The sequence below is a fragment of the Squalius cephalus genome (genome assembly GCF_949319135.1).
Source record: "Squalius cephalus genome assembly, chromosome: 17".
NCBI classification, from domain to species: domain Eukaryota; kingdom Metazoa; phylum Chordata; class Actinopteri; order Cypriniformes; family Leuciscidae; genus Squalius; species Squalius cephalus.
In genome coordinates, this window is record NC_137138.1 from 32,508,757 (window position 1) to 32,580,845 (window position 72,089).

At 38.3% G+C, this 72,089-nt stretch overlaps 1 protein-coding gene across 1 annotated transcript; it reads right to left on the reverse strand.

Annotated features, from left to right (window-relative positions):
* Positions 1–14,535: 14,535 nt before the first annotated feature.
* Positions 14,536–50,239, reverse strand: gabra6b (gamma-aminobutyric acid type A receptor subunit alpha6b). The gene is made up of 10 exons (XM_079847041.1): positions 50,019–50,239; positions 49,819–49,937; positions 49,444–49,511; positions 48,639–48,859; positions 48,202–48,284; positions 47,972–48,115; positions 47,524–47,676; positions 38,194–38,441; positions 27,875–28,125; positions 14,536–16,271 (listed from the first exon to the last, which is right to left on the reverse strand). Exons 1-10 carry the CDS (start codon positions 50,051–50,053, stop codon positions 16,262–16,264), a joined length of 1,332 nt encoding a protein of 443 aa, XP_079703167.1. The 5' UTR covers positions 50,054–50,239; the 3' UTR covers positions 14,536–16,261.
* Between the last annotated feature and the right edge of the window lie 21,850 nt (positions 50,240–72,089).

Sequence of the window (72,089 nt, forward strand, 5' to 3'; positions counted from 1 at the left end):
TATGGACTGTTTTAGGGTATGGTGTGATGGACTCTATGCTTTTAACAGCCTGAGTTTTCCTGGTTTTATTGTGTTGTTTTAAAGTCTCTTGTGAAGATTGTAAATACACCATTCTTATCCACTTTAACCTCAGTTTTGTCTCATTCTTTTAACACCCAATTCCTCACACAGTAAAATCTGACCCCATTTTAACTTTTGTAATCTCAACCTTATTGGCTGAACATTACACTGTAACGTAGTAAAGAGGAAGGAATTGATCGCCTTCACTCGTGCTCTGCTTCGCTTGAACTCAGGCACTACAGTGATCTCTAGCGCCACATCAAAGAGCGCCAAAACGGTATTTCACTATTTCACACTTACAAATAAGTCAGATAGAATAAATGCGTATTTGGCGTGCTGTCCGAGGAGAGGGCTCCGGGCTCGGTATTCGGCCCGAACCCAGAGTACTTGAACGTATTTGAACGTGCTCCTCCCGAACTTTGTTTATAAAACATAATTTATTGAATGTTGTGACAAAATAGACAGAATTTGAAAGCTGAGACTTTGTTCCATTTCAAAAGTAACAAAGCTTATTGTGATTTATTTGACGAACCATCATGATGAAACCTGAAAAGTGATGCACAGTCTCTGTTGAACTTTCTCTTCATAAATAAATACATGCATTATAGATCATGATGGAATATTTACGACCCTGTCCGTCAAAATTACAGACAATGCGGAAGTCTAACGCGACCTCTGCTACACAATGTGTGTGTGTGTATATGTATATATATATATATATATATATATATATATATATATATATATATATATATATATATATATATATATATATATATATATATATATATAGTGTATATTACACTTTGAGTTGAGAAAAATACAAAGCAAGTGCTGTGTGTATGTCTTGTCCTGTAATGTCATCTGCAATAGGTTCATCCACTTATTTGCTTGCTACTTCTGTTTCAACTTCAATAAGATTTGGTTCCAACTCTTCACCACTGCTCTCACATATATTGTGCAGTGCAGCAAGAAGCAATTACTGCGTTGATGATGATGGTGCTGTGATTGTTCCTTTTGAGCAAACACCGCCAGCAAGCTTTTAGTCTTCCAAAAACCCATTCAGAGCACATTCTTGCATGGGTTAATCTGTAGTTGTACTGAGCTTGAGTGAAACCTTGTACCTCTGCAAATGGTATGTGTAACCATGGCAAAAGGGGGTAAAAGCAGCATCACCTATTATTGTTAAAGGACAGGTACACCCTGAAAATCTTCAATCCATGCTGGAAAACCCTCCTAGATTGACCTTTTCTAAAAAGGCTATTATTTGCAAAAACACATGCATCATGTACCTTTCCAGGCCATCCAACATTAATATTCTAAAACTGTAGCTTATGGTCCACAACAGCCTGCAGCAGCACTGAATAATAACCCTTGCCATTGTAGAAATCTGCCTTTGTTTGACGAGGTTCAGTGATGAGCACGAGTATCATCAATGGCACCAGCACACTGGGGGAAACCCCATTTGTCTCGGAAACCATTAACAATATCTCTCAAATAATTTCTTTGTGGTACTTTAATAAACTGTGGCATTAGATTTTGTACAATTTCTTGCACAGCTGCTCTTGTAATTATGCACACTGTAGAGATTCCTATCCCAAACAGGTGAGAGATGGTCCAATACTCTGTGTTAGTAGATGGTCTCCATAAAGCCACTGCAACCCGATTCTCCACTGTTAAAGGTCTTCTGTAGCGTGTCGTCGTCCGTTCAAGATAAGGTCTTAGTTCATGGCATATAAACAGGAATGTCTCCCTGCTCATCCTGAAGTTTCTGTTCCAGTCAAAGTCAGACCAAGACTCAGTGCTCTCTCACCAAATGCGTGATCGGTTTCTGGTCCAACAGGATCTTTAAAATATTCAACAGTAAGTTGAGTCATATTGTAAAAACAGAAAATATTACGATGTTCAAATGAAAGGTATGATATCAAGTGAGAAAACAAACTTTTGAGCTCGATTTTCAGCATCACTGAAGTCAGCATAATGTCCCAGAGATAAAGAATGCTGCTTCAGCAGGAGTTTTGTTTGGCACGTTTTTCTTCTCCTTATCCTCTGCATTTGTTTGTTGTGATTTGTTTTCTGTGATTAAGTGTTAGCTATTTTTCTCTTTTAATTTTAAAAATATGTTGTACAGGAAAATTAGCATGTGTTTAGAGTCACAATTTTGCTGTACCCACAATGCACAGCATTGCAAGAGGACTAGGTCCCAAAAGGAAATAGTATGAACACAAAGAGGTCTGAGACCCCATTAGTGCTTAAGTGGACCAAAACATTCCAAAAGAGTCCTCTTCTAGGGACAGCTACAGTGTGAACGTAAAGAGAACTGCGTCCTTTTTCACTTGGTGCACCTTTTGGTCCACTTAAAGGGGTCTGAGTTTGGTTCTTTTAAAGAGGGCCCAAGTGTGAAAACACCTTAAGAGGACATGATAACAGAACATCTTCCAAGGAGTCTCAATTCAAAATTGTTGTACAGTTTGGCTGTAACAACAAAGTTGAATCAGACAGACTGGCTAAACCGACCGTCTGCTAGCTGTCTCACATCACTGAGGTCAGATAAATCCCATCACATAGAGTCTCTTTCACCTAGATACCATCATATAGAGACTGTGTCTGTTCCCCGAATTAGGAAATACAAAAAAACTCCCAAACCCATTAAAGGGTATAATTTAATTGATGTTTAACAAACAAAAAACAGATATAATACAGATGAACAAATGATAAAGCTCGGGTTGCTGAATATTTGTTCCCTTACTTCAAAAGCACTCATTGTTAATGATATGATTACAGACTATAACCTAGATGTGCTGTGCTTGACAGAAACCTGGCTAAAACCAAACGATTACATGACTTTAAATGAGTCCACCCCGCAAGATTACTGTTATAAACATGAGCCTCGTCTGAAAGGCAAAGGGGGAGGTGTTGCTGTAATTTATAGTAATATCTTCAGAATTACTAAGAAGTCTAGTTTCAAATATAATTTTTTTGAAGTGTTGGTGCTTAATGTAACAATATCTAGTGTAAATAAATCACGTTTGAGATTTGTGCTGGCTACTGTATACAGGCCACCAGGGCACCATAAAGACTTTATCAAAGAATTTGCTGACTTTCTATCAGAGTTAGTTCTGGCTGCAGTCCTAATTGTTGGTGATTTTAATATACATGTAGATAACAAAAAAGATGCATTGGGATTGGCATTTAAAGACATTCTGAACTCTATTGGAGTTAGACAACACGTGTCAGGACCTACTCATTGTCGTAATCATACTCTAGATCTAATATTATCACATGGAATAGATGTTGATGCCGTTGAAATTCTGCAGCAGAGCGATGACATCTCAGATCATTATCTAGTCTCGTGTATACTTCATTTAACCAAGGCTCCAAAGCCGCTAATAAAATGGCTTTTGAGGAAAGTCTGTGTACCCAGTGGCCCAATAGCTGTCTGGTTTGGGGGTGGGTTTAGCCTCAAATCAACCAATCCACTTTAACATGAATGAGCAAAAGAAGACGGCAGAGTGTCACAAAGGTGTTAATGTCCCCTGAAAAAAAAAGGTTTAAGGGGATTACTTGCCATGGCAACAAATGGCCATTGCACGGAAGAATACATCTGTAACGTACATCCAAATTTGTATCATTTCAGTAGTATACGGACCCATGGTATTCTCCATATCTGTACCATGAAGCCGGTTTAGGTGGCTAGCCAGGTATGTTTCAGGTTAGTTTGCACCAAGCCTGGGTTTAAGGCACCATGAAAGTGGCTTAGCTTTTTGTGGTCCACTTGCGCTCCACAGCTAACCTGCTCTGGGGCATGTTCTGTGTAAGAGAACTCAAACTGAAATTGGACCAATCAGCTCTGAGCAAAGTGACACATCTCTGACGCAATAAAGTCACTCCCCCAGTTACTCATGCTCCAAATTAAAGGTCACCCCATAGTAAAAGATTTTTAAATACAAAATTGTCTGAATTCGGACATTTCTTTTTTGACATACTGTTTTTCTCTTACTATATAGTAGGGAAGTATGCGATTTCAGATACAGCCCTTACATTTGGGAGTGTAAATAACCCTCAGTAAATTGAGTATTTTTTGTGGTTTAATATATATTTTTCTAATAAATCCTAAAAGATTCCTCTGAATAGTCTGACTTCTCCTGCGATGACTGTCATATTGTCTTCGTTTTTTAAGACAAGCCTTGAACAAAATGAACGTACAGTAAGACATTTCTATGTAGCCACCATGTCCTGCCATCACCATCCCTTCGCCACATCTTCCGGAACCCCCTCCATACCTCCCTCTGTCTTCTTTCTGTTACGGCACGAGGTCGCTCCTTGCCGGAGGGGGCGTTATGTCACCATTCTGTTCAGATTAGTTTAATTTTCATGGACTTTCAATTTGTTTTCATTTGTCACGTGTCTTCTTTGTCCTCTCTGTCTCCTTGGTTACCGTCATTATTAGTTTGTATGTGTCAGCTGTGTTTGATTAATTATCCTCGTTTGTGTTTACTAAAGTTGTTCCTTCACCTGCACTCCTTGTCCGGTTACCGTTATACTCAGTGTATGTGTTAACCTGCTACCTTTTCAGATTGTTACCTGTTGGGATTATATGATAAGTAAACTTTGTTTTGGAATCTTACTCTTCGGTGTCTTCATCTTACTGCCTGCATGCACCGTAACAACACTCTTCTACATTAGATGATAACACATTAGGAAAGGGATCTCTGCAGTTTGGAATAAATAATCCCTCCAAATAGTCCTCCAGCAGTTTGAGTTCTTCCATTGTGAGAGCACACTTTTCCAGAAGTTTAGCCACTATGCGTTTTGATGGAATGCCCAAATGGTCAGCTACCATTCAACATTCTTAAAGCCTGTTCCTGCTAGCCATGATAGATGTCTTAGGGTTGTTACTCCAGAACTGAGAAGAATTCCTTCAAGTGCAGGGAAGGCCTTCATGTGATATATCCACGTTCTTGCAAGGAACTTACCAGTGCAAGGAACCTGTATTACAGAGTCTTTGTACAATAAACAAAGTCCAGACTTTAAAAAACAATTATGATAAAAAGTTGGTAACTTGGATAAGTCTATCTTTTTTAAGATTTAACCAGAAAAAAAGGCTTGCAAAATAGCAAAATTCCAGCTTGAGTCCACAGGTCCAGTCAGAAGTCTTTGTGCAAATTGAAGCCGAAAAGCTGCTGTTCTGCTCTGTAAATGTATGATTCCATGTCCTCCTTCCCTGGGCTATACAAACAGATTTATTTGTTAGAATTGACAAAATTTCTAACAAAAATTCTGGTGGAGAATCAACACAAATTAGCAGATGCCAGAGAGAAGATGCTACAAAGTTATTGATGATCAAATTTATTAAATTACATTTTTGGAAGCAAATATATCCACTTGTCAAGGGAATCTTTTAGTTTTTCAACAACCCCTTAAAAAAAAAACAAAAAAAACCTTCTCCACTTAACCAGCTCCCAAACAGGGAGCTCCTTCGCTTTTAGACCAATTTACTTGTGTAGAAGAAAACACTTTAACATCTATTAATATTTTTGCAACAATTTCACATCTCTCTGACAACTTATTAAAGTAACAACATCATCAGCATATGCAGATAACTTAAACATTTGAACAATTTGAAATATAAAACCCATACAAATCTGTTCTTAACTTATTTAAAAGAGGCTCTATTGATACAACTTAGAGCATATCAGACAAGATGCACCCTCTAAAACCTTTAAAAGGAGCACATAAGTCCCAATTAACTTCCAATATACTCTCAATGTCACTGTACAAAACCTGTATCATAGAAATAAAATTGGGACTAAAGCCAAACACACTGCTAAGACATGGCAAAAAAAATAAATAAATAAATATAATCTAGACCAGAATCTAAGTTGAGACTCTTGTCAATGTCTAAAACATCCCCAATAAAATAAATGTTATCAAACATGTGTCTACCAGGTACACAATAAGTCTGGTCAGGATGGATAACTTTGCCCAATCTATAAGCCAGAGCCTTAGAGAGCAGTTTCAATCACTGCACAGCAAACTCACCAGAAGTTTTTAATATCATTTAAGTCTCCCTTTTATGGCAACAAAGTGAGAACTGCTCTACGGCAATTTATGGGCCAAAAAGACTTGTAAAAGTCGACTGGTAGCCCATCAACTCCAGGCACTTTGCCACACTCCATACTTTGGAGATCTCTTTCCCAACTCCTCCAGAGTTAAAGCTTTACTGAGTTCAGCATTAGCTTCTTTGGATAAGAGGTAAATTATCAAGGAAGACATTACCAGCAGTTTGTTAATATGCATGTTCACTTTTGTACAGTTCTTAATAAAAAACTAATTTCTCTTCTTTGAATGTCAGAGGGATCTGACAACAGCAGGGATCTGCTGGAGAGAAAAATTCAAGAACGACTGCATATCACCCCATGGGCAACGCGATTTAACAGAACTCTGGGTAAAATGATCAGGCTTTTGCCACCTAGGAACAAGCAAAAATGGCCACATATGTTACAAACATTGACCTTTGCTTATGACTGCACAGCCCATGAATCAACTGGTTTTGCGCCATTTTACTTGATGCACTGCAGAATTCCTGAGCTCCCGGTGGATCAGCAGTGTGTGGAGGGATGATTCCATCGCTGACTATGATATATCCGTTACGAGATTGAGAATTGATTTGAAGGAAGCTTCTTGCTTAAAAGAATGCTGAAGCTAGTCAGCAACAGCAAGTGGATCTATACAACGAGGACAAAGGGATGCAAAACTGAAGTTGGGGACCAAGCCTTACTGGCCAACAAGTGTGAACGAGAATGGAAGAAATTGACTGAGAAGTGAGAATCCATTCCATATACTGTTGTTTCTATCTATCTATCTATCTATCTATCTATCTATCTATCTATCTATCTATCTATCTATCTATCTATCTATCTATCTATGCAGTTTAAAACAGTACAGCTAAAATGAGAACACATCATTCAAGGTAAATTTAAAATGATCTTAGTAATATGTTTTAGCTTTTTTTATTAGAACATGCCTTTCCTTCTAGAATGAAACAAACAAGAATGTACTTATTAAAACGCTAAGACAGAGGGGGGTTTTTACTTAATAATAGAAAGCAGTAATTTACATAAAAAGGAAATACATTATTTTCAACCATAGAGGAGACCTGTTGTTTTCAATTGAATCATTCACTCAAAAATATAATTGTCATCATTTACAGACTTTTCATGTTATTTCATACACATGACCTTAAAGGGGCATTCCACCCATTTGAACATTGTTTTTTATTTAAAGTGGGTCATATATGTAGTCGAAATGTAAAATAAATTTTGAATTTGGTGCCTTCGTGACCGAGGAAAGACAAAAAATAACTTCAGGACGCATTTGTATGAAAGACAACAACTCCCACAATGCACCACATTGCACAGCTCCGCAAGCCACTCCCACTAATCCAGAAAGCGCATATCTGCCTATAAGGGAAATCACTCTTCCGTCTACAAGGCTAGCTACCACCAGAGCTTGAAATTCATTTCACATTCACACAAAATGTCTAGTTAGTTGGCGAACTCATTAGTGCATTACTCCTCGTTTGTATTTCTTTCGAAAAGGTGAATTATTGCATGGCACCTGGATGTTCAGTCAGAACATATGCGGTGCGAAACTAGGATAGTTCTCAACACAAACATCCGTGTCCTCGTCTGATTCAGAGATTTCGTCCAGGAGAAATTGTCATCGTTGAAATTCTTTGCCGCAGACGGACTCTATCTCTGTGTTCGTAGTTGCATCTTACAGTCTATGAGTTGCATAGTGAGATCACCGGCGCCACCAGTCCGCCCTAACTCGAGCCAGTCCGGGCTCCTCGTCCGCGGCAGGCAGGTCTTCTGCCTCGGCTGCTCTTCACTATAATGCGGCTTGTAAAGGTAGCCACAAACACCTGATTCAAGCATCAGACTTCCGAAATCCTCTTCTTCTATATCATATTGAGCACTCTCCTCCGCTATTGTCATTACTTTACATCTGTCTCCACAGCGCCTGTTAGCTTAGCTTCAAACAAGATGGAGGATATTGCTTTCAGTTTCAGAGAGTAAAGTCCCACCCACTGATCTGTAATAGGTCTGTAGCGTGAGCGGGTCCCGCCCCCTGGGAAAGATGAGGAACTAGTGCTTGTAGTCTCAACAGAAATCCCCCCCTCTTACACTTCCTCCAACAATGACGCAAAATGACGATTTTTGCGTCATTGTAGGAGGAAGTGTAAAAGGTAAATAACGGATTTCTCCCGTCTCAGGGGAAAATGAGAGAGTGTTTTGCACGACCATTCAATAGTATGACTGGGTTTCTAACAATGCAAAGCTTAATGCAAATGGGTGGAGTGTCCCTTTAAGTGGTGCACAAAAAAATAAAACAATAAGAATCTTCACTCATCTTTGAGATTTCAGAGATTTCTAGTGAATCTATTACATGGCTTCAAAACAATTGAATGAACAAATATAGTGCATAAGTTAAATGCAAACAAAAAATATTGAACAAATATATAGAATAGCATTTAGAATTTAGGTGAAAGATTTTCTGTTGTGTTCGGGTCATTTTGACCCGGAGAGGATTTTCCCGTACCTGAAACTGTTAGTTAATGTTATTGCATTGGACTAAAATTGACCAAATTTACTCAACGAGAGTCTAACAATTGCCCACATTGTTTTTGGTACTTTGTGTAATTTTGTATGCGTTTTTTTCCCCCACACTGTAACACGTGTGGTGTTCCTGGTCAAAAATTATACATGCTAATTTTGCTACATCATCACCAATTACTGGATGCAATATTTTTGTCAGCTTGGTTTCTATCAATTAGGAGAGTTTTTTTTTTTTTTTTTTTTAATTGATCGATCATTTTTTGAGTGAAAAAAAAAGTGGATAATTTTGTCAATATTACATAAAATATAACAAATTTGCACTGTTTATCACACTAGTGTGCTTTAATGTTTAACCAGGAAATTTGTTTTGAAATGCTTTTATTTTGTACAAAGTGGCACAAAGTCACACTTGTGGTGTTCCCGGTCAAAAATGACTGGCCTACAAAAAATAAAAAAATAAAAAAATAAAAATATATAATTTGCTTATAAATCTCTTGTTATGTATTGAATTTAATTATGAATTGAATTATGTATTGAATTATGTATTGATTTTTTTAATTGAATTATGTATTGATTTTTTTAACTGAATTATGTATTGAATTGAATTGAACTGATAAAGGTTGTCATGGAAACAAATGAGTGGCGGGAAAACAGAACAAAGGACAACATGCCACTAATACAAACAAACACTGACATGTGACACCTCTGAGGTATATGTAACCCTGATTGCAATGTACTTTTCTTGTGGAAGGACATATGTGAGCATAAATATCCACACATGCTTGAAACGGGATTCAACAGTGCCATATTGTTGAAGACTAATGGATCAGGGCACGTTTAGTCGTAGTCTAGTGTGGATCTAGAGAGAGCCGGATTCCACTGACATGTTTATTTAACGACAGCTTGGCATTTGAGGGACAAGAGTCTGCCGTCATTTGGCATGAGTAATTTCACTCCTCCCTCCCTTTGATTTCTTTCTCTGCTTTTACCACGTCAGAACACAGATTGAATCACGTGTCATCTGTCAGTCTGCTGCTGGAGCAGAGCTGAGCTAATTTTGGCAGTTTTGAATGAAAAAAGAGATCATTCTCATTATCATCACAACAGCAAAAAAACAACAACAAAAAAAAAAAAACGGAAAAGACTAAATCCCTAAATTATACAATATATGCGAGGAGTCATAAGTTGCTGTGGTAGCTGACTCTTGATTGGGAAATGCAGAAATTAAAGAGAGTAAAAAAACAAAAACAAAAAAAGAATAGAATAGAATGTTCTTTTTTATGGTAATATTTCATGCACAGAAGATTCTGAATCAACCAACGATGTCTTTTGGGCCTCGTTGTCAGCCATCTGTTCCTCAAAACCCACTGCTCGCCATCTCTAAACAGCACAAACTGAGCACAAAAGTTTATTAGTTGCATACCTGCTTGGTATTGGTATTAACATGTCTGACTTGGCACTATAGGCAGGTGGAGGAAGAAGGGAGGAGTAAGTGCATAGGGCAGGTTACAAGCTGTGTACCAATAGGTGGCACTCTCCCCTTTTTGACTAGAAAGGGCAACCCTGAGCATTTGGGCATCGGGAGGATGTGGGTCTGTAATTGGATGGAGACTTGAATGTTGAAATTTATTTGCATAATCTCAAGCCTTTTGGCTGTAGGAGAGACATAAGTAGATATTACAGAGATGCATAGAGTAAGTAGATATTACTGGGCAATACACTGTCAGTACAAAGTCATTCATTCTGAGACATGATCCCCAAGGACAATACAATCGAGAACTTCCAGATAATGCACATAATTCATGTATAATTCAAGTGAATGAGCACTTGAACTTTTTAAAACTGATGTTTAAAATAGATACAAGTTATAGATAAAGCTAATGTTGGCAAAATGTGCTTGCAAATAATTTCTGTCCATGGACACTCCTCATTATTCCATTGCAATTAATATCACAATTTTCATCCTAATTAAATGGCCTTACATACAATGGCACAGTCATGAATTGCAGGTAAAGTCCACATTGCTTTTTTTTTTTTTTATCTTTACATTTCTCAATAAAACAGTCTTGTTGCAATAAGGTCCCCATAACAGAGCAACAAACATTACAATTTCAAAATTGAAGGAAAAATAGTTTAAACGTGTTCAAATAAATTAAATCTTTACCACAGCAGCATACAAGAACAGTCTACATGTAATCAGGCCTTGTCATAGAATACCGATAACAAAAAGGCTTTAACATAATTTACATTTGACAACATATTACATAAGCATGCTAAAATGTATTTTATTGGAAAAAAAAAAATACAACAACTTAACAATCAATCAGAAAGGGAAAAAAAAACATTAAAGCTCTCATTTATTAAATGGCAAAAAATGAAAGAAAGTCAAGAAGCTGACGGAGACATCAGTAGCCGCGTTTCCATTACCCTTCAAATTGCGCAAATTGAGCAAATTGAAATTGCGAATTGAAAATACGCCCAATGGAAAAACGTCAATTTTGCAAAAACTCCCATTTATCGCAAAAAAGTTTTTACGCTCACATGAGGTGGTTTTTCAGGCAATTCGAAAAAGGAATATTTCGCAAAACTGCAATGGAAACAGTTTTTGTGCATTTACAGTCACCTGACGTAGATGACGCGGTGTGTTTGGACAGAATACGAGACAGAGTTCTTTATTAAATTCATATAAGACAAAAGAACTACCGGAATAATGGATTCTAAACCTCAAAGAAATGCCACAATCAAGACCTCGAAGCAGATATGAGGGAGAAACACCCAGTGTTCTGTTTTTTTTTTTTAAAAGGAAAAATGTAGACATAGGAGATTTCCTTCCCTGATAAGGATACGTTTAGCTTCTGTAGTGTGGGCACATAAAACGTACAATCATACTGTTTTATCACAGCAGAAACGGTTCAGACATAAGTAACGGCAATAAGGCAGGATAAAAAATGTGAATGAAAGGAACGTTCGAGGAAAAGCTAAATAAACAATATGGCTTTGCCTATATATCTGTGCATCTTTTTTCTTTTCTTCTGCTCTTCTTTCTACTCTTTCTATCTCATGGAGTATCTAAAAATGTGAATGTCTGAGGTATAAGAAAAAGCGTTAAATATTAATATTTAAAAAAATAACATTAAGAATATTTCAGTAGGTTTTCTTAGTAGGCTAATATTGTCATGGTCGGTGGCTGAAATTAAGCGCACGACGAAGGAGATATTCAAAATAAATATTTAAATCATGATTCAAAACAATAAACAGGAGAATAACTTGGAGGAAACACAACCACGAACACGCTGACTTCAAACAATCCAAGACAAGGAACTAACAGAAAGTGAGGGCTTAAGTAGAAGGGTACTAAACTAATTAACAAACTAGATAGCTAACCAAGACAAAGACATGACAGAACAGAACAGGAAAAACAGAGCAAAAACATATACCCAAGACGTGACGAATATGAGCAATGAGTTTAAATGGGGATTGTGCTGGAAGGGAGCATATGATTTAAGTCATGGCTCTAATGTTAGTGCAGGAGTTGCTATCTTGTCTACCTAGGGGCCCGTGTAAACCTTAATCTACCCCTGTAGGTCAGCATTGGCATTGGCAGCGGTACTTTACCTGTCTCTTCATGAAGGGGGGCAAGGATTAATTGATATAGGATGTAGGATTGCTGCTTTTAGGCTACAAGCTGCTCTGAGGTTTTTGTACGGAAGGATGTTAGTTGGGCTAATGTGACTTGTGGTCTTTTGAGGAGAGGAGGATGACTGGGACTAGATTGCAATTGTTTTTAATTCATTTAAATGATGTGGAAGTAGTCGAATTAACACCTTTCTATAAGACAGTTCTAAAATCAAGGAATGTTCTGAGAATTGTTTGAGGACAAGGTATTGTAAGTGGAAACTCGTGAACTCTCATTCAATGCAGGCTCCTTTGGTGAAAGCCCAGTTTATAAAAGTCTCTCATCTCTTTAAGTAGGGGTGAATGGTTGTCTTTGAGGGATTTTGCAGTAACGCTTGGTATTAATTCACCCCGTGTTGTAGAAAGATTTTGGACTGAATTTTTTTTTCTTCCATATATGGTGGAAGAGGAGGAAACAAAACAACATTGTATTAATGAGATGATTGAGTTTCCAAGTTTAGGGGTAAAGGCAGCATGTGGAGACATGGCTGAAGGATGAAGAAAAGTTATTGAATTGTAAAACTCCAGAACTTAATTTGTTATGTAATACTTGAAAGAGAGAACAGTGATGCATTTTGAATCATTAAAATGTGTTTCCGACTTTAAATGGCAAGGATTAGTGGGATTTGATGTATCCCCTTAAGGTAGCGATGACTTTGTATAAACTCCTTATTAATTAGAGAACTGGTGACCTCCAATGGCGGATAATACATGGAGCCATTTTGTTTGGAGTCTGAAGATATGTCTCACTTATTTTTTGTAGTGTGAAAGGTTGAAGCCAATTTTTCAATTATTGGAAGAATTTAGTAAAAAAAAAAAAAAAAGAATTTCGAATTTACATTAAAAGTTTATTTTATGGCCTGTAATATAAGTATCACAATAGAAAAGATGTGTTGATTATTTTGTTATATGGTCAAGCACATGAGTTTGAATGATGTTTTATCTCAATTGAAAGATCGAATTTTACAAATGAATGTATGAGGGAAATCTTACATGTATGTAATGTAGTTCTTAATTTATTTATTTATTTATTTTTTTGTTAAATGAGTGTATACATGTTGTATGTATATTTATGTATATTTATATTTTGATTCATATATTTTGGTATCTCTCTCTCTCACACACACACGTTTGTTTCACTATATTAGTGGACATTTTATAGACTTCCATTGATCTATATCAGGTTATTAATATGTTCTATCGCTTAACCCAACAGACCTTTACCCCTAAACATACCCATCAAAGAAACATGCAAAACACTAGATTTAAATAAAAACATGTTTTGGCCAATTTATAAGCCTTTTTAACTAGTGAGGACCAGTAAAATGTCCTCACTAGTCGGTTGTCATAATATTTCACCATATAATTAATGACATTTGGCCCAAGTATAGCCAGATCTGTACACATACACACACACACACTGTATGCTTATGATTCTTTAAAAAATAAAATACTGCATCATGTCAAATATAAGAAGGTCAGAGAACCTGCTAATCATTATATTATAAATTATCCATAGTTACACATGTACATACACCAAGGAACACTTTTATGGGTGGGTCCCCATTAAAAAGGGCAGTCAGTATACCCTTATAATAAGATGAGAATTGAACATAATTTCAAGCCATGACTTATAAATTGCAATTTATAAATAAAAATAAAAATCAGTTCTAAAAAAAAACCACACACAAATAAATGAACTCATTTCATAACAGATGGACTGTTGCCAGGAAACCCTCTTTAGATGTTAGTTTCTTCCAAAGCAGACTTGGATGGTGATGTATTTAAACATACATTTTAAAATGTGCTTTGATGAAGGCCAACAAATAAATCATCTTCAGTTATTATTGCACCTTGTATAAGAACAACAGTTTATCAATGCCAAAATGGACAGCACTGATTCTATCTACTCCTGCACTCTTGAAAAGGGCGTATAGCAGTGAGAACATATCTGTGTGGTTTTTTTTTTTTAAATGTGTGAATAAAACAAAGCATTTGAAACATACTGTACACAGTCATAGCTGTCCCCAAGGAGTGCTGCCTTTATCCAAAACTTCATTCAATGAAGCCAAAAGAGTGGGAAAAAAAAGTATTCAAGATAATAGCTACTGTCAGAAAATAGCACACATTCTTTGATCTAGGTGGACTCCAGTGTCTAAAAGACTTTTGTAATAAATAAACAATAAATAAAGCATCTTAACTCGTAAAATAAAACAAAACTATAAGTGCTGTTGTAAAGATTAGTCATATGTGACCCTGGACCACAAAACCAGTCACAAGTCGCACGGGTATATTTGTGGCAATAGCCAACAATACATTGTATGGGTCAAAATTATCGATTTGTCTTTTATGACAAATATCATTAAGATATTAAGTAAAGATCATGATCCATGAAGATATTTTGTAGATTTCCTACCTTAAATATATCAAAAATGTATTTTTGTGAGTGGATGCAGCACAATCGCCAACATAAATGGACAACTTTAAAGGCGATTTTCAGAGTATTCTCAGTATTTTGCACCCTCAGAGTCCAGATTTTCAAATAGTTGTATCTCGGCCAAATATTGTCCCATCCTAATCTCAATTTAAAGATAACATAAATCTGGTTTTGTGGTCCAGGGTCACATATTAGGCTGACTGACAATATTTGTCAACAATAAACATATCGCTGAAGAAGGCTAATTAGTTAGTACCAAAATTGCAGGTGCATCAGTTGCACAAACTGCACATTTATTCAGTGTGCCAAGAGAAAAATTCAGCACTTTATTTTACGGTACCGTTTCACATGTGAAATATTACATGTTACATACAACATGTTGTTATTATTTTAGCAATTTAAATAACTGTGTGATAACTAGTTACATACCCCAAAACTCACCCCTAAACTTAACTCTAACCCATGTAGCTACCTTATTGTATTCAGTACTTTCTTAAGTACACTGTATAGTAAGTGCACATACTGTAAAATAAAGTGCAACCGAAAATTCCCCTAGGCATAGATGGACAAAATTGACACCAGACAGAGTAGTTGCTAAATTCCAAAAAGTAAAATATCAGAACCTAAAATCCAATCCATAATGTGTCTCATTACCATAATGGATGTGGGGGATGTGTAATGGTTTGGCTAGGTCCAATGATTGTCTGGAGAGTCATACAAGGGACAAATAACATGAGCCATTCACAAGACCAACCCAAGGGTACCAGTGTAACCCATGAAAATAAAAATACATGAATGAATAAATTACGTGCATCCTTCATGATGTTTTAATGCTCAAAGATTATAATGTGCCAGTTCAAACAATTGTCAGTGAGTTCTCAACCAACAGATCCAAAAATTGTTTCTTGTAGAATGGTACACTATCCCACTACACAAAGTTCTGGACCTGTATTAAAGCCTTCGATGAATGGACTCAATCTGTTATAGAAAAGGATGGTCTTAATTCAATTTAGTATTGCCTGATGCCTCTTTTCAAGGTAAAAGTAAAATGGCTGCTATAAGGCTTGTATTTGCTGCTTGTATTCCACCTTGGAATGCTTTACTCGCACAATACTGTGAGTGTCTGCTGAGTTTTTTTTTTGTTTTTTGTGTGTGTGTTGTGATGAATGTGTGAAGGAAGAATGTAATAACAAGAGTACCAACAAGTGCTATTGCAACTTGAATGTCTTTAGAGAGTAGGAAAATCATTCTGTAGTCAGATAGTTTCATGCCAGAGCAATGAGAGGTCAATACATGCTATTCAGGCCGACAGAGAGGGAAGGGGCATTAACACTGAGCCCTCTCAGGACAATCACAGTTAACTCTTCAGCAGCTGACCCTTATCGTTTCTCTCATTCCTCCGTCCATCCGTTTGTTTATTAGGTGGTCATTGTCTTCAGTCACCTTTCTCCATTGTTTCTAACAGTTCTTACACTTCCCTGAAAGAGAAAGAAAAAAGGAAAGTAAACCAAAAGAGGAAAAGCAAGATCTTCAACAACTGGTTTACATTTATATATATGTTTGAAGCTAATGGTTAACAAATATGGCTGTCCTTGCTAACCCATCATGGACACATAAACATGACATTACACCGATAACCGTTCAATAGTCTAAAACCTGGTTTTCAACCACATTTCACCTTTGAAAATGACTGTGTTGACAACTATTACTAAAAACTAACTGAATGTCAGCTTTTATTCCATACACAATATTGATTTTGCATCACAACTGAGAAGGTTCTTAATACCGCTATAGATTTGCTTATTCATGTTGGCAGGTTTTGAATATATACCTTTTTTTTGCAGCAAGCCCGGTTCCTGCCAGCTATGGCAAGCGTGACACTAGGAGATCAGAAATCTATGATGTTGCTGACTTCACTTAATTACTGATTAGGTGGGCAATACAATATTTTGGAGCCATGATTTGTAGTTTAACTCTTCATGCACAGAGTTATGTCAAGACAATCATCCACAGCCAGAGGACTCTATATGCAACATCTGATTAGAGGGCATGGAAGTCGAAAGAAAATATTCAGTGGTTGAAAATTTCTAAAACAACTATGAATACAAATACAAATCTGTCCAAATGATAAAGAATACATAAATGCTTTCCGTCTCAGGGAGCTAGTGAGACAGAGAAACATACAGTATTACAGTGGCTGAGAAGTGCAAAACAAATCACAAAATAATAAATCCAAAAACAAAACAACAAATTATAAACACAAAATAAGTCAGACAACACAGTGACTATTTTGAAAACAAAATAGCAGAAGTACAGCAGGCTGCTGCAGTAGAAAGCTGATTCGCGTGTGCATGTGTAAATATTACAGCTGTATTGTCTATTATAATAATTGTTCTTTTAACAATGTGTGGGTTGACGTTATTGGGTTTGTCACTCACTTTGCAAAAAACAGACACCACCTCAAACATCACAAACAGCTCTAACAGTGCTTGTGAAAGCATGTCCCAACAGGTAAAATTAGGCTGTTTTCAATAAAAGTACATATTGTGAATACTTTTTGCTGTGTTGCTATAGGTCATGATGAGTAAGCAACTGAGAAGGCTAACACTTTGTCTATAGAGAACGCGAGCATCTCACTTATAATAAACCCATCCAACGTATCCGGGCTGCGTTTACCAAAACCGTCGTAAGTCTAAGTTGATCATAGAACAATTGCCATCAGTGGTCTCTACGATCAATTTAGGCTTGCGATACTTCCCTTTTTCACGGTACTTTAGATCGCGGTGGAAATGCAGACAGCCACAGGTCCGGGGGGGAAAAAGTTCCTGGGACAAATTTTTCCGGGTAATTTCGGTGGAAACGCGGCTAAAGTTAACACTTTTGGGGGAGATAAACCCATGAATGGCATACTAGTAGTAGTCAGTAAACACTAAACTGGATTAAGCAAATGTATTTTAACATTCTTAAACTTCACCTTTAAGACCAACCCACATACAAGCTGAGTACAGATACATTTACAGATAATGGCATTGCTGCACCCCTCTGCTTTGTGTATATGTATGTATGCATTCATTCATTCAATGAAATAATCCTATGCCCTGGAGTGCTAAATGTAACAAAATCATACAGAAACACACATACAAAAAAAAAAAAAAGAAGGTACCTTTAAACTGTGCTATGTGAGTGTGAATCCATAAAGATATGATAAATCTGGGTCTTTGGGTCTCACGTCCAACATTTCCTGACATATATTTGGGCAGTAATTGAACGGTCATTACACCAAAGTTATGGCACAGGCCTGTGTGAAGATGAGAAAATGGGGGATTTCAGGCTGTGCTGACATTCATTGCCTTTGATTTATGAGAAAAGCACTTCCTCTCACATCAGGCACTCCAGTGGGCAATCAAGCGAAGAGCTGATCACCAGCAGTAGCTTCTGTGAAACTGTGCATTCACACACGCAAGTCAAATCAGACAATGTGCTTCTTAATGTCTGGACCTGAATGGAACTATTCATGGGCAAGTCACCAGCAGGCTGGCAGTGCCTACTATGATGTCTTTGTCAAGCACACACCGGCATACTGAACGTGTATGTATGTGATAGAGGAGATATCTCATATTTTCCTTTTGTCCCGTGGCAGCTTTATCAGAGGCTTTGAGGCATTCTTTTTTTCATTCTTTATTTTTCCCTAATGGATTTGAAAAGAGAAAGGGGACACAAGGACAGGTTAAACCTGTTAAGTTTGTGAATGAAAAGCTTAATTTCATGTGTATTAATTTGTTGGAACAAAAGTCTCTCAAATTTAGGACATTCCCAAAATAGACCATTTAATATGACTTAATATTATTATGTCTAGTATATTATGAAAACAATGAATCAGTTCTCAGAAACATTTCAATACTACAGCATTAAAATGTCAGTTTACCTAAAATGCATTTAATGGTAGGGTAGGCAATGTTTTTCATAAAAAAAAAATAATAAAAAAAAAATGCTGGTTGAAAGTCTTTTCACATCCTGATAGCAATCAGTAATTAAAATAATCTAAATCTGGAAGTCTCAGGACTATAAAATATCCATCCAATTTATGAGGCTTTGAGATATAACAATACAGTACAAATCACATAACTTGTATACAGTTAATGTCTCACAAGTGAATAACACATGAGGCACGTTCCCCCCTCCACCAACGACGTCTCTCGTGACGCTTTGCAGACTCTGCTCTGGCTGCGCACATTCACGTGTTTTAGAGGAGACATGGCTTTGGAGAGAGCTCTGAAGGTAGGGTGAGATATACCTTTATATATACTTTTATTTAATATCATATCAGTAGTTCTCAACTGTTTTTACTTCAGTCCACACACACTGTCAACCATACACACTGTCACGAACTGCAGGCAGTTCAGGAGTCATGGATCTAATTTTATTGGAAGGAAAAGATTGGAATCAAATTGTTATCAAAACTAAAAAAACAACTTGGAAAGCTTTTAAGCCCATGCACAATAAACCGACATCAAGCGACGAAAGGTAACTGTGTTGTCGCCCCTCGTCATGTTGCGTCTATTCCACTCTGCAAAGACTATAGCAGTGTTTCCCAAATATGTTCCTAGAGGCACACCAACACTACACATTTTTTTTAACTCTTCCTAATCAAACACACCTGATTCAACTCATCACCAAGACCAGAAATACAGTGAGGAAAATAAGTATTTGAACACCCTGCTATTTTGCAAGTTCTCCCACTTAGATATCATGGAGGGGTCTGAAATTGTCATCGTAGGTGCATGTCCACTGTGAGAGACATAATCTAAAAAAAAAATCCAGAAATCACAATGTATGATTTTTTAACTATTTATTTGTATGATACAGCTGCAAATAAGTATTTGAACACCTGAGAAAATCAATGTTAATATTTGGTACAGTAGCCTTTGTTTGCAATTACAGAGGTCAAACGTTTCCTGTAGTTTTTCACCAGGTTTGCATACACTGCAGGAGGGATTTTGGCCCACTCCTCCACACAGATCTTCTCTAGATCAGTCAGGTTTCTGGGCTGTCGCTGAGAAACACGGAGTTTGAGCTCCCTCCAAAGATTCTCTATTGGGTTTAGGTCTGGAGACTGGCTAGGCCACGCCAGAACCTTGAAATGCTTCTTACAGAGCCACTCCTTGGTTATCCTGGCTGTGTGCTTCGGGTCATTGTCATGTTGGAAGACCCAGCCTCGACCCATCTTCAATGCTCTAACTGAGGGAAGGAGGTTGTTCCCCAAAATCTCGCAATACATGGCCCCGGTCATCCTCTCCTTAATACAGTGCAGTCGCCCTGTCCCATGTGCAGAAAAACACCCCCAAAGCATGATGCTACCACCCCCATGCTTCACAGTAGGGATGGTGTTCTTGGGATGGTACTCATCATTCTTCTTCCTCCAAACACGTTTAGTGGAATTATGACCAAAAAGTTCTATGTTGGTCTCATCTGACCACATGACTTTCTCCCATGACTCCTCTGGATCATCCAAATGGTCATTGGCAAACTTAAGACGGGCCTTGACATGTGCTGGTTTAAGCAAGGGAACCTTCCGTGCCATGCATGATTTCAAACCATGTGTAATTACCAACAGTAACCTTGGAAACGGTGGTCCCAGCTCTTTTCAGGTCATTGACCAGCTCCTCCCGTGTAGTTCTGGGCTGATTTCTCACCTTTCTTAGGATCATTGAGACCCCACGAGGTGAGATCTTGCATGGAGCCCCAGTCCGAGGGAGATTGACAGTCATGTTTAGCTTCTTCCATTTTCTAATGATTGCTCCAACAGTGGACCTTTTTTCACCAAGCTGCTTGGCAATTTCCCCGTAGCCCTTTCCAGCCTTGTGGAGGTGTACAATTTTGTCTCTAGTGTCTTTGGACAGCTCTTTGGTCTTGGCCATGTTAGTAGTTGGATTCTTACTGATTGTATGGGGTGGACAGGTGTCTTTATGCAGCTAATGACCTCAAACAGGTGCATCTAATTTAGGATAATAAATGGAGTGGAGGTGGACATTTTAAAGGCAGACTAACAGGTCTTTGAGGGTCAGAATTCTAGCTGATAGACAGGTGTTCAAATACTTATTTGCAGCTGTATCATACAAATAAATAGTTAAAAAATCATATATTGTGATTTCTGGATTTTTTTTTTAGATTATGTCTCTCACAGTGGACATGCACCTACGATGACAATTTCAGACCCCTCCATGATTTCCAAGTGGGATAACTTGCAAAATAGCAGGCTGTTCAAATACTTATTTTCCTCACTGTATATGTGTCAGACAAGGGAGACATCCAAAATGCGCACTGTTGCTGTGCCTCCAGGAACAGGGTTGGGAAACAATGGACAACAGTCAACTGCCAACTAGCACATACTGTATGTCTGAGCACCTGCATGTGAGGACATACCTGTCTATACCAGCAGGTGGCCACATTTCTACATTCAATCTACATTTGTCATTCAAAAAAGGAAACCGAATCTATGGCTGTGTCCGAAACCATAGTGGATGTTATTGAGTGCACTCATTCAATCCCACAATGCACCGCAATAATGAGTGAACAACTGATGTACGCTCAACGGCTAAAGAATACCCATAACGCACTGTGAGAGTCGAGCGCCGAATGAATTCCCGCGTCTCACCAGAAGATGGCGCCTGCAGCTGAATCAAATCATCCAACCATTTTTCAAACCGCTCTGGTCCAGTGTAATATCATACACTCCTTTTTAATTTATTAAAGGGACACCAGGCAAGCCTGAGTGTTTTTTCTCTACGAAGCTCCCCCTAGCTCTCCCTAGTGTCTGGTAGTGAATGCTTTCAAACACACTGTCGTAAAAACTAACTGTTGTTCCTCCCCCCTCGCCACGAGCAACCCAGCTGAGCAGAGGAACCGGCTATTTCAAAACCAGTTATGTCTACCGAGGTAAATAAAGCAATATTTTCTTTCCAACTTATGGCGAGTTTTTACATTTTTTATTGTGTTGTCATGCATACTAGTATTTTTACCGGGAACGAACAATATGAACGAGCGAACTACTGCTTTCGTGTTTTTTTTGTTTGTTTTTTGGAGAGTGGGCATGAGCATAAAAAAATATATATCGGAGGCTAATATTTGTCTAAAGTTATATTAGCAAGGTCTATAAGTTCATCTGGTAGAATGATGGTTTACCTTTGCTTGTAAAGGTCACCATCCGTTTTGCAGGCTTCTGTTTGTCTCAGTTCTTGCCATTCTGAAAAAGCCGGTCCGATATTTACTCGAGTCTGACTTCTTGCTCGGTCAGTCTCCCGTTTCCTCTTTCTTTGGTCCTCCGACAAAGATTTCCTAGCTTTCTGCTTCTTTTTTACAGGCTCAGCCATGACGAAAATGAACTCAATCTATCGTTGCCCTTTGCTTATAGCTAGCCGGTGCTTGAATGGGGGCGTGTACGTGTCCAGTGCCGTCAAACAATTCGTTACATCGCGAGACCTGACATCACGCAATACTTCCTGACGGCGAGGCCAAAGTTGCAAGTGAGTTTTTTCCGCTCTCGGGCACCAGGGGGGTGCGAAACCACCACCATTCAACCCAAAATAAGTAATATAACCATTCCACTGACTCCGAAGCTGTTCAGTTAAGGTAAAAAAGTTACTTAGATCACCTTTAAATTGTTTAATTAAGGTTTATATGCTAGTTTCCATGACAGAGTTCAAGATAAATCTTTTCATTACTACTGTAGCTGCTAGTTTGCTATGTTTCAAATGATTATTAAACAGCAAGCACAAACTATGCAAAAGCAGCAGCCCTTCCGGCGCACTCAGTGTCCGAATTCACGTCGTTTTCATGCGCTCCTTCGAGTGGACTATATTAGTGGAGTAATGTAGGGAATAGTGGATCGAGGTGATAGTGGGAGGAGCCAATGAGTGACCATGAGCAGCAAGCCCCGTCCACTTCCACCGCCGCTGTGAATTAGCTAAGCCTCCCTGGTTCCTGCCACCATCATCTCCTTCCTGGTTCCTCCAACCATCATCTTCTCCCTGGCTACTCCCATTATTGTCTTCTTATTGGTGTTTTCCTTTGTCCTCCTCTAGAGCCCCCTCCCTCCCCTCAATTTGGACTCTCAGCGCGAGGTCTAGCTTTCTGGGGTTGTGGGTAATTTTATTGATAGTTTCATTACCATGTCCTGTTTAGTTTCTTTGTTAAGTGCTGTCACTGTTTTACATGAGTTCTAGTCCTTTAGTTTCCATGGTTTCTGATTAGTGTTCACCTGTTCTTTGTCTCCTTAATTACCTAGCCCTGTGTATTTAAGCTCTCTGTTTCTTCTATTCAGTGCACTGCGTTAACATTGTTGGTGTTTGTATAGTGTTCTCACTCTCTATTTAATCAATATTGTGTTTATTCATTCATTCTGCATCACGCCACTCTTTAATGGATATGCTAACAAGGCTACCCTTTACACATGAGGGATAACAGAGAGTAGGGGGTAAGCAGAAAATATCAGGAAACAAATGTGCCTATTGAATCCTGAAATTTGTCTCAGCATTGGCCAGGAATTCAATATATATTATATATACATGCCCTATCATAAGATTTTTTTTCCCTGTTCAGCAACATACAGTAAAAGCATTAATAAGTGTCTTAATTCTATTCAGTCAGTGAGACTATTAATTCAACTCCTTCACACTTAAAAGACATCAGCTGTCTCCAGTCACGCATGCAGGTACAGTATGCTGAATTCTAGTGCCTTTAGCTAGGGGTGTAACAACACATCGATATGGATCAATGCATCGATTAAACGTTTAACGGTATGATGCATCGATGCCACACGTAAAATATCGATATGAGGTACCTTTATTTTGACACTCTCCACATCCTCACATAACATCAGTCTATGTACTTCCGCCAAAGTGCACATTTTCATTTACTCACCATACTGTCTGCCGGTGTGTCTTTGTAACGTTGTAACGATGCCCTCAGCTGAAATAGACGCCTGACAAGATTGACTGAACCCTAAACACGTTTAGTCACAAAAGCCGGTATTGTCCTCTGTCAAGGCATTGCGAGTTCATGTTTTACAGCAGAAACCGACAAGCACCCTTGTTGTTTGTGAACACAACCCTATTTATGCGTTTTAGCGAATCAGCGTGCAGTATTCAGGTCAGGTGACAAGGCTGAATTTTTTGAGGTATCGGCAAATGCCGTATCGCTGGCTGAGAGAATCAATATCATATGGTATCGTGATGAACTGTCCGATTTACACCCCTAGTCATTAACAAACGTATTAATAAAGGTCATTAAAACACTTAATAATGATTACAGCTCAGAATTTAGGTTACACAGTTTAAGGAGCCCTTGTTACAGTGTAATTGTATAAATAAGTACTGACTAATATTAATTCAATAATTCCATTAATTTCCATCACCCCTTTCTGACCATTAGACATAATCGGGACTTTATTTATCGATTGATTGATTGATTGATTGATTGATTGATTGCCAGTGTGCCTTTCAAAGTTCTATGTAATTACTTTATTTGCATGGGCAATGAGCGGAGCGAATTCTACTTCCTCCTCACAGATCCTTATCACATTTCCAGGGTCCTCAGAAGCGGAAGTCATCATAAGTGAAAAACTTCTATAGAGATGAAAGGAAACTACAGCACATATATATTTACGTTTTCATTTGCTCCAATAGCCAAAAAAAAAAAAAAAAAAAAAAAAATCATGACAACATTTGTATGATTTTCTAAAAGAGAAAAAGTACTGACACATTTATTAGTGTCACGATTGTAGTAAGTTGCATGAAGGATATAACAAAGAACAGGCTTTGGGCCCTATTTTAATGATCTAAGCGAATAGTCTACAGCGCATGACACAAGTGCAGCTAGGGCGTGTATCAATCCACTTTCGCTAGTTTAACGATGGGAAAAATGGTCGGCACTCCCGACGGATGGTCTAAAAGGGTTGTCCCTATTCTCTTAATGAGTAATGGGTGTGTTTTGGGCTTTACGTGCAATAAACCAATCAGAGTCTCATCTCCCATTCCCTTTAAATGCCAGTTGTGTTTGCACCATGGCAGATTCACTATTTACATGACATAATTTGATAGTGGAAAGACCGAATGCGTCTCCATAGCACAAACGGATCTGCTCGTGCACAAGGTTAAAGCGCCCAAGCAGACCATCTACGGGATAAGCCGGATTCCACCATATCTTTATGTACACAATAATAATATTTTACATTGTAATCCTTTTAATTTTTTAAATTTGGCATGTTTGTGTGCTGCTGTGCGTACCTGTGTGTTTAAAGGGGGGGTGAAATGCTATTTCATGCATACTGAGTTTTTTACACTGTTAAAGAGTTGGATTCCCATGCTAAACATGGACAAAGTTTCAAAAATTAAATTGTACGTTTGAAGGAGTATTTCTGTGCCAAAAATTGTCCTTCCGGTTTGTCAAGTTTCGGAAAGTTTTTTTCGAGTATGGGCATGTGTGACGTCAGATGTAACGGAATTTCCTTATACGGGTCCTAAGGGCACTTCTCCGGTAAGATCGTGGGCGCGCGCGCACTCGTACACCAGAGCAAGAGAGCGAAAGCAGTACCTCATCTAAGCGCTCTGCTCGGCTTTAGGGAAGTCAGTGTCACCAAAGAAGTGGGTTTTTGGTTGCCAGGGCAAGACAAACCTGCACAGATTCCCAAAGAACCCAGCGTTAAGGGAATAGTGGATGCAGTTTGTTTTTCCGGGGCAAAAACGAGTTGAGCAAGACTGTTTCCCTGCATTTCGACGATGATTGTTTTATAAACAAAGCCCAGATCACGGATTTGCAGATCGTCTAATGCTTAAGGATCGAGCAGTCACAATGATAAAGGTCCGCAGTCGTGCGTTGGAACCGCAGGCGGTGAGTAAAACTGTTGAACAAATGTCTCTGTGTGTTGTTAACGTTACTAGCTCGGCGCGTTAGCACAGCTTTAGCACACGGCCCGCCCCCAGCCGCTCGGTTTTTTCCGGAAAGACTCGGTACAGTCTATCTTTCACTTATAAATATAATAAAACTAAAGACTTTTTGGAGATATGAACGATGCAATACTACTCTATAGGTACTCAAGATTAACAGGAGATTGAGTGAAAATGAGCATTTCACCCCCCCTTTAATAAGCAGAGTGTACGTGCGTTGTGGACCCGCCTATAGGCGCACATTACTAATGCGCTCTTTAAATAACAAAAAAAAAAAATTACACCCTTGACTTTTGACCAGATTTCAGTTGGTCAGTGGCACAGTCTATTTCAGTTGCCTCAAAATAGTAACGCGCCAACAATGCACCTGAATACACCTCGTTGCAGCCCATGGGCGCACAGATGGGCGCAAATGCATTTGCTATTTAAATAACGTGGCACAGGACGAGAAAATGATAACTGCGTCAGGCTGAAACTAGCAAAAAACACCTTTTTTTGTGAAAAACACGGCACTGCATAGGGCCCTTTAATTCAAAAATCCAAAGCAGGAATACACAGGAGATAACACAGGGAAAACAAAATAAAACAACCTTGTAAAGACATTGATGACACGGAACAATGAAAAGAGTTAACTTAAACTTAAATATACAAAGAGAATGAAGAAACTCATTGACCAACAGGTGAATGTAATCAGTAACTAATGGACCTGTAGTAAACAGAATTCAGGCAAAACAGGGAAAACGAAACCAAAACACAGTGAAACTAAACAGAACAAGATATAACCCTGGAAATTATTATAACCCTGTCATAAGAGAAAAAGATATAAACATTTTTTTTTTTTTTTTTTTGGCCATTTTAGTAACACTCACACAGCAGCATTAACTAGTTTTCTGTAATTAAATGACAATGTAATATAAATGTAAAAAAAAAAAAAAAAAAGATTTATGATGTTAATAACTGTGGAAATGCATCATCACATTATGTGAAAAGAGTCCACTACCATGTTCCTGAAGACTCAATAGGCCCCACTGATGTGTATATGTGGACAGTACTTTGTAAATGTGGGTCAAACATTTCAGAATGAGATGTTTTTTTTTTTTTTTTTTTTTTGCAACATAGTCTAACTATATGCTCTTTTTGGATTTGGGAGGAACTCCTCAATACATACTCCCGCCATTTTTCTGTCTGAGCCAGTATGCAGGTTCCATCTCGATAGTGAGTGTACACTTTTAAAAAATCATTTAAGTTACATTAAGCATTATGCTTCCTTTTAGTCAGAAGCAAACCCTGATAGTGGAGACATTAATCGAGAATGGCACTGTTCTTTAGACCAGCAGACAGCACTCAGACGCAGACTCTATGCAGTCTGTGACCTGTTCTTCTTTCAGTGAAATTACAAAACAAAAAGCAACCAAATGAGTCCTGATTCTGACATACAGTTCAGCCACTGCTTTGCTGTAGCTATTTTGCTTGGTTTTCTAAAAGTTGTACATTGGCCAGTTTTGAACCCCAGACAACTCGTTACAAAAGATCTCTCTCAGAAATCATAGCTTGACAAGAGTAATAACTCCCTGTCTTTCTCGGAGATAGCAAGCATTTAATGTATTCTTTATAATTGGTTTGAATTTGCATTTGTATGCATAGTAAAAGTTGTTTTTAACAATTTTCAACCGTGAATATTTTCTTCCCTACTTCCAAGCTCTCTAATCAGCTATTTTATATAGAGTTTGACTTCTCTTATTTGAGGTGGATGATTGTCCTGACATTGTCCATGAATAAAAGTTCCTCTGGAAAACATTGTATATGTTTTTTTTTTTAGTTTTTTTTACATTTAGCATTTCATTTTTTTTTATTATCTCGAAGCACTGTCTAAGAGGCTATCCACTCCGACAATTAGAAGATATATCAATCAATTTTATAAATGTAATAAAAAATAATAATGATTATTATTATACAAGGTATATTTGTGAAATGATAACTACGCAGGAAACCAAATTTACATTTAAAATAGTCTTTTCAAGTAATTTTGTGAACTTCCTGTCAAAGCCCATCCCACTTACATTTTTTCCCCCGAATAGTTCTTCATATTCTTTAGAAGAATGAAAAGGCAAGGTCTACCAAACAGAGCAGATCCATACCTGGACTCCATAGTGTCTTTGGTGAGATAGACAATCCAGTAGACCAAGTTGAAGGCCCCAAAGGACAGAGGAAAGAGGATGCGTGAGTACTTGTCAATAATACTAGTTCCTATCAGCATGTTGTTGGCAGGGAAAGTGGAACCATGCTGATGGAAATCACACTGAGGTGGCCTGGAGAACCTGTCAGGAGCATCTCTTTGGGAGAGGGAGTTCAGCCTTTTCTTCAACACACCTCCAGGGTCTAGAGGATTCTAGACACAGAGAGATTCATTCGTGACATAAGAACAGGCAAACAGTTATCAAACTTTTTGACTGGTGACACAGTGGACACTTTTTAAATTTGTAAGTTTGGACAAATGAAATGACAATCAAAAACAGTGCAGCTAGTGTAATGTGATACTATAGAAAATTATATTACAGTGTTTTTTTCTTTCCTCCAATGAAACAAACTAGTTGTACCTACTTAATACTGTTGTAACGCTAAGGTTCCAAGGAAGTTGAAGACGATGATTCAATGACAGAAGATTTAATATAATATATAACTTAAGAAGGAACACAAACGAGGATAACTGATCACACACAACTGACACATATGAACTAATGATAACGGTAACCAAAGAGACAAACAAGTGGCCGGAATCCTGACAAACTAAAACAAACTGAAAGTCCATGAAAACTACTGTAAACACACTGAATATACATAGTTTATTAATTCATAGTTAATATATTGTAGTATCTACATTGTTCCTATATTAATAGACTAAATGCAAATAGTGAGTTCTTTATTCAATGTCACTGTAGTTAAGACAATTATTATAATTGAATTAGCTTGCAATAAAGGAATTGTCAATTGGTTATTAGGAGTAAATAGTTCTCATTTTATATTAGGTCACGGAAAATGCAAAAATGTCATATATGAAGTCAGGGTTTCTCAAACTCGGTCCTGGAGGGCCGCTGTCCTGCACACTTTAGCTCCAACACTGATCAAACACACCTGAGCAAGCTAATCAATGTCTTCAGGATCACTAGAAACTCACAGCTAGGTGTGTTTGATCAGGGTTGGAGCTAAACTGTGCAGGACAGTGGCCCTCCAGGACCGAGTTTGAGAAACCCTGTATTAAGTGTTCCTTATTCCATATTCAGTGTTCCTTAAAATGTTAAACTGTTCCATAAAAACATTATCTAACTTTCTACATATGAGATAATTAAACTATAATAATTGTGGTATTATGGTTTATAATAATCATTATTATTAATAGTCTATGGTTAATTACAGCGACAATGAAGGATGATAAAACACAGCCAAACAGCCTAGTTGGAAACATGGGGAATAAAGGAAACAGGAAGAGAACACATGAAAACAAGGTTAAACAAACTAAAATAAAGCAGAATGAAAACCTAAGATTACTCCTCCCCTCCCAGAAGGCGCATCCTCGTGCCATAAACAGAAACTACACAAAAGTGGATGGAGAGGGAGAAACAGAAACCGAAAGTTTGGCGGAGAGGCAGGGGGAAGAGTCGATGGGGGAAAGGAGGAAGGCAGAGGGAATGACCAAGGAGCAGGCACTAGATGGAGGAGCCAGGGAGGAGACGACAGAGGGATGAGCCAGGAAGCAACCCAGAGCAGAGCCATTAGGATGAAGGGCCACGTGGAAGCGATGGAGGAAGGAGCCATGATGGAGCCAGCAGTCCGACTGACTGAGGTGGAACTATAAGTGGGAGAGACCAAGGTGGAGCCCAGGAGACTAAGAAGACCATAGAAGAGGATAGAGGATAGAGCCTGGGGGACTGTGGAAAATGCAGACGGAGACGCCCAGTGGAGCCAAAGGGGTGGAGGGTTAAGGGGTAACCGGAGACCCGGAAGTCTGAGGCAAAACCAGAATGACAATGGAACAAGGCAGAGCCAGAAGGACGTGGGAGCCCGGCGAAGCCAGAGGGATGGCGGAACATGGTGGAACTGATGGGTCAGAGAGCTGAGGTGGAGTCCGGGACTCGGAGGATCGAGGTGAAATTAGGGGATCGACACACCAGGGTGAAGCTGGAGAAATAAAAGCACAATGTGGATCCAAGTAGCTGGGTGGAGCAACTTAAGAAGGAACAGAGGGGTTGAAGGGAACCAGTGGAGGTGTGGCCGAGGTACTGAATGTGTTGTGAGAGGAGGAGGGAGTGTGAGACTGGTGGCGACAGAGGAGTCTTGAGGCTGGATGCGACCATCAGCGACAAAGGAGACTGGAGGCTGGGAGGGACCAGAAGCAATGAGGGAAACAGGAGACTGGGCAGAACCAGCGAGTCCATTCAATTAACTGAGCTCTTAGAGAGCAACTCCATGTCAAGGGTGGAGGAATAGGCGGGATCTAACTCCAAACAATTCATCCAAAACAATCTGTGTCTGCGGTAGGCTCTAGCTTTGTGTTTGCAGTGGGTGTGTTAAAGGGCTAGATGGGCTCTGGGTCCATGGCGGGCGTGGTCTCTGGCTCTGAGTCCGAGGAACCCATCACCACCGGTTGGGCAGACTCCAAACAGTTGAGGACGTACTCCCTCCAAGTCAGATCCCCATCTCCAGCAAATCCATCTACTGGATATTCTGCATGCCGACCCAAAAGATAGTCTTTTAGACTGACATCATTAAACTAGGAGAAATTAGCAAACTCACGAATAAGAGGAAGTCCCATGTGATGACGGCTGGTGAATGTCGCAGCTAGATCTATTTGTTGGATCGGTTATTCTGTCACGTTGTGGCAGGGAGTAGTTGAGACAGGATCTAGTAAGTGCAGCTTCTTCATTCAAGATAATAAACAGGACACAGAAATCAGGAGTAGTCAGGGGATAAAGCACAACAAAACAGCCTAGTGTAACTAAGACAATAACCGAAAAAGAACTGAAGAAACTAAGGGGAATAAATACACAAGGGTAACCAGATAATGAGCAACTCAACTAGAAAACGGTGATGAAAACAGTCAGCAACTACAGGAAAAGGAACAGAGCACATGAAAACAAGGTGAAACAAACTAAAAGTCCATAAAACAGAATGAAAACCTTGCATAAACAATTTAGCTTTGCAAGCAGCACACTGATGTTAATGCACTTCGGGATGCTCACAAGTTCAAATCCTGGCTTGTTGTTCTGTCCGATTCCTGTCTACTATGAATACTGTCCTGTCTAAATAAAAAAAAATGTATATATATATATATATATATATATATATATATATATATATTTGTTTGTTTATTTATTTAAAGAAGAATAAGATTCACCCCCAAATAAAATTTTAACAAAACTGTAAGTTTTATTGCAGAAGTGTTGACTAATGCTGATTAGTGTTGAATAGTTGTGTGATTTATACTGTGAAATTAATAAAAAGGATGTATTAAAAATTTGCATTTTCCAATTTAATATACATTGTAAATTGTCTTTGACCCTAAATTTATTTGTTTCAAATAAACTACTACAAACGACTACATTCTCAGTATCTACTAACATCCTGATCTAAACCTGAACTCTTATTTTATTTTATTGTGTTATTTTATCTTTAAACAAAACAAAATCCTGGAAGCTAACTCGCCAATGTTACCAATTACTGTCTCTGTAAAGAACTGTTGTATGACACATAGATTTTTATTTTTTTGTGATGATGTAATTTTCAATTCATAATCATTCAATTCTCCAGACAGGTGACAATTAATGATATCTGTAAAATGAGTTTAAATCAGTCTTTGCTTTGAGCGAACAAGGTTATTTATGGCTTTTTATTTGCAGCGCCCTAGCCCTTTCTGGCTTGCGAAAGTTTTGGCATTGAAAACGGCTTTGACTCGGTTCCATCAGTGAACAGGTTTCCAAGCTGTGAGTGTCAGCTGCAGATCACTGTGTCGCCCCTACTGCAATGTGAAATCGCCCAGGGAGCACCTGGCTCAAGCTGCCATAATACGGCAGCTATTTTTGACACCGCAACAGGCAGCAGCTAACTCAGGCTAAATATCCAAGGCAATGGGACATTCACACAATTGTATAATATGCCTGGCTCTCTATATGTATTCTATAAATGTGCACTGTTGTACTGTTCTCCAAAAGAGCCGTCATATATGTACATTTCAGATTTAGGAGAAGTGTGTTATTTCTCAGTAGCGTTACCAAAAAGAATTGCAAAATTAGTCAAACACACCGACTGCTCCTTCCCCTACCGCATCCCATTTACATTTCTTTCCAGTTATGAGGTATTCTTACCCCAAACGCCAGCCATTGGTTGAACAAGAAAATGTTTTGTCTATTTTAAAAAAGCCACAGTATTTCCACTTTTCAGGAAGTCTACCTCAAGAGTTTTTAAACTGGAATACAAGAATAAATAGTAACACTTTACATCAAGGTTTCCTTTGTAAGGGTTTATGAAGGTGACTAATAACTTATTTACATATTACATTATAAGTCGTTGATAAGCAGTTATAATTGCATGAATAAAAACAGTAACTCACATGTTATAAATGCTTAATTAATATATTTATTCATACTTCTTTCACGTAAAACCAAAAAACTGATTTATTTCATGATGCAGCAATAGCAGACTAATATAGTGAGACTGAATGATATTGTATTTTTCTCCTTAATATTGTCTCCTTAGACACTTTTCTTACTATGTTGCTTACCAAAAGCTACTCTGTATCTTACTCATGATACTCTTCAAATAGTGCATGATGCCTATCCACAGTAATGTATAAAATCTAATTTCTTGTTTATCAAGATGAAAGTATCAATCTGTATTGTGAACACGACCATAACTTGAGATAACAATGAAAAATGTAGTTCCAATATTAGTTACCTGCGAAACTTAATGTAGGGTAAACACCTGTGAACCATCTATTCATCAGTTATAAACATGAATAACATGTGAAAGTGAACCTTAATGTAAAGTGGACACCTTTGAACCATTTATTTATGAGTTATAAACGTTTGTAACATGTGCAAGTGAACCTTAAAGTGGACACACGTGAAGCATTTGTTTATTAATTATTAATGAACAAACAGAAAAGAGTGTTTTTTTTTCTAGCGTGGGTAGTGTTGATAAACTATATAAGTAAACAGAAATGTAAACTTTAAACAAAAAAGATTACAATTTTATTCTACAGCACATTGGAAAATTACTAAGCATGACTTCATATGAAAAGTGGCTTATCCAGGTAAACTCACATTAAACAATTCAGAGAAACAATCAAGTCTTCCACCAAACGATAATCAAGTATCACATCTATAAGGCAAAAACATTTGATAAATACAAGCTAAATAAAGACAATCTAAATATATATATATTGTTTCTAATTTAACAGTTTTGTAATCAATTACTGAATACACATTACAGAACATTTATATAGAAAGTTAGATAATGTCTTTCAACAGAACAATACAGAACTGTTAGCGGGAGCGCCAGTGTGGTTATTTGTATGGTACTAATACATTGAAGTAACACAACAATTACACATTACACTTGGAAAACATAGTCTGCAATGTCACCTCAGTTATCTTACCTGTCAAATCAGAAACACAATATGAGATCAAAATGTAACTTCAGAGCACGATGGAACAGTCCTAACAGCGTGACTTCTTCTCATGTAAAGTGGCTCCTGTCACATGCCAAAACACACATGCTTTAGTGATGTGAAGCTGAAAGAGTATAAAAAAGTATATCCTACTAATATTACTAATAAAAAAATAATGCATTGCATATTGTGCATATTTGTAACAGTTGTTTGTTTGTGAAAGGCAGTGAACTGAGGGAAAATACAGGAGAACATTCCATCCACATGAAGACGAAATCTGACAACCAAAGATAAAACTCAGGGCTATAAATACACAAGACTAAATGAGCAACAAAACAAGATAAGTTGAACCAAATCAGTCACTATAGAAACAAACAAGGACTTAGAAACCAAATAAAACAGGAACAAAACAAGGAAATGAACACAACTACAACAGAATACAGTCAAATCAAAACAAGATTCTCTAAGTAGATGAACACAAAACTAGAAGTGACAATATTATATTAATACACTGCACATTACATATTATAATGTGGAAGTTCCTGTAAATTATATGTTATCATTTCTGATCATTTGTAATGTGAGAATTTGTATCTTGTTTTGCATTGTTTGTTATACACTGATACATTTTGCAAAATAAAAAAAGATTCACATCACCAAAGCCTGTAGTTGGCGCTAGTGAGCATCCGTATAAAGCCACTTTTCATGAGAAGTCACGCTGTCAGGACTGTTCCAACGTTCTCTGAAGCAAATTTTTAATCTCACATCGTGTTTACTGATTTTTCGGGTAAGCTAACCGAGGTGACATTGCATATGTTGTCAAAAAATATGTTTTTTAAAGTGTTTATACTGTATGTGTAATCGCAGTGTTACTTCACTTCTCACTTCTTAAAGGCTGCCTATCTGTAATCTCATCTTCTATTGCTCACCTGACCAACTGCTCTATTTCCTCTGGGTCTGTCCCTCTATCATTAAAACTGCTGCTGCTATTTTGAAGAATTCAGTACTAGATTCTTCTGCTATGAATAATTTCAGACCTATATCCAATTTACCTTTCATTCTAAATTGCTAGAAAAAAGTTGTTCCCTCTCAGCTACAATCTCATCTTTCTGTTAACAATCTTCTTGATCCCTATCAATCTGGTTTTCAATCAGGCCATAGGACTGAAACTGCACTGGTAAACATTACCAATGACCTTCTCCTATCTTACTGTTTGCATGCTTGATTTAACAGCAGCTTTTGACATCACATACTTATCTCTCATCTTTCAGCTATAGGCATCATGGGCAGCGCTCTTTCTTGGTTTACATCCTATCTCACTAATAGACACTTATTCATTGCTGTCCATAACTTCAAAACTTCAAAACTTCCACCTGTTTTCTCTCTCAAGGTGTCCCTCAAAGCTCTGTTCTTGGACCTTTACTTTTGAATATTTACTTGGTCATATTGTCCATTGGCATGGTCTTAGCTATCATTTGTATGCTGATGACCTGCAAATTTACATCTCTGCTTCTGTTCTTTCTCTTGACTCATTAAATGCCTTTATTTCTGACATCAGAATTTGGTTACATAAAACTTTCTGAAATTGAATAATGATAAATCCAAGGTTATAGTATTTGGTCTGCCGTATCATAAAAAAAAAAAAAAAAAAAAAAAAAAAAAACACAACTGAATTGAAAAATGTCTCTAAATTGTTTACTGTGAGTAAGCCACTTTTCATGAGTAAAGAAAAGTCAGTAATGTTCCATCGTGCCGTAAAAGAAGTTTATTCTTTTTTTTTTTTTTTTCAAATTTAAAGTTGAACTGTACGGAGCCCCCGTAGAACTGATATAGTGCATCAACAATAAAATACATTTCACCAAATTCACCAGAAAAATACCATCTCTTCTGTATGTGTAATATTAATTAATAAATAAATAATTTGTGTGTCCACTTTACATTAAGGCTCACTTTCACAGGTTATTAATATTTATAATTCATAAATAAATGTTTCACATGTGTTAATTTTACATTAAGGTGCACCTTCACAGGTTATTCATGTTTAAAACTCATGACTAGATGGTTCACAGGTGTCCACCCTACACTGAGGTTCACTGGTAACTGATTTTGGAATATATACACTCACCTAAAGGATTATTAGGAACACGATACTAATACTGTGTTTGACCCCCTTTCGCCTTCAGAACTGCCTTAATTCTACGTGGCATTGATTCAACAAGGTGCTGAAAGCATTCTTTAGAAATGTTGGCCCATATTGATAGGATAGCATCTTGCAGTTGATGGAGATTTGTGGGATGCACATCCAGGGCACGAAGCTCCCGTTCCACCACATCCCAAAGATGCTCTATTGGGTTGAGATCTGGTGACTGTGGGGGCCATTTTAGTACAGTGAACTCATTGTCATGAAACCAATTTGAAATGATTCGAGCTTTGTGACATGGTGCATTATCCTGCTGGAAGTAGCCATCAGAGGATGGGTACATGGTGGTCATAAAGGGATGGACATGGTCAGAAACAATGCTCAGGTAGGCCGTGGCATTTAAACGATGCCCAATTGGCACTAAGGGGCCTAAAGTGTGCCAAGAAAACATCCCCCACACCATTACACCACCACCACCAGCCTGCACAGTGGTAACAAGGCATGATGGATCCATGTTCTCATTCTGTTTATGCCAAATTCTGACTCTACCATCTGAATGTCTCAACAGAAATCGAGACTCATCAGACCAGGCAACATTTTTACAGTCTTCAACTGTCCAATTTTGGTGAGCTCGTGCAAATTGTAGCCTCTTTTTCCTATTTGTAGTGGAGATGAGTGGTACCCGGTGGGGTCTTCTGCTGTTGTAGCCCATCCGCCTCAAGGTCGTGCGTGTTGTGGCTTCACAAATGCTTTGCTGCATACCTCGGTTGTAACAAGTGTTTATTTCAGTCAAAGTTGCTCTTCTATCAGCTTGAATCAGTCGGCCCATTCTCTTCTGACCTCTAGCATCAACAAGGCATTTTCGCCCACAGGACTGCCGCATACTGGATGTTTTTCCCTTTTCACACCATTCTTTGTAAACCCTAGAAATGGTTGTGCGTGAAAATCCCAGTAACTGAGCAGATTGTGAAATACTCAGACTGGCCCGTCTGGCACCAACAACCATGCCACGCTCAAAATTGCTTAAATCACCTTTCTTTCCCATTCTGACATTCAGTTTGGAGTTCATGAGATTGTCTTGACCAGGACCACACCCCTAAATGCATTGAAGCAACTGCCATGTGATTGGTTGATTAGATAATTGCATTAATGAGAAATTGAACAGGTGTTCCTAATAATCCTTTAGGTGAGTGTATATATACAGGTGCTGGTCATATATTCCTTCATTTCCCAGCAGGATTTGCACCGGCCCACACTGCCAAAAGAACCAAAACCTGTTTCAATGACCATGGTATCACTGTGTAATTACTGTGTGATTTCATGTAATATTCTAATTTTCTGAGATTTTGATTTTGTGGTTTTCACAAGCTGTAAGCCATAATCATCAAAATTATAACAAATAAAGGCTTGAGATATCTCACTTTGCATGTAATGAGTCTATATAATATACAAGTTTCACTTTTTTAACGGAATTACTGAAATAAATCAACTTTTTGATGATATTCTAATTATATGACCAGCACCTGTATATATATATATATATATATATATATATATATATATATATATATATGCCGTATACCCTTCTTTCTTTTATGGACCAAAAAAGAATAAAAAAAAAAAAAATTCCCACTCACGCTTGTCCATATAACGACCAGCATTAAGCTTTTTAAAAATAATGATCCCATGTGACGTGTGCTATATACTCCAAGTGTTTTGGGGGTATATGATATGAAATTTAATGTTTTATGTAACAAAAATCCAGACCTTGGCCGTTGGTCTTCAGTGCATGGCTACATGACGTGTGCGTTTGTGTGACTCTGTTGCAGAAATATGAAATAAGACTAAAATGAGACACTTAGCAGAAATATCCTAAGCCAATTCAATGTAAAATGCTATTTGTAGGTTGATCCCCAGCCTAAAAGTGTGAACAGTGTGACTCTGTGCTATCAAAACATTTAAGGCATACCAACCAGGACAGCATAGACAGATTGGCTCAACCAATGGGGTGTGTTTGTGGCAAGTCTACAGGTTGTCCTATTAATGGCAGACAGGGGAGTATTCAGGAAGCCTGTTGAAAAAAGCCAATATCTTGCAATAGTACAGCTAGCACTGTTGTACAGTACACTTGTATGGGACACTTCTGTCATGAGCTAACTATATTAGGGTTAAATATTCTTGTCTAGAGCTTTAACACTGCATAGAAGCCAATATAATCTGCTGTTGAGCTGATCAAGGTTAAGTGAACTTAAGCACTTCTACAATTCTGAATGTGTACCAAACAAAACTGAGCCACATACTTTGTCATCATGCCTGTGACATCAATGACATGAAATGGAAATCTGACTGTGACTTCACATGTCAATTTACTCACTCAGGGCAGGCGTACTGAGCCATTGTGTCTACCCCTACAGCGATCAAGACACAGAGGATAGATCCCCTCGCTTTGAGTCTGGCATGCATTTGCTTGGATGTTTTGCTACATTGAACTGATTATATAATCTGCAACAGCTAGGGCTAGGGGCTAGGGAGACCACTGGCTGTCTCCTTTCGTCTAGTGTGCTTGTTATCAGCTAAAACGAGAGTGAGCCATGAAAGGCAGAGAGAAGAGAGGGTGGAATGAATGGAGAAACAAAGATGTAGATAAGAATTACCGAAACAACTTCTCCATCACTTCTGGCCGCTGCTGTGGCCGCAGCACAGGCCATGTTGGCCCGCCGAAGTTCCTTATTGGCCTGCAAGGTGGAGAAATAGTTGACAGCAGCAAACTCGATCAGGGCAGAAAAGACAAATGCGAAGCAGACAGCGATGAACCAGTCCATGGCGGTGGCATAGGAGACCTTTGGTAACGAATGGCGGGCGCTAATGCTCAGCGTGGTCATGGTTAGCACTGTGGTGATGCCTGTCGAGAGTACATGAAAATCCCCCCCCAAAAAACAGACAAACAAAAAAAATTGTTAGCTTGATAAGGATCTCTGTTTTGTTTTCAGTTTCCAGATTAAGTTTTGCTAAACAGCATCAGCTCAACCTAATCCTAAACAGTAGTAAAAACAGTGATTTAATGAATAGCTCATTCAAAAAAAAAAATCTTCATTATTTACTGCAATCTGAGCTGTGAAATTTTATTTGGAAAAATGTAAAAACATGAACATTTTCTAGAAGCATTTTATGTAAACACTTTTCATTTGGCTAATGATACAGTCAAAAGCAAAACAAATGTAAGGGCATATACTTGAAGTATTTATTCCATATGGATGTTTAAGTGTTACTATCATTTAAAGAAGGGCCAATTGGTCATTCACAGTTTGTAAAACCAAAACACACCAGACATGATTTTTGGACAGGGGTTATCATGGTAGCTTGTTTCCACCACAGTTTAAAAGATAATTATCTCATAATTGCAAGTTTACATCTCGCCATTCTGAGATATAAAGTCGCAATTGCATGATATAAAGTCACAATTGCGTGTTATAAAATCAGAATTGCGCAATAAAGTCGCAATTCTGACTTTATAACACGCATTTGCGAGTTTCTATCTCGCAATTCTGACATATTTTCGCAGAATTGTGAGATATAAACTCACAATTGCGAGTTATAATGTCCAATTCTAAGAAAAAAAAAAAAGACAGACTTTGTTTCTCAGAATTGCGAGTTTATATCTCAAAATTCTTACTTTATATGCGTATTGTAAAGTCAGAATTGTGAAATATAAACATGCAATTCTGAGAAAAAAAGTTGACTTTATAACACACAATTGTGACTTTATATCACGCAATTCAAAGATAAAATTCAGAATTGCGAGATAAAAAGTCGCAATTACCTTTTTTTTTTTATCTGTGGCGGAAACAAGCTTCCATATTATCATGATATCATTCTTAGAAAAAAACCCTGTTAATTAAAGCAAAATCCATAAAATTATCCCATTATGGGAACCCCTAAAAGGTTCTAAGCACCTGACTGAACCCTTTAAAGTTCTATGTACAACCTTTTCTTGTAGTTACAAAAATCTTGTTATAAGAATGTTGCAAACATCATGGTTTTATGACAGACCACAATGTTGTTGGAGCGTATGTAAAGCATGGATCCATTACTGGATTTTAACTATGCTGAAATGAGTATGAAATCTGCAGTACAAAAGTGGTTTCATATGTTGTAATGTTCCTGTGATTTAACAACGCTTTGAGTCCAACATGAGAAATGCCATGGTTTCGTGTATTTAGCTATGTCTACAATAATCCGTCTACACTGAGACAGTAGGTAATTGAAATTGTTGAATGTTTAATCACGTATTGTACCCATAGATATCTGTGTTTACTTGCACAGTGTTGTGCCAGAAAAAGCATGAGAACTTGATTATGTCTGGTCTATGTATCATCTTAGTGAGTTTTATACATTTTACGCATGCACAGTGAGATGAATTAAGCATTTTCTGACATTTCAGAGTGGACAAGGAACTTGAAAATGCTAAAAATGCTAGTATGGACGAAGAGCATTTTCCTATGTTTCAGGTCTTGTCCTTTAACCAACATAAAGGGGCTGATGGGAAAACAAGGGGGTGGGGAGAAGTATACTGTTATTTCATAATGGCTCATAGAGACCCATGGTCTGCTGGTGCGTGCTGGCTCTATTGAATAGGTCATTTACTCAGAGCTCTGCATGAACTCCCATGGAATAGCTCCAGGATAAGTAACCATTAGTTCAGTAAGGACTGAAAAGCCTTTCAGATTCAAAGTGATTTGTCTAAAAGATGACAGATAACACTATTTAACAAGCTTTGCAATGTTTTATTTTACATCTGAGCATTAGTTTGAAAAGTGTTGTTTCATTTAATAAAATATGGTAACCCAAAAGCAAGGGATTTTTATTTTATGAGTAAAGAACGGCCTTTCTATATTTCTATATATTGTTTACAAGTAAACAACTTAAAATGTATAATGAGCACATCTTCATGATTTTTTTAACATTTGCTTTAGGAAAATTGCATTCTATGTATACTTAAAGCCATCAATGATGCATTTATAGAGGTTAGTAACTGTATTATCATTCACAATAAGTATTTATAAGAACACAACACTATTCACTTATTTGACAGAAATGAATCAGAATTACTAAAATGTCATTGTAACTATAATATAATAACAATATAGAAATGCAGGTTGCATCTTTATAAATAAATTCATGGAACAACTGACTAATTAATACTTATAAATCATGGTATAATGGATTATGAGCATGCACATTAAAAAAGGAAATTCATTACTAAATAATACAAGTAATATAAATTAACAATAACTGTTCTCATAATCCATTATAGGTCTCAATGGGTCTTTATAAATATATTTATAGAATAGCAATACTATTCTACAAATAAGTATAAATGGAGCTATAATTAATTATGTTTTTGATGTTGTTAAGATTATTGCAAAAATACTAATGTAGTATATTAGTAAAATCAACATCATGATATTAGTACTGTCAATCCAATTGTCATACAGTCTAGTGCAATAAGTCTAGTCCAAAACCAACAACAACACAACAGTGCACCAGTTATCCACATAGCTGGCTAGATTACAGATTTCTTTCAACAACTCAACTGCTATTAATTTAATTACACTGTAAAAACATAGTATCCACTCAACCGAATCTCTGCCGAACATCATGCTCACCACCAATGGGATGCAACCTCTATTCTTCGAGCCTCAGCCCCTGCCTCAAGAGTAAATCCGCCCCCAGGTTCAGATGTCCTAGGACATGAATCGCCCTGATGAACAAAGCCTGCCCAGGGGCCGAGAGTCCAACCCTCCCTGACGATTCAGGTAAGATACCACTAATGTATTGTCTGTCCTGACCAACACATGACAGCCATATAGACCTTATGCGCCAGAGAAACGAGGGCGCCGCCATCTTTAGAATATTGTCTTTGAACTTTATTAATATTTATATGGCATTGCTGTCCAGGAGTAATTAGCTTTTGAAGTGGATTTAATTAATTTAAAGTTAACGAAAGTTATCATGAGGACTGTAATGTTTAAAGCAGATGTCATAACAAATGTCAGTAGACCGGGAAGATTTTAAAACGAGCCGTTCATTCATAAATACGCAAGATCACTGTGGAAATACAGACCGGAAGTCAAAAGACAAGGAGCACAGCACTGAAAAGGGGCGGGGCTACATAAGGTCTATAGGTAGAGAAGGGATCTCCTGAGAGCCAGGCATAACGCTAGCATCTCTAGACAATTTATGTGCCAATCAATATGAGTGCACTTCTAAACCTCCAGCAGGCCCATGAGACGATTGTGTTCTGCCTGTGTCTTATGCTATTATAGACTCTTTGCTCTCTATGGTTGGCGTGTGCTGAGTGTGACGTTTGGCGAGGACCCTACTGGGGCTGGTTGCTGACGGTTGATCCTGCAGGTCAAGGTGCAGTCGGAGATCGGCTTGCACCTCTGGTGAGATGTTCGACAGCATAGCAGCTTCTGACGAATGTTTCTCGCTGGGTTCTGCAAACTGTCCAGGAGTGAGTTTCCCAAAAGCAACTATGGTCGGAAGTTCTGTCGTTACCAATAGAGTTCAATGGAATTTACGACCATAGTTACCTAAGAGTGCTTTAGGGAAACATTGGTTGCACCATCCAGTTTCAGCATGGTCCGCCTTATTTCATTGTCTGCACTTCTCCAGTGAATAATCAAGGACACAGAGCCACAAACTTGCAAACACTCATTGCATTCACCAAGAGGAGGACACTGAACAAAATTATAAACGCAACACTTTTGTTTTTGCCCCAATTTTTCATGAGCTGAACTCAAAGATCTAAGACTTTTCTTTGTACACAAAAGGCCTATTTCTCTCAAATATCCCCACACCCCAATACAGTAAAACTGCACATTTTAGAGTGGTCTTTTATTGTGGCCAGCCTAAGGCACACCTGTGCAATAATCATGCTGTCTAATCAGCATCTTGATATGCCACACCTGTGAGGTGGATGGATTATCTCGGCAAAGGAGAAGTGCTCACTAACACAGATTTAGACAGATTTGTGAACAATATTTGAGAGAAATAGACCTTTTGTTTACATAGAAAAAGTCTTAGATCTTTGAGTTCAGCTGTTAAAATTTAGTCTATTCCTGAGATGAAAAATTTTCAGCATCATTACTCCAGTCTTTAGTGTTACATGACACATGATCCTTCAGAAATCATTCTAATATGCTGATTTGGTGCTCGGGTAACATTTTGTATTATTGCTATCAATGTTGAAAACAGTTTTTTTGCTGCTTAATATTTTTGTGGAAATGGTGATACTTTTTTCAGTATTCTTTGATGAATAGAAAGATTTTATTAAATGAAAATCTTTTGTAACATTATAAATGCCTTCACTGTTACTTTTGATCAATTTAATGCATCCTAGATGAATAAAAGTATTATTTTGGAATTTCCACAAATAAATAAATAAGAAAAAAAAAAGGTAGAGGCATGTATTTCCAATGAGTCTGGGTTGCAACTTTTATTATTCTCTATCAAGAGCATGATGGCATGCCAAGTCATATGCTGTCACTTTACTTTCTATTTGCTATGATTATGTTTAAAAAGTCAATGTCACGCTCGCTACCATCAATAAAGGACAATCTTACAGACATCTCTCATCTGTAAAACAATCTTTACTTTTTGCATTTTCACCACACTTTACCCCACCTTCTCAAAACAGGTTACTTTAAAGCCAAAGGTGTTGCTGATAAAATCTGCCGTACTAGCCACATCAGGACTAGCTTGCTGTGTTTTTGTCGGGCTGATGTGGGTGATCTATAGGGCAGCTCATGGTCGATTGGTTGAGCAGATAGAAATCAGATATGTTTTGTCAATTCGAGAGAGAGAGAGAGAGAGAGAGAGAGAGAGAGAGAGAGAGAGAGAGAGAGAGAGAGAGAGAGAGAGAGAGAGAGAGAGCGAGAGAGACAGAGAGAGAGAGAGAGAGAGAGAGAGAGAGAGAGAGAGAGAGAGAGAGAGAGAGAGTATCTGCTATGAGGACAGCCCAGTATGATTTCTTACAGAAGGAACAATTAAACTTTTAAACTTTATGTTTAAAAGCAATGTACTTAAATAGGTCAATTGACTAACTCCGAACTCATAACTTATACTCATAACTACTGTATTAAATATCACACATAGCTTCATTTACAACTTCATGGCCCTACCAAATTGATATTTTCCACAAATAAATATAATTTAAGCTTTTATATTCACAATCTTATTAAAAATATCATTGAATGTTCAACTTCAGTTTCAAATCAAAGTTTGATATTTAGACAGAGCTTTTGTACACGAGAACACGTTTAACGTGTCCTGAGCATGAATAGAAATGTAGTGGAGAAAGAGAAAGAAAGCAAAGGAACAAAAACTAATTGCCTTAGGGGCAAAATAATGCTTTTAATGGCAAAAAGCTGGTACAAATGAACCTCAGTCAATTACATCTCTGAACCAAATGCTTTGGGTTATTTCAGCTCTTAGTGGTAAAAGATTGAGATGTAGAGCAACTACAATAGAAATGGACAGTGAGTGCCTCTACCTATTCATCTCTACTCTCTACAGCAAGTCATTTGTCAGAAACTCTCACTCCTTTTCGTTTTTACACTGTTTTAAGTTTTCTGTCACATCTATTTTCACAGGCATAACACTCTCACCTCAGAACTGAGAAACATGCTGTAGGTTACTCACTTCTCCACATGAGCCGATGTTTGCTTGTAATCTACTGACATGGTGTAATTAACACCTCACTCAGAGCAAGCCATTTTTATACTGAAGTTGTGACTTTATCAGCAAAAGAAGAACATATCCCAATTATAGGCAACTAAAGCTGAAATGCACCTGGCAACTTCACTGACTGATAGGCAAATCATCTTTAATATCTCAATGTATACGTTTCTGGTGTCCCTACCAAGACACATTTTGGCACTGAAAATTCAAAAGCTGATGTGTTCATAAAGAGAAAAACTTCAGTTATAGACTGATACACTCTGAATTGCCAAACAACTCTAATAACCCCAGTGAAACACAAGTGGGAGACCACAAAGACAGGTGCTTCATTCTTAAATAACACAATTAATCAGCTGAAAAAGCAATGAGGAAAAAGAAAAAGTTAATACATTTTAAGACTACTTCATAAAGACCTAGAACATTTTGGGGCACTTGACTCGCCTGTACTTTCCTTTGTTTTTCTAACCCATTCTAGCAGACATAATTGAGTGCCTTATATCATTTTAAACAGGATAACTTGAAGTTTCAATCTAGCTCATTTAAAGTCCCAATTGTACATTTATTTTGTCTGAGAATTGATGAATTTACCAGAATTAAGAAAAACTCCAGCAAAATGTTGTTGTTGTTTATTATTATTATTTTATTATTATTATTATTACTATGTGAACTCAAACAGAACCTCCTGAGGTTTGGATTTTTTTTTTTTTGTTTCTTAGAAAGTTGTACTTAGATTTTCCAGACTTCCAGATCAATTTCTGTCTACATGTAAACATCCTTAAGCAAGTTATATACATTTATTACAACATTATATATATATATATATATTTAACTTTTTTTTTTTTTTGTCACATCTATATATATATATATATATATATATATATATATATATATATATAGATGTGACCAAAAAAAAAAAAGGTTCAGGAAGTAGTCAATAGAAACATTGTTATATAATAACAGAACAATGAATCAAAAGTATTCTCTTGCAAATCTGTTATTTTGTGTTTGTTTTCATGCATACAAATATGCACACACAAAACTACTTTCACTTTGCGTTTGTTTAAATTTCCAAAGAAACATGCTAATAATTGGTGATTGAAAAGACCAAAACCTATGTTTATTGTTTGAGTAGATGATAGTTTCAACAGTTTACACAACTGAAAACTTGAGTAATCTTCACATGTATGTTTCTATTTTATAAATGAAAAAGAGAGCAAACAGAGGAAGGCAGGGAAGAGGATCTTAAAATGTTTGCTCTTTATACTGCACCACCACAGAACAAGGGCCAAGGCACGTTAAGTGATTTAGGACCATTGCCAACAGCTGCCAAGAAGAGTGCATTAAGATAATGAAGCAGAAATGAGATCTACATAAAAAAATAAAATGTGCACATCAAGTGCCTAGCAAATTCATCTGGATTATTTTTGTGGTAACACATTAGTATGGGGAACACATATTCACAAACTACAACTTTTGTCTCAATAAACCCCTAATTCACTGCTTATTAATACTTAGTACTGTAGTTGTGTAGCATTTAAGTTTAGGTATTGGGTAGGATTAAGAGATGTAGAATATGGTCATGCAGAAAGCATTAATATGTGCTTTATAAGTACTAATAAACAGCCAATATACAAGTAATATGCATGCTAATAAGCAATTAGTTAGAAGTGCGAATTTGACCCTTAAATAAAGTGTTACCCTTTTGTTTATAAAGAAACCCTTGTTATGACAATTACGATTTTCACTTTAAATTGTGCTGTAACTTTTCAGTGTAGAATAATTTGTTTTGTATCTGGTGTGCTTAAAATTCAAACACTGGCAAAACTGTTCCAAAACTGAGTGAGCTGCTTTTTCCTCTATTGCCTATAGGCTGCTGCCTTTTAAAACAGCATCATACCTTAAATGAAGCTTCATGTGACTGATTTGGAACACTCTAAATGGGCAGCAACTCAGAGTGCTACTTCTGTAAAGCATTCAAGTGACTCAACACACAGTCAATTAGGGGCCAAGAACCAAAAGTCCGCAGGCACCCATTGTAATCGCCAGTGTTCTTATTGTTCTTATTCTTTTTCAACCATGGAATCCGTCAAATCCAGCCCATAGAACCACTTGAGGGAAAGTTTGGAAATTTGGCACACGGATAGGAGCAAATTTGGAGTCTCTACCTCAATCCCTCTAGCTCCACCAACTGTCCAAGTTTACACTCACATTTATGCTAATAACTTTTAAACCATAATGACTAGAATTTTTCCCTCAGATTCCTTGGCTCAAGACAGTTTGATTACACCATATGACATAATTTCTCATCATTAGTCAAATAGTTTAGTTTCTCGTCGTTCTCAAATAACGGCAAAATGATAGTGAGGCTGTATCTCAGCAAAGCTTTAGCATATTCAGACCAATCTTGGTTTGTGTTATGACAACCGTGACCTGAGGAGACCCACATTTTGGCGCAGTGCCAGCTAGTGGTCAGGAGATATGAAAAATAGCTCTTTTTTGCTTATAACTTCTGAACAGTTTGGCCAAAAATCTTAAGGTCTCGTTTGACTAAGTTTCAGCATGCCAAGTCAAACGATACATCGTTTTTCCATATAGGCCATTTTGGACGTTGGCTGTTTTGCATTTCTTTGAAAACCTACTTTTCCAAACCATTGGTCCGATTTTCACCAAACTTAATTTAGATCATCTTCAGACCATGCCAGCAAAAAGTTATAGATTTTGTGTTGATAGACAAAACCGTTATCGTTTTACATATTAACTTTTTACATATCAAAAGTTTGATGGCATGATGCCAAACTGTATCTGAGGCTGTATCTCAAGTTTTTGCTGGATTGACACCAAACTTTGTGTATGCCATTGTCAACCCCACTACCTCCACAAATTGGTCAAAAGTTAGAAGCAATAAAATCACATTACAAGTGATTTTATTTATAATTTTTTTCTAAAATCATCTACAATCATCTAAAATAATCTGACCCCTTAATCGCTACTAGCAGCTATATTTTAAAATGAGTCAAACATTAACAATGAACATAGAATAAATAGCACACACAAAAGGTAAAATAGTCTAAATGGTCTATAGTCTGTTTAATGAATACTTTTCAGCACTGAATTAATTATTATTATTAATAAATATATCACTTTTTACACTGTTTGGATTTAGTATTATCATACTGGTGCTTGCGCAGTGAGCCCAACAGACAAACAGTTTGTGAGGAAGCAAAAAAACAGATGCTTACCAAACACAGTTCTGGCAGGTACTGACTCTTTGTCAATCCAGAATGAGACCTGTGCTAGGATCACAGTCATAATGCAAGGGATGTATGTCTGGATCAAGAAGAAACCCATTTTCCTTTGCAGGTGGAAGTACACCGTCATGACTATGTATTCACCTACAACAGATGGACATAAAACATTAGTGGAACAGGCAATCCTAAACAAGTGTTCAAGAAACTGTACATTCCGTAGAAATACAAAAAAGACGAATAGAAAATCCTGTTTAACAAATGTCACATTCAACACAGATGTTTAAGATTTATTTAAATCAGGACAAAGAACATTTAGTTTTTCAACTGAAAAAAATATGTTGGCAAGAGGTTGGTATTAAGAAAGCTCTCGGCATTCGTGCTCAGCAAACCAGAAAACAGCAGTCATTTGTCACTAAATCAAACGACCCAAAGATCATACCTGTGTTTGACTTCAACCTCTCACTAGACACTGTCTGTCCAATGAGATCATACTGTAGTAGACTGGAACTCTCTTGAGGAACTTCCACTGAAAATAATGGTCCTTTCTTCCATGTGTAAACAATCTCACTCATTGGATAGGCATCTATATTATAGGCACAAATCAAAACTAAAGTCAGTCATACCAGTAAAACCATTCAAAGGGAATATGTGCCATTTTAATATACATACAGCTGCCAAATTTCAAAGGGCATGAATGTCCATCCATTGGGAAATTTATCAATCGCATGGGGCACTCTGCATTGATGGTTAACCTGAAAACAAGAAACGTTTTACATTTAATATGTGTGAAATAACAGATGACCTTGTTAAACCCTATATACAGTGGTATTCAAAAGTCTGAGTTCATATAGGAAAATCCTTTGTATACAATACATTTATTTACTTTATCGGCATAAACGAATAAGAATACATTGTATTACAGTTTTTTTCCCAAATAATTAACCAGTACATGGTATATACTGTAATATAATCCACTGTTGTTGTTTAATAACAAAATGTTGTGGACTGGTAAAAGAATGTGTTATTACATTTCTACAGCAATTTTAAAGAGCAAGTGTGCAGTCCATCTTTGACTTGGAGAGCAAATGTTCTGGCACGCAGGTTACCTCATGGTGTACAGAATAGTTCCGTTCTGCATGATGCGGAACAGCTTGTTGGGAGTGGTCATGTTGTGCGAAATAGAACGTTTGCCATTTCGGAAGAAAGTGTCCGGTGTCCAGATATTGCTGACCATTAGGTTGTTGAGACGCAGAATCTCAATGGGGCCCTCAAATTTCAGCCGGTCATCAATCCATGTTTGCCGAAAAAACACATCCATTGTGTATTCCTAAGAAATTATTATTCTTTTTAGAGTATATTTTTAGATATTCACATGTGTTTTCCATGACTGCAGTTTTAAATCAACAGAAATCTAAACTGTCATGTGCAGAGCATGTGATTTTTTTATATATTATATATATATATAAACAGCAGCCCACAATACATTTGTATGAGTGAACACATCAGGATAGTGTCATCGGGTATGTACACGAATCAGGCTGGTATACATTCACCATCAGGAATGGTATTTTTATCTTTTTTTCCCCACTAATCTTGGCAGAGATTTATCTTTACTGTCTTTCGGATTGTCACAGTGCATCACATGGCAAGCGTGGTGGCTTTGGACACTGTAGGAAAATAGCGTAGTGTGTAACAGTGGAAAGAAAGCTGAGCCGGGACCCTCAGTGTCAGGGATTGTCATCCAGATTAAAATCCCTAAGCTTCTATAATGACATCCTGCCCAAATGTCAGAATAATGAAGCCAGGCCAACATGAATAGAGGCAGTGGACATAGAAAACATGCAATTACAGATGATTTAGGTTTGTATGCATGATTGCATGTATCATATATAATTGTTTTTAATCACATACCATTTCCACATCAGAAACAGGACCAAAGCTGGTGACAAATATGTCCGTTTTAACCTCTGTGACAGGACCTACAGTTTTTCAAATATAAATAAGTAATAGAAATAAAGAAAAGAAAGAAAAGAAAGAAAGCAAGAAAGCAAGACAGAAAGAAAGAAAGAAAGAAAGAAAGAAAGAAAGATGCGCCTTAGTTCACTCATTACAAATATTTTAAACATAATGACCTTATAAAGCAGTAAGGCAGTTTCTGATGATGAACTTGAGGAAGTCTGGCATGCAAAGTCCAGAATAATTTACAGAGAAAATTAAAGTAAATGTTTTTAATAAACTACATTAAGTAACACTTTAATATGTTAAGTAATTCCTGTAGTTGCTTACCTCCAAAACCAGGTCGGAGTCTGTTGTCATATCCATCTAACAACCTATCCAAAATGCGCGTAATGTTATCCAAATAAATCCTTGTCTCAGTCGGTGGATTTGCCAACACCTGCCCAACACTGTAAACATTTTCATACATGAATAAGCAAAGCAGAAAAATAAACATGTGTGAAGTCAGATAAAAACACTTTGCTACTTACCAAGACAGGAAAAAACATGTGCGTATCCAAGCCATGCTTTACGCGCACTCTCTATCCAAGTGTCCCCTTGTCAACTGGTGTTAGTTGCACATCCCATAATTTATGTGTGCAAAAGGAGCCGGTGTGGTTGCGAGGCTTGTGTGCGTATCCTGAAGCTTTTATGCGTGAAGTCTTACTGGAGTTCCTCAGTGGAGTTCCTCTTCTGACTCACTCTGATGGAAAACTAAAGTGCTTTTAAAGAGGCAGAGAGATGTAACCAAAGGACATTGACAAAGATCGAATAAAGCATTATGAGGGATTAGAAGAGAAAGACTGCTGAAATGTTCTACTGTTTGAATTCACATGATGATTGCTGTGCTTTTTTTCTCAGATTACAAACTTGATCATTAGTTAATGTACATTCAAATACTAAAAATGTCATGAAACTTTACTTAATATATTCACATGTATAATTAAATTCGCCACTACTGATCTTTTAAGCATCATATAATATTTGCCAATTACTTATTAATGAAGGTTGTTTTAAAGTGTTGCCAAAATAATGTTGTGTTTGCTTACTGAAACATATATATTTATTTCAATGATAAATACTACATTTTAGAGGTTTCCTCTTATGTAATATCCAAACATTATAAAATAGCCTTTAAGTTAAATTTTATCAGTTGTTGTGAAAAATTTCACTTGTTTATATTTCATGGCTATCTTGCTTACTGTCAGGATGAGAAAGTATAATATTAAGTAGAAAGATGTTGTTGTTATTGGTTTTTGTTGAAATATGGATGTTTTTATGAACTATGTATTTATTTATTTTTGTTTTGTGATTATTCAATACAAAATCTCTGATGCAATAAAATGTCATGCTCAGCTATATCATCGGCTGTCATGAAATGGTGATAAAATGGCTCTTTCTATGCTGATACAGCCTTTTTCACACTCAGAATTGATGGGATCACATCTGCCCCATGATAGCTCTTTCCACAGGAGCTTATTCAAATGATGCTGTTCGAATCTGCTGGCATAACCTGCACCACTCACATTGAAACAACTCTGAGCCATTATCCTAATCCACAGTCATGAGGTTTTAATGCATAGAGTCATCATCCACCATTGGATTTCTCTTCCATTTTATGACCATTCAATGTGCATCAGTGAATGACATGGTGACATGTGATCAGCAGGATTTAAAATTCTGCCACAGTTTCATCAAAGACCTTGGATTAGTGAAGTTGCCATTAGGTTACTTCTTCCAGTTGCTGTCCACTCTCAATAATTTCATGAAATAAGGTCAGTTGGATCTATACCAAAACCCAGATATGAGAATCATAGAGCTTTCAGGAAATATAATAATGGCTGAGGATGTTTTTGATATGACTGTTGAACAATGAGATTGAATGTGAAATACCAACAGAGTCAGGCCTGTTGACTACTGAAGCATAGCAAGAACTGGGAGGCAAAACCCAAGCAGAGCGGGTCACTGGATAATAATAATAATAATACATAAGTCTTATATAGCGCTTTCCAAGGAACTCAAAGACGCTTTACAAATGAAACAAACAAACAAAGATGAGAGTGCTATTATAGATTGTAGGCGAGCTGAAACAGGTGAGTTTTGAGCAGTTTTTTGTAGGTGGTCAGTGAGTCCGAGTTTCTAATGTGGATGGGGAGTGAATTCCAAAGGGTGGGGGCAGCGATGGTGAAGGCTCGGTCCCCCAAAGTTCGGTGCGTTGATTTGGTGATGGGTTTGAGAAGGTTTAAATCGGCAGAGCGGAGGCGTCGGGAGGGGCGGTGGTGCTGTAGGAGGTCTGTGAGGTATGGAGGGGCCAAGTTATTGAGGGCTTTGTAGGTGATGAGCAGAACTTTGTAATGGATGCGCTGTTGTACAGGGAGCCAGTGAAGCTGTTGAAGGACGGGGGTGATGTGGTCTCTGGAGCGGGTGTGGGTGAGGAGGCGGGCAGCGGAGTTTTGAACATATTACAGTTTTTGTAAATCAGAGGAAGGGAGACCATACAGGAGGCTATTGCAGTAGTCGAGTCTTGATGTAATAAATGCATGGATGAAAGTTTCAGCAGCAGATGTGGAGAGGGTGGGGCGTAGGCGAGCAATGTTACGTAGGTGGAAAAAGGCAGTTTTGGTGATATGACGGATATGGGGCTTAAATGTGAGTGTGGGGTCAAAAATGAAACCAAGATTTCGGATCTGGGGAAAGGTGGTAACTGTATGGCCATCGACGGAGAGAGTGAAGTCTTGGGAGGAGGGGAGGAGTGATTTGGGACCAATGACGATGATTTCTGATTTATTGCAGTTGAGTTTAAGGAAGTTGGCGTTCATCCAGGATTTTATTGCAGAGAGGCAGTTTGTGATGGTTAATACTGTGGCGGGAGTGATGGATCTGGTGCTGAGGTATAGTTGTGTGTCGTCTGCATAACTGTGGAATTTTAGTCCGTGATTATGAATGATAAGTCCAAGGGGAAGCATATACAGGATAAACAGAAGGGGACCTAGCACCGAGCCTTAAGGGACTCCTTGATTGACAGGTATGGTGTGAGACGTACAGTTGTTGATGGATGTGAATTGAGATCTGTTGGTGAGGTAGGAGGTGAACCAGGAGAGAGCTGAGCCAGAGATGCCAAGATGTTGTAGGCATTGTAGAAGGATGGAGTGGTCAATGGTGTCGAAGTTGGCAGAGAGGTCAAGTAGGAGGAGAATGGAGAGGGAACCAGAGTCAGAGGCGAGCAGGAGGTCATTTGTTACTTTGAGTAGTGCAGTTTCAGTAGAGTGATGAGTGCGGAATCCAGACTGAAAGGTTTCGTAGAGCTGATTGGAGAGGAGGGGATGTTTTAGTTGACAGGCGACCGAGCGTTCCAGGATTTTAGACAGGTAAGGTAGGTTGGAGATGGGGCGGAAGTTGTTGGGGTTGTCAGGATCCAGGCCTGTTTTTTTTTTAAGTATTGGTGTGATGGCGGCAACTTTGAGGGAAGAGGGAACTGTTCCAGAGGTGAGAGAGGAGTTGATGATGACCATGATGAGTGGGCTGAGGCAGGGGAGGCAGAGCTTGACCAGTGCAGATGGAATGGGGTCCAGTGGGCAGGTTGTGAGGTGGATTTTGTTGAAATGGTTAGTGAGATCGGTTTCTGTAATGACTGATAGGGCGGGGAGAGTGGTGTGAAATGGAAGGGATGAGTCAGGTTGAGGGTCTGTGCTGGGAGAGATGTTCACAGAGAGTTCTTGGTGAATGCTGTCAATTTTGTATTTAAAGAAGTCGATGAAATTATTGCATTTGTCCATGGTGAATAAGTGAGTGATATTGTCAATGGGTTTGAGTAGTTTATTAACTGTGGCAAACAGAGTCTGGGGGTTGGAGGATCCAGAGTGAATGATACCAGAATAAAAAGCTGTGTGGGCTGATGTGAGCGCTGATCTATAATGATGGCTGTGATCCTTGTAGGCTTGTAGGTGTACAGTGAGTCCAGTTTTCTTATGTAGGCATTCCAGTTGTCTGCGTTCTTTTTTGAGTTTGTGCAGTTCAGGGGTGAACCAGGGAGCAGAGCGGGAGAATGTAACTGTTGCAGTTTTAACTGGTGCGAGAGTATTGAGGCTGGATGTGAGTGTGCAATTGTAGTGAACTACTAGGTCGGCGGTGGTTGAGTTTTCAGGGATGCTGGGTATGGAAATTGTGTTTGCGATATGGGAGGAGAGGGAGGTGAGACAGAGGGACTTTAGATTTCGGTAAGATATGGTGCGTGTCTGCTTGGAATGAGGGCTGGGGAGGTTGATATGAAATGTTATGGCGAGATGATCAGATATGGCCAGGTCTGTGTGTGAGAGAGTGTCAATATTAAGTCCAGTAGAGCAGACCAAGTCCAAAGTGTGTCCACGGGTGTGGGTGGGGAAATTGACATGTTGTATGAAATTAAAACTGTGTATAATGTCCAAGAAATCCGTGGTGAGTTTGGAGGTGGAAGAGTCGATGTGGGGCCTAAGAGTTTAAATGAGAGGTGTTCAAAAGAGGGAACAGATGTCATGGGGAGAGGGCGAAGCTTGAGAGTTTGTCTGTGGATGGCAGCAATACCACCGCCCCTGCCTTCAGGGCGAGGTTGGTCCATGTATGAGAATTCAGTGGGGGTGGCTTGGTTGAGGGAGTAATAGTCATTGTGTATTTGCCAGGTTTCAGTTAAACAGATTAAGTCTAATTGTGAGTCCAGGATGAATTCGTAGAGAATGGTGCTTTTATTGTTAAGGGATATTGTGTTCAATAGTCCAAGCTTGAGAGACTCTTGTTTTGAAGGGAGCATGAACAGGGGGTAAAGGTGTGCCAGCAGACATGGATACCGTCCTTCTGATCACAATAATACTATGGGAGAGTGGGGCACAACCTATCGCGGAGCTAGTTGTAACACCCTTGTTTTAAATACTTCCACACATGCAAGGATGAAAAAACTTTGTGCATTTACTAGTGTTGTATTTGTGGAGGAATAATAACACATGCAGAGACAGAGCCGAGGTGAGTGCCATTTACTTCATAGTACAGTCTAATACAGATAAGCCCAAGGCAGGAGTGCGCAATCCCCTTTACCGTATTTGCTCTAGTACTGATACTATCATTACCGTACAGTATAAACTACTACACTCCTTCTCCCTAGATTTTAACCTATGACAAGAAGACTAAATAACTGTACTGTTATCACTATTCTCGTAAACATAATATGCAGTGATAAACTTATACCACATATACAAACTTCATTAACAAAGCAGTAAGCACTCTGAACATGAATAATGTATTCATAACTCATTTCTACATGAACACTTAGAGATTCTAGTTGGTGCTGTCCGCTGCCTTTCTGGATAGCGGTGCTCTTGTTGCACTTCCGGAGATGGACCAACAGTAACATTTTCTGGCTCTGTGCTTTCTGCTGGATCCTCACAGCCTGCTGAGTACTCCAAGAAATCATCGTCATTCCCTCTGCTTGGTGAATATGAAGCTTTAGATGCCCGCAGGTGGTCCACATACACCTTGACTTGACGATGACCCACTTGTACCTCATAGGTCAGAGGTCCTCTTCGTTGCAGAATCGTCCCTGGAATCCATAGTTTCTTTGGATGAATGAAATCTCGAACTAACACCCTCTCTCCCAGTTTAAACGTCCAGAGTGGCTTTGCTCGCTTGTCATGAGCCTTTTTCTGCTGTAGCTGATGCTTGAAAACTACTTCCGACATGTCTGGCTTCAATAATGACAGGTGAGTGTGTGGTTGTCTCTTTAGAAACATTTCAGCCGGGGTGCGCTCAGTGACTGTGTGAGGAGTGTTTCTGTATGTGAATAGGAATCGAGCAAGCCGTTGCTGGGGTGACACGGACTGTGCTTCCAGTAGAGTCCAGGCTTTCTGGACAGAATGTCTGCACAGCTCGCTCAACTGCATCATTGGACGCAGGATGGTAGGGTGGTGATAGAACATGGCAGACTCCATTATTCTTGATGAACTGCTCAAACTCTGCTGATGTAAATGGAGGGCCATTGTCTGACACCAACACCTTTGGCAGGCCATATGATGCAAATAGGTTTCTGAGAAGATGTGTAGTCTTCTCAGCTGTTGTCTGCTGTGTAGGCAGAACTTCTAGCCACTTTGAATAGACATCTACTACCAGCAAGTAGTGCTGCTTATTGATCTCAGCGAAATCAACATGTATTCTTTCCCACGGTGATGTAGCCCATGACCAAGGATGGAGGGGTGCTACTGCAGGCCTGTTCAGTGTGATCTCACATGCAGCACACTGACCAACAAAGTTCTCTATCTCTTGATCTAGTCCAGGCCACCACAGGAAACTTCGGGCTACATTCGTGTATGGCCTTCATTCGTGGTGGTTTAAGGTCTGGATTTGGCAAAAACTTCAGCCAGCCTGACAATGTCAGATCAAGAACTTTGGAAAGGATTGGGTCATGTCTTGTCTCTTCTGCAATGTCTTTTGCTGAAACAGGCAGTTCATCAACATGTGAAACACAGAGTACTCCACCTTCTGTAACATCAACAGTGTCGTGCTCGCATGGGAGACGTGACAATGCATCTGCATTGGCGTGGTCACTGGATCGTCTGTACTGAATGTCATAATTGTACACCAACAGGATTAAAGCCCAGCGTTGCATGTGGAGTGCAGCGAGAGTTGGAACTGCACATTTGGGGCCTAGAATTGTCAGAAATGATTTGTGGTCAGTCAGCAACACAAACTTTCTACAGTATAGGTACTTATGGAACTTCTTGACACCGAAAATTATGCTCAATGCTCCTTTCTCAATTTGCGCGTAATTCTTCTCACTAGATGAGAGAGTTCTTGACGCAAAAGCAATTGGTTGCTCTTCACCGGATGGAAGCACATGAGAAATTACTGCTCCGACACCATATGGACTGGCATCACAAGCAAGCCTGAGAGGCTTCTCTGGATCATAGTGTGCAAGGTATTTGCTATTCAGGAGACGCTGTTTACAGCCCTGGAATGCATCTTCACAATGTGGAGACCACCTCCATGGTGTTTCAGCTTGTATCAGCTGGTGAAGTGGGTGCAGCAATGTGGACAGATTTGCCAAAATATTTCCATTGTAATTAAGCAAACCCAAAAAAGATCGTAACATTCTGTGGAGCTGGTGCGTTTACTATTGCCTCAACCTTGCTTGTGGTTGGATGCAGTCCCTGTGCATCTATTCCCTAGGTACTCCACTGAGTCTTGCAGGAATGCACACTTGGAAAGCTTGATTCTCACACCATACTTTTCCAGTCTTGCCATCACGTGATCCAAAATTGCCACGTGTTCTTCCTTTGTAGGTGCTGACACCAGAATGTCATCCATAAAGCACACAACCTTGTCCATTCCATGCAGTATTTGATCCATTGTGTGTTGAAACATTGCTGGAGCTGTGGAAACTCCATAGGCAAGGCGATGAAATCTGAAGAGGCCTTTGTGTGTGTTTACTGTAAGATACTGCTCTGACTCTGGATCTAATTGCAGTTGTTGGTAAGCGAAAGACAGGTCTAGCTTACTGAAAACTGCCCCGCCTGCCAGAGTAGCAAACAAGTCCTCAGCATTTGGAAGTGGATATTCTTCCGGGAGTATGCATCGATTCACCGTCACTTTGTAATCACAGCACAATCTCATTGCCTTGTCTTTTTTTGGTACAAAGACAATAGGCGCCGCCCATTCACTCCTTTCCACTTGTGTTATGATGCCATTCTTCTGTAAGCGTTCCAGCTCTTTTTCCACTGATTCCCTCAACGCATAAGGTATTGGTCGTGGTTTGTGGAAGATGGGCTTGGCCTCACTTTGCACTCTAATCTTCGCTCTGAAGTCTTTAATCTTCCCATATCCATCTTTGAAGAGATCTTTGTGCTTTTCAAGCATTGTTTGCAGGGTGAGCTGTTCATTTTTCTTGCCGCCTTGAAGACTGAAGATTTTTCCCCAGTTCAGCTTTATCTTCTGCTGCCAATTTCTTCCCAGAAGTGGTGGTTTACTGCCTTTCACCACCACAAGTGGCAGCTTCCACTCATGTCCCTCATACTTCACTGGCACTAGGATTTTCCCAAGCACAGGAATGGTGTCTCCTGTGTATGAAGACAGATGAATGGCTACTGGCTGCAGAGAACAGTCCTTCAGTTGCTCATCATAGTGAGACTCAGAAATCATGGACACGGATGCGCCTGAATCAACTTGGATCTTCACTGGTGTAGCGTATGGATCAAATCACGATGAGTTGCTCATTCTAAGATTCAGAAAGCTTTTAACCTATTGACTCATGTAACCTATTGATTATTGACTTATGTACCTATTGACCTATTGCATGTAAATCACAGCTTAGCGCCAATGAGTCTGAATCGAATTGTTCCCTTTGACACGTTTTTGGCCTGGTGGAAAATTAACAGAAACACCTCTAAACTCCGTCGTGAGCTTCAAACAGATTGTAATCAGTTCAACTCCCCTTTCTCAGCAAGCAAGAAGTCCAGGTGGCAGGAAAAGCCCTCTGCGAGATGCTCAATACACATACACAAACATTCTTTGCATCTAACTCAGAATATAAGTAATTCCAAAATGTATATGATATATTCCTGTATGCATGGTATGTTTCCCCCCTCATATTAGCCTAGTTATGACTTTCTAGTTGTGTTAGTTGAACTCTAAGTGCTTATTTTAAAGAATAAGAATAGACCAATTTCGAGCCGACGTCACAGTTACGTCACGGCGTTAGCTGGTGGCAAAACAAAGGGAAAACTGGAGGTGGCCAATACAAACCAGCACAGATTCGGCTACATAATAAGGAGCTTAAATTATTATTATTATTATTAAATGTCATCTTGTTGTGTTGTTGGGTGCAAGAATCTATGAAAAATGAATATGCTGTATCTGGAATTTTTATTTCTAGAAAATATTCACATCATTAAAATCCATTGTCTATCCATTGAAAGAGCGTGTACGGGTCAGCCAATCTGGTTCCGTCCATTAAAATTAACTTTTGCAAATAACAATCGCGGTCCTGGACAGTGAATGACCTTGCACATTAACCCTCTGAGGTCGGCAAACGTGCGGGCGCGTTTTGCTGGATTTTCTCCACATTGTAGCACTATAAACTTAAATTACTCCGTCATTTATGGTCATACAGAAAAAAGAAATATAAAAAAAGAATCTGTGATATTTCTACTTTTGTATGTGTCCACTTACAATCAAATCAAAACATTGTGCTTTTGTAAAATAAAGAAAATAAACAGGGTGTGCGTTCTGCCTCTCCGTCGCGGTGAACTTTTTTTTCTTGAGCACGTCTATAAACTGAAACAAAACTCAGCGAATACTTGTCACACATTTATGAGCCATATACCTTTATAAACATTTAAGTGTGTACTTTTAAATGATTGGATTCAAACTAAAAACAAATATTCTCTGTTTAAGTAATTTGTATAAAACCAACAAGATTCTTGAAACCAGCTTCTCAAACGCTTCCTAATTATTTTTTAATTTACCACGCCCACTCGCGCAAAAAACATTGACATGCAAATCTCCACATGGAACGCGATCGCACTCATTAGGCCTACCTCAAAAACAAAACACCAAAACACTTCACAAGTCTCTGCTTTTAGACGCGCCTGAGCTTACATTGGATTTACATCAGAAGAAGAAGAACGCGATTTGAAGACAAGAAAGATGTAAGGTAAGAAGTTCTTACATATTAATTTGCTATTGTTGCATAGATTTCACATTGCAGTTGAACTGTTGCTAGATATATGGTGAATATTATAATATTTAGACCCGTGTTTACTGATTTACTGTGTTTGTGGATATCTGCTCAAACGTAGATATGTATATGGTAACCATAATGTTTTATATTTGAGCGCGATCGCGTTTGAATGTATCATATTTTGCAGCGCGATCGCGTTTGAATGTAGCATATTTTGCAGCGTGATCGCGTTTGAATGTATCATATTTTGCAGCGCGATCGCGTTTGAATGTATCATATTTTGGATCGCGATCGCGTTTGAAAAGCAAACGGCTTCATGTTTTTACTATTATCTCATTTCATATCATCATAACGAATGGAAACATTTGAAGTAACATGATAATCAATATATTTTTCTCTAGCTTAGTTGTTACTGAAATCTTTTGGAAGATTTATACTGACCTTATTGTTATTATTATTTTATCCAGCACTGCGCATAGCTTATGCCTACAAGGCACAACAAACCTGGTGTTCATTATATTATATATTGTTGGAAACATTTGTGTGTGTATTCTGTGAATTTTAAAAAGCAATTTCCAGATTTCCAGAAAAATCTAAAATTTATTCCCAAATTCGTGCATGCCTTTCTCTTGATATCAGTATGTTCACTTTTTTTTTTTCAGGGCCCAGATGACACTGAGTCCTGTTGACTTCAACATTCACATGTACATGAACATGGTAAAGTGAAAATCAAACACCTTGGAAATGAAAGGTATGTACAATGTTTTTAGGAATGGCACAAAGGTCTCTGTCTTTGGATCATTGTTTTCAATAAGTGCTTTTTTGGCATTTGTTGTGTATCTTTGGACTATGTTGTGTTGTAAATAAATCCAAACAATTTAAAAGTCATTCTTTTTTAAATCTCCTCATTTACAGTATTGTGCAAGGTTGCTCAGAATGACAGGGGCCTGATAGCTTCTAATAGGGCCGTTAGGCGAGGGTCTTTGTCTTTCTCAGGTGTGAAAAGCTTACATATTAATGACCTCTGCATAAAGCTTTTTCACACAAAACACGTCGTAAAATTTTTAAATCAATATATTGTCTTATCTGAATGAGCAGTCAGGGTGATTTTCACATAGTTTTAGAGCAAATATTCTAGGCTACGTGATACAATTTTCAAAAGTCTTGTGAAGAAATAATCAGTATGGGTTTCATGGCCTTATTTCAGTGAGAATTTTTTTTTGTATTTTCACAAACCACGCATAAATGTCATTATCTCAAAACTACAAACTTTTACATACATGCTGCTGATATATTATTGTAGCAGAGTTTGTGCTGAATACAGTGTAATTAGACTTTAGCCATGAAAATGTCACAAGTAACAGAAATAACCAGAAATGTCAGAGCATGTCAGAACACCTCCAGGGCCCAGAAAACAGCTCAGACCTCAGAGGGTTAAGATAAAATTGGATTTTCTCCAGTCATTGTTAAAAAACAAGTTAACAAAACTTGCAAACTAACGTTAGTGAAGCAGTCAGAGGGATCGTTCTGCCTCCACCTAAGCCCCGCCCACAAAAAAACGTCACCATGTTTACTAACTGAAAAAGGGTCTATGTATCTCTACGTTTGTATCTTCCAGACATATCGATCTTAGTACCGAATTAAATCTCTCGGTTTGCCCAAGCTAAATATATTTAGTAGGTTACCATAAAATGTATTATAATCTAGCGTAGCGTTAGTTCTGGCAGGTCACGTTAGTCGAGCTCGCATCAGCTGACCCTCAGCTGATCCACATCGACCTATAGGAATACGATGCCTATCACCATATACATATATAAGCTCCTTCAGTATTATCAGCAGCTATCGCGTTTCTCAGGAGTGAATTAAATGGCGGAATTCGGCAGGCAAACAACATCATCTCACAAGGAACCGTGCAATCGGGAATTTAGCAAGAGGAATTCGTTCCCCACAAGGATTTCACCTCAGATTCATCTTAAACTTGAACACGAGATTTGCTGCATTGATCATAAGTTTCCTGATTTGGAAGTGACCTCAGTCTGCATTGCTGCTCGGATCGCTGTATTATTGACACAGGACTCGACGTGATTCATTCTCCATTCATCTCTGAAAGTCTTCACAAAGCTAAGCTAAGTCCTTTTTAATGCTCATTGGTTAAATCTATCAGGGTATTTGCAACATGCTTGTTGCTAATGCTATACGTGTGGCTTGGGCTTATCTAACTTAGTCGTTTTCTTTAAAATGCTCTTGCTAGGCTTATGCGATCATATTGGCTATGTGCGTTACTATGTGTTGTCATTGGCAACTGATCGCGTTGCACACGCTGTGCTTTTAGCACTATGCAGCACAGATTCAAGCAGCTGCTTGATATGAATTAACAATTCATGATGCAATGGAATAATTCTGCTGTGGCACAGCTTTAAAAAAAAAAAAAAGACATAGTAAACAGTCACAATTCAGTTGAGTCACTTCAGCGTTATCGGACACGCTTGGTCTATCTATCTAGTTCTTGGAAACACGGCGTTCTTAAAGCTACAGTGTATTGTATACCGTGCTTTCATTTTAAAGGGGGGGTGAAATGCTATTTCATGCATACTGAGTTTTTTACACTGTTAAAGAGTTGGATTCCCATGCTAAACATGGACAAAGTTTCAAAAATTAAATTGTACGTTTGAAGGAGTATTTCTGTGCCAAAAATTGTCCTTCCGGTTTGTCACAAGTTTCGGAAAGTTTTTTTCGAGTATGGGTATGTGTGACGTCAGATGTAACGGAATTTCCTTATATGGGTCCTAAGGGCACTTCTCCGGTAAGCTCGCGGGCGCGCGCGCAACCGTAGACCAGAGCAAGAGAGCGAAAGCAGTTCGCCATCATAGCGCCCTGCCCGGCTTTAGGGAAGTCAATGTCACCAAAGAAGTGTGTTTTTGGTTGCCAGGGCAAGACAACCCTGCACAGATTCCCAAAGAACCCAGCGTTAAGGCACCAGTGGATGGAGTTTGTTTTTCCTGAGCATAAACGGAGTTGTGTAGACTGTTTGTTCCCTGCATTTTGACAATGATTGTTTTATAAACAAAGCCCAGATCGACGGATTTGCAGATCGTCTAATGCTTAAGGATCGACAGTCACAATGATAAAGGTTCGGTGAGTAAAACTGCTTCTATTGTCTCTGTGTGTTGTTAGCTCGGCGCGTTAGCACAGCTTTAGTTCCGCCCACACGGCCCGCCTCCAGCCGCTCGTTTTTTTCCGGAAAGACTCGGTACAGCCTTTGAATATAATATAAATATAATAAAACTAAAGACTTTTTGGCGATATGAAGGATGCAATACTACTCTATAGGTACTCAAGATTAACAGGAGATTGAGTGAAAATGAGCATTTCACCCCCCCTTTAATGCATTTTTTTTAAGGGCTTGCAACTTTATAGGCTGAAATTCAACATGGTGGTATATTTATGCTGTATATATATATATAAAAAAAAAAAAAAAAAAAAAAAAAAAATGATTGAAACACTGCTTGTTCTAAGGCTATCTAGTGGCTATTAAAAACGGTTTGCTTTAAAAGCTGTTAGTTGCTATGAGTAACATGGTTGTTTTACTTTCAAGGTTATTTGGCCCAGTCGTTATTTGGAACATGGCTTTGTTTTAGGCTTATACCGTCACATGCTGTGCTAAGCTTATCAGGCATCAGTAATAGGCTGTCATTTCAGCAACATTGCTATCAGTACTGTATTGTGGTTGCTAGTGCAATGTTATCGAATATATATATATATATATATATATATATTCGATAACATTGCACTAGCAACCACAATATATATATATATGCTGGTTACTTCGGCTTCTAGTATTTTGCACATACTGTCCTCAGCAACATGCTGTAGTAATCAAGCGTTGTTTATGCTATCTGGTTGCATTGGAAAATGCCTGTCTTTATTCTATCTGATTATCACAACAGGCTGTGTTAAAAAAATTATCACATGCTTGTGGCTAAAGCTATCTAGATATCGGTAACACACTTGTGCATAATACACAGAATATTCACTGCAGAGGTCTGGAATTCAACACTAACAACGTCGTAGCTTGATGGTCCTGTGAAGGAGTGTGGAATCATGGGAGTCGTCATCTTCACTTCCACAGCCGATGGAATCCGTAGGACGGGAGCAGAAATCGTGCTAATGAATGAGGAAGCACACTGTATTTCATTGCTTAGCTGCACACTGCATCTGACTCAGAGCTAGAGGGTGTATGCTTCTCCGACCGGACTACACTAGTTTTAATACTAGTTCTATGGTATACAAACATGCTAGTTGTATCAGTTTTCTTGCCGCTAGTCGTGGGCTATTGCTGTAGGGTGTATGCTTCCCCTGCCAAACTACACTAGTTTTAGGAATAGTTCCGCGATTATACAACATGCTTGTTGTATCAGATTTTGCTGCCGCTAGGGGTGTAAGCTTCCCCCAATAGATCCCATACAATTGTTAAATTGGCTAAAGCAACATGCTTGTTGCCATGTGTCCTTGCTTGCTCCAGCTTGGGGTGATGCTTCCCCAATTAGATTGGATCTATAGTGCTCAACATATGCCTCTAACATCAGGATGTAACCATTCTATCAGTCTCCGTCGTGGTGGGGGTAGTGTGTAAAAAATATAATAACAAAATGTGTGTATATAATTTTTTGTAATTTTTCTCTTTCTACAGAAGTAAACTACAACCAAGTATAACAAGGTTATGAAGTCATTGACAGGTGACAGTGTACGCAGTACACGTCAACAAATAACTTGTCTGATTGGAATTTATTCAAATCTACATATTTGTGACTAAATATATCCAAGCATCAGCATCACGCTTGTTACATTAAAACATCCAGCTAATTCTAATTCAGTGTTGCTAATTCTGTGTGAACCAGAAGTTTCCACCAGGATTACTTCAGTATTGTGTACTCCGTACTTATTTCCAATGAAAAAGATAATTGAAAATTAAATCTCCATCTCTCATCTCTAGCTCACAGGCGTCACTCAAAGAAACTGGAACTGGACTGTGGATATACAACAAGCAAGCAGCTGATTCATTTTGATATCTAATTTTCACTTCTTCATTTCAGGTGGTATGTCATTCATTGCAATATGCATGTTTACTGCTGAACATTTCGGGTATTGACAACATGCTTGTTGCTATGGCTTATGTGGGTATTGGCAACATACTCGTTTAGGCCATCTAGGTAAGGGCAACATACTTGTTGCTTAAGGCTTTTTGGTATAGTTGGTAACAAGCTGTTGCTCAAGCTTTTCAGGTATTGGCAACATGCTTGTTGCCTTGGCTCACTCAGGTAACTACAAAAGCATCCAGATTGCGCTGTCAGTTGGTTTTGAGGGATATTGGCATATGGTTTTGTTTTGGGGGGTTATTGCTGCTCTCCCTGCTCTTAACCATGCTAGGCTGCATGGATGCACAGGGAGTTCTCGCCCAGAACGGAACCATACTGCCAATCCAAACTGTATGCTAATTGTCAATCATATTTGACGGTAGTGGTCCTGACAGAAATCTAGCGTAGTGTTAGTTCTGGCAGGTCACGTTAGTCAAGCTCGCATCAGCTGACCCTCAGCTGATCCACATCTACCTATAGGAATACGACGCCTATCACTGTATACATATATAAGCTCCTTCAGTATTATCAGCAGCTATCGCGTTTCTCAGGAGCGAATTACCCTCCTCCATCCCCAGCTCCTCCTCTCGCCCAGTCAGAATTTGGCATTCTGATTCCCCTTGAATCAGAATAAATAATGAATAATCTTTAAAATACTTTAAAATCTTGAATTAAATATATTTGCAAACTTCATGTTGGTTCTGTTCTGTTTACCCCAAGGGGGGTTATTGCTGCTCTCCCTGCTCTTATCCATGCTAGGCTGCATGGATGCGCAGGGAGTTCTCGCCCAGAACGGAACCATACCGCCAATCCAAACTGTATGCTAATTGTCAATCATATTTGACGGTAGTGGTCCTGACAGAACTATGTTTACCATCTTTTGGAGTAAGAAATGACGAATTCTAACACTGCCATAAACCATGCAAATTAGGCTGTCAAGAGGAGACAAAGAAACTCTCTCCCGCTCAAAGTTTCTGAATTCTATTGGTCGGTTCACCCAGTCAGGTGTGGGCTAAGTTTCCTTTAAAGGATAGTGACGCCCTCTTCAAGCTCTTCATGTTTTCTCTCTTCAAGCTTTTGTCTTCAAGTTTGTTTTGTCTCTCTAAGTTTGTCCTCTCCGAGTTTTGTGTTATGTCTTGCCTCGTTTTAGTCTCGTGCTCATTCATTTCTATCTACGAGTGAAACGGACTTAAACGGAGTTTCTGGCAACTTTGATTACAAGTAAACCATTTGAACTCCCCGCGAACCGCACATGCTCGGAAGAACCGAAAGAACGACACGCGCTCCGGAGAACCGAAAGAACGCTTCAAACTAACGGACACACCAAGGACGGACACTCACACACACACATTCTTGCTCAGCAACAAAGTTGTATTTTTTTATAGTTTAATTTATTAAAAACCCCTTATATGCTTGATTGTCTCTGTCTGCTGCTCACCGAACAAAGCCAATGTGTGATCTTAAGCTACAAGCTTTATATTGTTGATTAGCCTACAAGTTAGTAATCTTATAGAACAAGAAAGTTATTCTTCATGACCAGAAGAATAGCCTTTCTTGAGAGTTTATAAGAAGAATAATACTCCTTGAGAGTTGATAAGAAGATTGTATGGTCGGTTCGGTGGACGAACGGATTATTCGATGTGAAATTAACTTTGTAGGTTATTCTGAAATTTGATCTATAGTCTATCTGTACATTTAGAATTGATTATAATTCGTTGTGGTTAATTATCTATATAGAGATACAAATATATGGGCTATGTATCCCCTTTTTGGGCGATTTAAAATGTGTAGGTAATAATGGCTCATAACCAGTATGATTAATTATTAATTATATATTCCTCTAATTTTAGCTGATTCGCTACACTGGTTTCCCAGCTACTTTTACTTTGACAAAAATTCCATCTTTTGTTCCTTGAGCGGTGTATACACTGTAAACAGGTCCAGTACATCATCCGAGTCATCAGTTTCTCCAGTTGCATTCACCATTTGAGCTTTGTCCCTATGCTTTATTTTCTTGCAGACTCTTTTTAGATGTCGGACTTTTCCACAGCCGTGGCATGTTTCGGTGCGATAGTGGCATTCAGTTGATTGATGATTGTCCTTGCCACATCGATAGCACTTCTGCTTTTTCTCTGTAGAGAAGCGCTGTTTAGCTCTTCCATCATCCTGCCGGTTGTAACATGCACTGTTACTCTTCTTGTGATGCCGCCGATCACCAGAAGTGTTGAAGACTTGTGAACTGCCCCTTTTGGTTTATCAGCATGTTCTCTCAATTCCTTAGTGTCTTTGTAAGCCAACTCAAGAGAGTGCAATATCACAGGCCTTTTTGAATGTAAGATCTTTTTCAGATAATAGCCGCTTGTGATATCCCTCCCCTGAGAGGCCGCAAACAAACTGATCTCTGAGGGCATCATTGAGAAATTGTCCAAACTCACAAGCGCACACTAATTTCTTCAGTACAAGAATGTATTCAGCCACTGTTTCATCTTGCTTTTGCGGTCTTTTGTAGAATCTGAATCGTTCTGTAATCAAAATGGACTTAGACTTAAAATGCAGTAACAGGGCACGTGTGATATCGTCATATGACACTTCCGTAACCTTCTGAGGTGCAATCAAGTTTTTCAACAGTCCATATTCAGTGGAACCTAAGACACTCAGAAACACGTCTGCTTTCTTCCCAGCATCAATCTCATTTGCTGACAGCCATCTTTCAAATCATTCTAAATATGAATCAAAATCTTCTTTCTTACTTTTTCTGGGAAATTCTGGGACTCTTCCTATCAATGCCATCTCTTCAGGTGTTTTCTTTATTTAATTTCTTTACAATTTCCCCTCTTCCAGCACATTTCTTCCTCTGGCTCCGTCTGTTAATGTCCGTTTTCCTTTTATAACTTGCTTCGTCTTGCAAGACGATTTTTTTTTTCAGTTACATTCACTCACCACAGGAGGGCACTCATGCGATTTCATGGATCTGTCAGCTCTGATGGCAAGATTAGCCGTTTCAGTAGCTAGCAGTCTCGGTTTCCTCCGAACCCGAAAACAGGCGGAATGTTGCCTTTTCACAGAGTTTCACTCGACAGATATCTTCAGTATCCTTCCTGATGTGGATTCTTTAACTCTTTTACCTCATCGCCACTGTTATATTTGTGGAGGAATAATAACACATGCAGAGACAGAGCCGAGGTGAGTGCCGCTTACTTCGTAGTACAGTCTAATATAGATAAGCCCAAGGCGAGAGTGCGCAATCCCCTAGTCAAGTCAAGTCAAGTCATCTTCATTTATATAGCGCTTTTAACAATGTAGATTGTTTCAAAGCAGCTTTACAGAGATAAACGTATAATTTAAGGTAACAGAGATTGTTTTGGCTTTATATTGGTTCTTTAATAAAGTTATTTTCCAGCTAAAGTTAGTTTTGATTGATTCGCTTCCGTCGCAACAATCATTTGTTATTAAATTAGGGGCCGCTAAGACGACACCATTCTCTCTACACAGACTTTAAACGCGAACCTGTGAGAAACGCTGATGGCGTTCACATGCGCATTAAGAATTGGTTCTATAGTTATGTGCGTTTGAATATATGTTTGGAATTCCCTACAAACCAAGCCTAAACAAAGTACTGGTGTTTCCTTATAATTTTTGATACAGAATTTTATTTTATTTTATCAATTCGGGGTAGATACGCAAATTGAGTTTCTCGACGACGCTTTATCTGTAGAGTGGTAAAGGGATCCTCCATAGGGAGAGACTAGTTACCCTATACTGTATTTGCTCTAGTACTGACACTATCATTACCGTACAGTATAAACTAATACAACTAGTTGCCATATCAACACTATATAGAGAAAAAATTTCGCCCACAATTCAGTATATCACTGAACATTTATTTAACCATAGCAAATTTAAATTTCTTACTTGTGTTAATTTTTCATCTCTATTGTTGGTGTTTATTTTGAATTAGACAAATCTGATATTATTTTAATCTCCAGCATGTTCTTTAACAGTTGATATGGTTCTTTAATGCTTTGCTAACTAGTAGAAGACACTAGCAGGGTTTAAATCCCAGTTGTGCAGGTGGGGAACGTTCTAACACTGCGTTACAATGAGCCCCTATTAGAACTATGCTATTCTATTCTATATGGATTATGAATTCTATTGAGAAAACAATAGAAAAATAAAGATTGAGTCAATGATCAGAAATTATTAATTATTATTATGTTTTATACTATGCTGTATAGCTGTGTTTTCAGGTGTGTTCGTTGACAAACTCAAAACAGGGCACTGAAGGCAGTGATATGAACATCATACCAAATATAAATTCAAGTTACACAGACTGACATTGTGTCACGTGTGGATGCTACAGTAGCCTATATAGAGCACATGAAGATGAAGAATGTATAGAATGGTCTTTTAATTAAAAAAATCCAACAGATCGTAGGTATCAGGAGCAAAACAGCAGCCATTTAACGAAGATGAAACCCGATACTAGGAAAACAACAAGACAGGAAGAATATATGACCAAATGAAGGGACTAATGAGTTAATTAATGATCAGGTGAACGGAATGAAACAGGCACACTACATCTACATTAATACATTTGAAAACAGCGTCCGTCCACACTAGCGTTTTCAGGCGTTTTCCTACGTTTCATTGTGGGTGAGAAACTTTTGGAAAATGCCTGAAAAAGCTAAATTCACCTTATGCTGCGCATGCGTAAAACCTCAAAAGCTCACTGAGATGATACATACAGAAAAATAAATAATAAAGTTATCACACAATTCTTCTGACAGGATAATTTTATTTATCAAAATATCTCACCATTCACTGATGCCTCCAGGTCGCACTCAGTCACCATATGTTTGGTCTAAAACGCTGCTCTCATGTTTTGCCGCAGACAGCAAATGTAAATAAATTCTGTAATCTTCAGGACTGTGATATGAAGAGTGTGCAAAGTAACATATTTTAGCAACAGTGTGAAAGTGAATGGCACATAACAGGCACAATACCGGTATAAGCATCTATTGGTGCAATATGCGTCACATGACTAAACTTACGCCCTTGTTTTTAAATGCCTCCAATTTGACAGTCCACACTACAACACGAAAACACAGTTTTCAAATGTATCCACTTCGGAGGGCATTTTCAAAAAGCTTTGTTTTCATAAATAAAAATGCCGTCTCAGTGTGGACAGAAGGCCAAAACGGAGAGAAAAGGATGCACTTTCAAACGAAAACGCATTAGTGTGGACAAGGCCTTAGAATGACAGAACCAAACACAATGAACAGAGCATAATCCTGACACATTGTATGTGACATTATATTTATAACGATGACAGATGTGTACCTTTTGAAATATCTGTCTGTTAAATCACTAGACAAACAATCTTTTTAAGGTTCCTGCTGGACAACCCAGTTAATTTAATAAAATTGCTACATTATTTTAACCCTGGCACAGAACAATTTGGTATTCATATAATTTGAATAATAATAAGATGAATAATATCCTTGTCACAGAATGATCAGGATGATGGAGGAGACTGATGTAAGCATTTATTAATCAGTCAATGGTAAATACACACAAGGTGAAACAACGAGGGAGGGGAGTACTGCACAATAACATAGGGAACATGTAACAGCTGGATCATCCTCTGTTTGCCGCTGGACTTATGTTGAAGTGTTTTGTGTTCCTTGTTCCATGTTTGTAGTCCTTTTATTAATTGGTTGCCCCTTTTCATTAGTCTTGATTGTTCCCAGGTGTGTCTTGTTAGATTGTTAGCCCTTGTGCATTTAAACCCCAGTATTTCCTGTGTTCTTTGTCAGGTCTTGTCCTTGTATGACTGTTTGTTTGGCGTCAGTTCTGCACCTGGTGTTCAGTTTTGATCCTTGTCTTCCCTGGTGTTTAGTTATTATTTGTGTTATTTTGTAGTGATGGGGAAACCAAGGCTTTCTGAAGCGTTTGAGGATTTCATCAAATTGTGTCGAAAAACAGTTAATTGCTCGAAGCTTTTAACACAATGTGCTTTAGCGACATCTGGTAGGGATGGGCAAATGAAGCCTCATGAAGCACTGAGGCTTTCCCCTGATTGTTCCGGGAATAGATTCAAAGCTTCGAGAGTATCGAAAACAACGCCATCTGGTGTTTAGCAAAAAATAAAGCAGCCAAAACCCTGTGAAAGAAGCTTTGTCGGACAATGCAGCCATCATGCATTCCCAAGTTTCATGTTACGTGCACAAATAATAGTCTAACAGTGCGTGTGTGTGTGTTGAATTTCTCTGTGATAAATTTGTTTAACCATTAAGCTGTGGTATTTAATGCCTATATGAATATCAATATGATGTAATAGAAGAATAATATATACATATATGAATTGCATATGGCAAATATATATTTATTTATTTTATATGTATATATATATATATTTTCCTGAAATAATTTTTATTTATTTTAATTGTATGACTGGGTATTTTAAAATGTAATTGAATAAGTCTGAATGAAAACTTACCAGTAAAGTAAGATCTGGGTGTTTGAACATTCCGACACGCAAAATGAATCGCGCATGTGATCGTACAGAAAGTGAGGCTTCGTTTGTCATTGGTCACGTGATTTCTACGTTAAAGGATAACTGTCGCCAAAATGCAACCTAGGGTATTTTTGTTAATCTACCCGAGGCAAACTTTCTTTGAAAAGCATAATTAGAATGGAAACGCCCCTTTTAGGTTTGACCGTATTTTCGTTTTTGGTCAAACTGCCTTTTGAATGGAAGTGCTTGGGGCACTACTATGATAGCATCAAAAATCACTATTTTTAAAACACTAGAGCCCCTGGTGATACTTTGAGCAAAGTTTCATGTTGTGTCGAGCCTTCTCAGTCTTTTAAAAATAGCGATTTTTTTTATTTTTTATTATTATTTTATGCTATCATAGTAGTGCCCCAAGCACTCCCAAATTTACCTATAAATAAATGGACCATTTTTATGATGTAGGCCGAAAATGAGCTCCCCCTCTTTGAAAGACCAGCATCCGCCACTGGTCTGCTCCGCGTTTGTGTCCTTCTGCATCTTGTGCTCCGCCTTGGTGGTTTCGTGCTCCATCTTCTCCACCCTGGCTCCCTGCTGTTACAAATGCTGTCTTCCATTTGTCACACTTGCGGATGCAGAGATTGATACTACAAAGATCGAGCTTGGTGAAAAAGACTGCTCCCCACAACATCTCTAGAAGGAACTGGACAATGAATCGCTGACAAAAGAGGTTAGTTTATACTCTCTTTAACCCTCTGGGGTCGACAAACTTCTGGTTTTTTTCACATAGCAGCAAAATAGACTTAAAGGACAATTCGGTATTTTACACTTAAAGCCCTGTTTTCAGATCGTTTATGGTGAAATAGAACGGATAAGATTGAAATTTGGACACATGCTGCTGGCCCGAGAATTTTTGGTTTCTGTGGTAGCCCCCATATATATATATATATATATATATAAAGAGTTCAGATGCAAAAGCCTCTAAGTGCCATCTGAAATTTTCTTATAGAATGATCATTTTTATCAAGCTCGTAATTTTAAGTTCAGTATTTTCACTTACATGACAATTAGGTAATTTTTCATTAAGTGAAATTACTGAATTTAAAAATTCGAGCTTAATAAAAATGATCATTCTAGTAGAAAATCTCAGATGGCACTTAGAGGCTTTTGCATCTGAACTCTTCATATATATATATATATATATATATATATATAT

Excerpts from the sequence above, each read along its gene's own strand:
- gabra6b (XM_079847041.1), bottom strand. The coding sequence starts at position 50,053 with ATGGCTTGGATACGCACATGTTTTTTCCTGTCTTG. Across the intron at positions 48,860-49,443 it reads CTGTTTCTGATGTGGAAATG|GAATACACAATGGATGTGTT; the intron begins GTATGTGATTAA and ends ATAATTTCTTAG. Across the intron at positions 28,126-38,193 it reads GTGATGGAGAAGTTGTTTCG|AATCCTCTAGACCCTGGAGG; the intron begins GTAATTCTTATC and ends CTCTGTGTCTAG.